The 60,948-nt window shown below is 43.8% G+C and overlaps 1 protein-coding gene across 2 annotated transcripts; it reads left to right on the forward strand.

The window, feature by feature from the left end:
* The first annotated feature begins 11,494 nt into the window (after window positions 1-11,494).
* LOC140482709 (immunoglobulin kappa light chain-like) lies at window positions 11,495-56,684 on the forward strand. Of its 2 annotated transcripts, XM_072580246.1 has the most exons (8): window positions 11,495-11,592; window positions 27,704-28,048; window positions 40,900-41,244; window positions 48,103-48,222; window positions 49,107-49,171; window positions 52,043-52,084; window positions 52,187-52,229; window positions 52,749-56,684. In XM_072580246.1, exons 1-8 carry the CDS (start codon window positions 11,541-11,543, stop codon window positions 52,763-52,765), a joined length of 1,029 nt encoding a protein of 342 aa, XP_072436347.1. In that variant the 5' UTR covers window positions 11,495-11,540; the 3' UTR covers window positions 52,766-56,684. The 2 variants fall into 2 exon arrangements, with proteins under 2 accessions (XP_072436347.1, XP_072436348.1); XM_072580247.1 differs by lacking the exon at window positions 48,103-48,222.
* Window positions 56,685-60,948: the final 4,264 nt, after the last annotated feature.

Genomic DNA, 60,948 nt, shown 5'->3' on the forward strand with positions numbered 1-60,948 from the left:
GTGGATAGCAAGGAAGATTACCTCAGAGTAAAACAGGATCTCGATCAGATGGGCCAATGGGCCCAGGAGTTTAATTTAGAGAAAGGTGAGGTGCTGCATTTTGGAAAGGCAAATCAGGGCACGACTTCTCCACGTCATGGGAATGTCCTGGGAGTGTAGCTGAACAAAGAGACCTTGGAATACAGTTTCATAGTCTCTTAAAAGTGGAATCACTTATAGATAGGATAGTCAAGAAGGTGTTTGTTATGCTTGCCTTCATTGGTCAGTGCAGTGTGTTTTGGAGTTGGGAGGTCACGTTGCGGCTGTACAGGACATTGGTTGGGCGACTTTTGGAATACTGCATGCAATTTTGGTCTCATTCCTATAGGAAGGATGTTGTGAAACTTGAAAGGATTCAGAAAAGATTTGCAAAAATGTTGCCAAGTCTAGAGAGTTTGAGCTAAAGGGGGAGGCTGAATAGGCTGGGGCATGAGGGGCATGGATAGGATGAATACTCAAGGTCTTTCCCTGGGATGGGGAGTACAAAACTCAAGGTAAAAGGGGAAAGATTTATAAGGAACCTAAGGGGCAACATTTTCATGCAGAGCATGGTGTGTGTATGGAATTGAGCTGCCAGAGGAAGTGGCTGAGGCTGGTACAATTACAACATTTAAAAGGCAGCTGGATGAGTGGATGAAGACAAAGTGTTTAGAAGGATATGGGCCAAATACTAGTAAATGGAACTAGATTTATCTAGACTACCTGTCAGCATCGATGAGTTGGACTAAAGGGTGTGTTTCTGTGCTATACAGTTCCATCAGGCTATGACCCAGTGAGTAGGGCCTGCATTCCGTTGTGTGTTGACACGTTCCTCAGCCTTTGGTTATGTTCCCCCTTCACGTTGCCACACATGAGGATGTCCTCATAACTCCGTTGTTCTCCTGAATGAGACCCACAGAGACTGGCAGTTCTCCATTTGTCTTTACAACTGTTATCAATGCTGAGAACCATTGTGTCTGCATTTTGACCGTGGTATGACCCCACCATCAATCATAGTGTCCAACTTTTCCCTTTGGGGGTGAGGAGTTTTCCAGGTTGTGCATAAGCCGATAGGTTTTGTGCCTTCTGACCAAATAGTGTGATACCCCTGCCTTAGTTTACCTAAATCTTTAACTACCTTTTGAAATGCTTGCTGACATTCTCCTATCTTCATTCTGATATATCGTGCCCACTCTCTCTCAGAGACCTGGGCACATATTTACATTTCTGCTCAGCAATGAGACAGGCTGATTGTCCAGGAGACATAATGCTTCAGTACAATGTCACTCACTGTGAGTAATCTTCACTGTGATCAGTCCTCACTCCCGAGGATCTCTGCCTCCTGGTCCTTGGAGATGTTTCTGACTCTCACTGACTTCAACTGAGGCAAGCTGTCAGCCCGGAATTGAAACAGCTGCTCCTGTGTCATGTTTCCATCCTGATCCAAAGCCTTGCATCTTCAGATTAATGGTTCAGACTCTCTTTGACTTGCTCCACGGATGCAGGCTTCACCTTTTGTTCTTTATCTTCAGTTTCTTTGAACTCTCTCCTTGTTGAATGACTTCCATTTCTCTGGACATTCTCCTCTTGCAGGAACTGATCTTGGTTTTCGAGTGAAGGTGCTGTTTCCACACAGTATTTTCTCAAGCTGCCAAACTGACCACACACTGAGAGCACTCCATTGCCCCCTGCTGGACTATCATTGCACTGTCATTGTGTTTGGAACGATACAATGTCTAAGTGAATTCAGCCAATGAAGTTAATTACTACCCTTCTAAAGTGTGGGCTTTTGGGTGGATGTCAATACCAACTTGGAGCCTGGCCCACTGATCGTATCAGAAAATTCCCAACATTTTCTCACTGAACTGACTGATTGTGGAGCCTGATGTCTGTCTGTGTGCCAGAGAAGATTATCTGTTCCAACAGGACATTCTTGAGGTCAAACACCTCTTTTTAAATGGTGCTTCATCTTTCTTCAGGGTTCAGGCATGTATTTTGTGGACTGTGGACCAAAAATGGGAGGAGATATTGCTTTAAGTCAAAGAAACTGTGTGAGAAGTTGTTTGTAGTTTTAATAAACGTTACTGCAACACATGAAACATTGTCTGAAGCAGCGGGCAGAGAATACTCATCGCGTCAGCATGTCATAAAGCAAGCAATGATTGCGATTCTGATGGGGGCAAGAACTTGGCTGCTCAGAGTTTTTCTTTTTTCATCAAATTACGAAGAATTTGGGAATCACGGGGCTCAAGTTTGAGCTCCCTTCCCCAGTGAGGTCCAACACTATCATGGGCCTTCTATGGGGAAGTATAAATGGTGATGTCTTGTGTATACGTGTGTAAAGAGTGATCACACAACCACCAATCACAGGTGGCCACCATTTCCCACCCCTGGCCAAGTAGATGCTCCATTTAACAGCTTAAACATGTCAATTCCTTTCACAGAGATAACTCATCTCGGGAAGACAAAACTTGTTTGGTTTATTCTGGGAGCTTTGTTCGGAATTACGGGAGTAATTTTATTCATTGGATACACATGTCTGAGAAAAAAGCAGTCTTCCAAATGTGAGTCAATCGTTCACTTTGTCTTGATTATTGTGGATGGTCATGTTTAATTCATTCATGGAATGTTGGCTGTTTCCTTCCCGAATGTACCAGATGGGCATTTACAACAATCAAAGACAGTTTCATGGTCACCGTCACTGAGACCAGGATTCAATTCCAGAATTTGTTTGAACAATAAGTTGAACTGAAATTTCACCAAGTGCTCTGCTGGGTTTGGAAACAATTGCACATTAGATTTAAAAGATTCAGGTAAAGTTGCCATAATCCCACTCGACTGTAGTTCTGTTCCCTCATTAAACAGAAACAACTCAGGGTGGTCTCACCTGAGGGTCACCTTGCCTCAGACGACAGGTTGAGAAGGACAGTCCAACATAGTGTCCTCAGCTGCTGGTGTCAATGTGCATCAAAAACCAGCTGTCCAGCCAGTTGAGCTAACCAACCACCAGAAATGAGCACGTGTTGGAGAGGATTAGATAATGTTAACAGGAGCAGTCAGGTGACAGATTCTGGAGAATGAAGATGTACTCTATCCCAGACAGAAATGTCCTATCTCCCAGTCAATTCAGTGCTACTGTGTAAATATAGAAAACTTTACAGAAGCCTCCCAGGGTCCAATGACAGTCACTCTGAGAGGAAGGAAACCAGGCCACAAATTATCTGAAGAGACATCCAACTCAGATCCAGAATTGGAACTAAATCTGAAACTAACTCCCAGAACATTAGCCTGGGCCTCTGAATCCCTGTAGAACAGTAACATTACCGCTCTGTCCCCATCTGCCCGACTAGAACAGGAACGACCAGAACTAAATGTCAGCAAGCCAGGAATGGAGTGATTCTTGGCAGCAGATCAATGGGGTGAAAATGACTGGAACTGATGGCAGGGTGTTTGATCATTGCTTTCACAGCACAATCCGGAGCAGTGGATAATCCAAACACAACCGGCGATTATGTAAATTTGAGAGCACCGCAGGTGAGTTCAGGTGGCCCAACAAGTCCACACCGACCCTCCAAAGAGCAACCCACCCAGACACACTCCCTTACATTCACCCCTGACTAATGCACCTAACACTACCAGCAAGTGAGCATGGCCAATTCCCCTGACCTGCACATCTTTGGATTGTGGGATGAAACAGGAGCACCCGGAGGAAACACACGCAGACACAGGGAGAATGTGCAAACTCCACACAGACAGTTGGCCAAGGGGGGGTTTGGATTCTGTTGTGGGAAGGCTCAGTCTGATGGGACACATTCTATTTGTGTGTTTGAGTCTTTTGTCACTGAGCGTCGGATTTCAGTGTTAGAGTGGGAGGTATGACACAGACCACTTCCCAATTTAAAAACCTGAGCCCCTCACATGTACCCAAACCCACAGGATGTGGTGAGGCAATCCACACCCACAGAAACCTCCAAGGAGCCTGACCCTATTGTGGCTAACTATAGACCAGAAGATAAAAGATTCTGCTCCACCATTCGGTCATGGTTGATACCTTTCTCCATTCTCCTCCTGCCTTTTCCCCATAACTCTTGAAACCATTAGTAATTAGTAATCTCTTAGATGTCTCTCAAAAGCTTATCTTAAATACACTCAATGACTCAGCCTCTTCATCACTCTGTGGTAATGAGTTCCCTAGATTCACCACCCTCTGGATGAAAACATTCCTCCTCATCTCAGTTCAAAAGAGTCGTCCCTTCACCCTGAGGCTATGTCCTTGGCTCCTGGTCTCTCCTATTAGGGGAAACATTTTCTCCACGTCCATTCTATCCAGGCCCCTCAGTATTCTGTATGTTTCAATCAGATCACCCCCCCCCCCCCCCCCCATCCCTCTCAAGTCCAGCGAGTACAGACCCAGAGTCCTCATCCCCTCCTAAGATGACAAGCCCGTCATTCCCTGGGACACTCTTGTAAACCTTTTCTGTACACCATCCAATACCAGCTCATATCTCGGAGATGGAGCCCAAAATTGCTCACAATATCCCAAATGCAGTCTGACTAAAACACTTTACAGTCTCAGCATTATCGCTCTATCTGCTGTTCTGTTCCAACACGCTTGAAATAAATATTAACATTGCATTTAGCTTCCTAACCACCAACAGAACCTGCATGTTAACCTGAAGATGACACTAAAATCCTTTTGTGCTCCAGGTTTGCAAACACTTTCACCGTTTAGAAAATATTCTATGCTCCCAAGAGCAGATGATGGATGGTTTACAGAAACCATAAGGAACAGGAACAGGAGAAGGCCATTTAGACCCTTGAACCTGCTCTACCATTTAATAGCATCATGGCTGATCACTGCATCTTAGGTGGCAGGGCAGGTGTTATTTGAGGACACTCTTATTTCCGAGGAATGGTTGGGACAAGGAGCAATGGAGACTTCCATGTCACCGGAGGCCTCCTGCCCCTCCACATCATCCTTTTTATCCCCATTGATGGCTGGGAATGGATATCCAGGACTCCATACGCCAAGGGCCACAGTGGGCACTGTGTACACCTTTCCGATCTAATCTTTCACATCCTTAGCTCATGAAAGGTGACCTTATACCTTCACGGTTTGAGCCTGTGGCTGGAAGCATGAAACCTGCTCTAAGACAATTCCTAGTCCCCTCAACTGATTGGGATTTGAAGCACATCCCAGAATTTTATTTTTATAGCTGTATGATTCCTTCTACCAGATTCCATGTGATTGGGTCAGATTATTATCAATTTGGGGAATATCCTTCACTTTCAGTTTCTCTGCATGTACAGTTATAAATCTGCTTGGCTCTGACTTTATTGCTGTTCCTGGTTTAAGTACGGTGTGTAGCTGACTGAAGAAACAATTAAAGATGGTGCATCATCCCAGGGAACTCAGGAACCAACAGTAACAATGTGTTAAACATTACTTTACATTTCATTCCAGAACACAGGATATTTTCCATAAGATTCCAATGCTACTTACACGGTGAGAATTTAAAATATGGGAAAATTACAAACATCCTTACATTGTGCATCCGTTACTAGGTCCCAGTTTGTAATATTTCTCTGTTTTCTGATAGAATCTACAGCCAGTGGATCAGTCTGTTTACAGCAACCTTAAAGGTATGTTGCTGGAACACGAACAAAGGCTCAGGAGAAGCACGTGGATCGGTTACATTCCGTATCAATGAGGGAAAGTGTGGGAAAGTTTCACTGAAATGAACAGCAATACTGCATAAAGCAGCAGAGAGCAGTCAGTCCCATATGGTGGCAGGACATCATTCGAGCTGTGTGGGAATACACCTTTAAGATATCATTGACACACACACAGACACAGACATATGCAACAACCAGAGTGACCAGTTCCTGCAATCAGAAGTAGCCATGCTAACTGGTCCCAGTGACTGGAAGTGACCGTATTGACCAGTCCCTGTGACTGGGAGTGATCACACTGACCAGTCCCTGTGACCGGAAGTGACAACACTGATCAGTCCCTGTCACCATAGGGACCTGTATTAAAGCTCATTGCTGCTAATGACGCTGAACTCTCGGAGCAACTCACTCAATCCTGAGACCTCAGATATTCACTGAAAATGTTTTTTATTGTCACATTTCACAACATTAATGTTTGATTTTACTGAAACAGGCAAGAAGTAAACAGCTGACAGATGAACTGCTGAACAAATCCTTCCTGAGGGATGAAGACACCAAATGGATATTTTGATCAAGAAAGATCATTGGACCAAACAAGTCTGTTCTCCATCTTCTTTCCCAATCCCCTCTCCTGCTCCAGAAACTGATCTGATTCGCTGCTGGCCCCAGTTTCTCTGTTCACATCAGCATCTCTCATTGGTTACTGGATTGGTTCCACAACTGGATCCATCTTTGAGTCGTTGTCATTGATTCTTTCTTGGAATGTGGGTCTCATCGGCAAGGCCAGCATTTGTTCCCAATCCCGAACTGCCCTTGAGCTGATTGATACTTGGGGCCATTTGAGGGGGAAGTTAAGAGTCAGATATATTACTGTGGGTCTGGAGTCACATGTAGGCCAGGTTAAGGATGGCACATTTCCATTTCAAAAGAGCGTTATGGACCGAGGTGGGAGTTTACAATCCTCAGTGATAGTTTCACATTCACCATCACTGAGACCAGCTTTCTACTTAACTTTACAAACTGAATTTGATTGCCATCAGCTGCTGGAACAGTTTCCACATAATGTTATGGATTATTCATCCAGTGACAATTCTGCCTGACCAAAATCTCAGAATGAACATTACCCAGTGGGGTTCAGGCTGACTTTAATCATTGCCACCTTCACCGTCTTCTGTTCCTCATAGTTTTTCATCAATTTCCTTTGAAACCCACCTTCACCATCGTAAGAAGTTTAATTTGATCAAACTGAATTCTTCTGCCTTGCTTCCACACTGCCCCTCATCTCATTCCCTGGCTGCTCCCTCATTCACTGACCCTACCCCACTTACTGACCCTTCCCTAACTCATCCATCCACCCTCACTCACAGCCCCTTCCTACTCACTACCCCCTCCCTCACTCACAACCCCTTCCCGCTCACTGCCTCCTTCCTCATTCATGCCCCCTCCTTCACTTGCCCACACCTCTCCACTCACTGTCCCCTCCCTCACTCACCTACCCTCCCTCACTCACAGCCTCTTCCTGCTCACTGCCCCCTCCCTCACTCACTGCCCACCCCCTCACTTGCCCACACCTCTCCATTCAATGCCCCCTCCGTCACTCACTCCCACAGTTCCCTCACTAAATGCCCTCTGCTCACTCGCTCCCTGCCCCTCATTCACTGTCTTACCCCTCCCTCCTACCTCACTCACATCCCTCCCCACTCAGTGCACATTCTCTTATTCCCTGACCCTCCCTCACCCCCTCCCTGACGCCCCCTCACTGCCCCTCCTCCTCCCTCATTAACTCTTCTCTCCTTCCCTCGATAATCTGAGGGATACCTCACTCTCAGGCAATGAAGTTGCTTTAATGCCCTCTGTTATTATCTCACAGACCAGGGCCACCTGTCAGCTCCTTGTCTCTTTGACTGGAAGCTTGGTTTCTGATGTAGAGTGACACCAACAGCGTGGCTTCAATTCCCGCACCAGCTGATGTATCATAAAGGACTCTCCTCAATCTCTCCTCTCACCTAAGGCGTGGGGACCCCTACCAGTCGTCTCTCTCTCTCTGATGAAAGAGCCGCACTCTGGGACTTTAATGATGTTACCTTTTACTCCAGTGTAAACTCTCAAATTGCACTTTTGGATTGCGCTGTATTGAGCTGAAGGACACTAACTAATATTGTAACCAATTTCCGGTTATGGTTTTTGATGAGTCAGCACAAGGTTTGGACCTATAGCAGGGAAAACACTGTGACTGCATCACACTAACTGGGATTGAGTTATTTGCTGATGTACTATTTTCACTCTGAGTTATTGTAAATGCTTTGGCCACAGTAACATGATATCAAGAAAAAGTTGGAATACTGCAATAGCTATGAGCGCTGACACCATAGTGTTCAGCTATAGTACTGAACCCTTGTTCACCAGAACTTGCTGCACCCATAGCCAAGCTGTTCCAGTACAGTTACAACCCTGGCATCGACGTTAATCCCGTGTCAATTTCACCAGTTTCCTCAACTCCTCTTCCCCTACATAATCCCAGATCCAACCCTCAAACTCAGCATCGTCCTCTTGAACTATGCTCCCTGTCCATCTTTCTTGCCACCATTCAACTCCACCCTCCACTACAACCTATCATCAGCCCCCACCACTGCACCTACCTTCCCAGCTACCTTCCACCCCCCAATCCCACGAACCTCTCATTTATCCCTTAGCCCCACCCCTCCCAACATGGTTAACGTGGTACCACTATTTAAGAAAGGTGGTGAGGAAAGGCCAGGGAACTATTAATCAGTGAGTCTGACTTCAGTGGTGGGCAAGTTGGAGATTAGAGTCAAGAGTGTGGTGCTGGAAAAGCACAGCAGCTCAGGCAGCACCCGATTAGATTAGATTCCCTACAGTGCGGAAACAGGCCCTTCGGCCCAACCAGGGACAGGATGTACATGTATTTGGAAAGGCAAGAACTGATTAAGGATAGTCAACATGGCTTTGTGCATGGGAAATCAGGTCTCACAAACTTGATTGAGTTTTTTGAAGTAACAAAGAAGATTGATGAGGCCAGAGCAGTAGACATGACCTATATGGACTTCAGTAAGACGTTCAACAAGGTTCCCCAAGGGAGACTGGTTAGCAAGGTTAGATATCATGGAATACAGGGAGAACTTGCCATTTGGACACAGAACTGGCTCAAACGTAGACGACAGAGTGTGGTGGTGGAGGGTTGTTTATCAGACTGGAGGCCTGTGACCAGTGGAGTGCCACAAGTATTGGTGCTGGGTCCACTACTTTTCATCATTTGGATGTGAGCATAAGAGGCATAGTTAGTACGCTTGCAGATGACATCAAACTTGGGGGTATAGTGGACAGCAAAGAAAATTACATCAGATTACAACGGGATCTGAATCAGTTGGGCCAATGGACTGAAAAGTGGCAGATGGAGTTTAATTTGGATAAATGCAAGGTCCTGCACTTTGGGATAGCAAATCTTAGCAGGATTTATACACTTAATAGTAAGATCCTGGAGAGTGTTGCTGAACAAAGACACCTTGGAGTGCAGTTTCATAGCTCCTTGAAAGTGGAGCCACAGGTAGACAGGATAGTGAAGGCGGCGTTTGGTATGCTCCTGTATTGAGTACAGGAGTTGGGAGGTCATGTTGCGACTGCAGGACATTGGTAAGGCCACTTTGGAAGTTTGAATGCAATTCTGGTCTCCTTCCTATCAGAAAGATGTTGTGAAATGTGAAAGGGTTCAGAAAAGATTTACGAGGATGTTGCCAAGGTTGGAGGATTTGAGCTGTGGGGAGAAGTTGAATACACTAAGGCTGTTTTCCCTGGAGCGTTGGAGGCTGAGGACATGGGTAGATAAATAGACAAAGTATTTTCCCTGGGGATGGCGTCGTCCAGAACGAGAGGGCATAGGTTTAGGATGAGAGGGGAAAGATATAAAAGAGACCTAAGGGGCAACATTTTCACACAGAGGGTGGTACAGGTATGGAATGAGCTGCCAGAACATGTGGTGGAGTACAATTGCAACATTTAAAAGGCATCTGGATAGGTATATGAATAGGAAGAGTTTGGAGGGATATGGGTTGGGTGCTGGCAGGTGGGACTAGATTAGGTTGGGACATCTGGTCGGCATGGACAAGTTGGACCAAAGTGTCTGTTTCTGTGCTGCACAGTTCTATGACTCTCTCCAGGAGAAAACAGCCCACTTAGAGCCATCGAGTTATATAGCATGGAAACAGGCACTTCAGACCAACCAATCCACCCCAACAATAATTCCAATCCAAACTAGTCCCACTGTCTGCTCTTCACCCATGTCCCTCAAAACATTTGTAATTCATGCACTTATCTAAATGTCTTTTAAACATTGCAATTATACCTCCATCTACCACTTCCACTGGAAGTTCAGTCCACCGATGAATCACTCTCTGTAAAAAACAAGTTGGCCCTCATGTTTTTAAATCTTTCACTGGTCACCTTAAACATATGCCTGATAGTCTTGAAACCCCCCACTCTACAGAAAAGAGACGTGTTATTCAGCTTACTTACAATTCTCATTGAAAATAAACCTCTCAAGGTCACCCATCAATCTCTCTTGATTATCACCACATCCAAAAGCATCCACTCCCTCAGCACTGATGCTCAGTAGCAGCAGTGTGTATTATCTCCAAGATACACTGCAGAACATCAACAAAGATCCTCAGACAGGACCTTCCAACCTCACAGCCACTTCCATCTAGAAGGTCAAGGACAGCAGATACATCGGAACACCAACCCATGCAAGTTCCCTTCCAAGCCAGTCATACCATCCTGACTTGGAAGTGTATTGTGTACCCTCAGTGTCACTGAGTCAAAATCCTGGAAATTCCCTCCCTAAGGGTATTGTGGGTCCTCCTTCACCACATGGACTGCGGTGGTTCAAGAAGGCAGCTCACCCCCAATTTCTCAATGGGGCAAGGGACAAACAATAAATGTTAGCTCAGCCAGTGACACCCACGTCCCAGAAAAGAATGAACAGATTTATTTATTTGAATATCCATTGCACATGCCGTTGGATTTGAAGATTCTGTTAAGTTTAAAGGAGAATTATCTACAACTATCTTCAGGTAGAGCTGTGGCCAACATTTCTTGTTCAATGGGGATTTTATTGATTATTTACTGCAATGTCGATTCGATATTACCAAAGGGAATTAGCTGTCTCCAATAATCTGCTCCCCACTGCTTTAAATGATTGTAATGCTGAATTCATTGTTTGAATAAAGATGTTTAAGCAATTATTAGGAAGTTGTAGTCTCACATTTCACTCCTCAGACACCCAACAATGAAATCAGAATGTGTGTGGCAACACTTCCACCAATCAGAATCCACGTTCAACCCAATTAGCAGTCTCCTCTCATACAGCATTAATGTTGCTTTCCCCTGCTATTTCTGTGAAGGGTCCTGATGGGAGAATCTGTGACAAAACTCAGTCTTCATGGTTCCTGTTGGAGGCAAGGTTAACTTGCAGGATGGTTCCTATCAGAGACACAGTTCATGTCAGGGATATGAATGGACACAGTGTGGACACCACTTTGCTGCTAGTACTGTGTCTGTAATGCTGAAACTACTCACTGTGGAGCTGAACCTCACACCTCAGCAGCTCACGTGCATTGAGAAAGATGGAGAGAAACAGGAAGCATGGCCTCAGTGTTGATCTGAAATGTGTCAATATATTTCCAGCAAATTTCTTCATTGTTGTCCAACCCACTTCCTCTTTCCTCTATCTGTGCTGTACTTTAAGCAAAAACCTCAAGCCATTCCATGTTTCAGAGATGCTGCAACGCAAGTCTGAGAAAGGACAGCAATTGCAAAAAACACTTTTATTAGGAATGTTTTTCCTGAAATTCTTCATCTTATCTCTAATGCTCTTTGTCACTGTGGGTAAGTAAATGTTTGGAATTGTTTCCATAGACTTCTTGTTTGAGTTTCCTTTTTGGATTGTGTGCTGGTATTTGAGTCGGTGTTTTGTAATTCATAATTTCCGACTTAAGGTGAAATTGGGCTTTCTCACAGTGCAATGGCAACATACAGTGTGAGATGTGACACTGAATAATGCTGTCCAGTTGTCCCACTGCCGGACTCCCATGTCTGTCAACTCTGCACAAAGATTCTGACTGAAGCACTGAACCTCTAAAAATGACCACATTACGGTCAAGTAAATGAACCTTCAATATCTGTCCATCAAATAGACTCCTCAATACACAATGTGACTCTGTGATACTCTTGTGAGTCTCCTTCTTTCACTTATACAGGGGAGGCAATGCCTTGAAGCAATTGTTAGAAACTGGGGAATTGTCTTAATAATCCAAAAGATATGATTCAGAAGGCAATAGGACGTTTACCCAGCCAGTGTGCCCTTCTGAGTGACTCTGAGTCGTCAAGCGAACAAGATGTAAACCTGAATTGCTCTGACCAAGTCCCTCAAATGCCAACATATCTTTCCTTAAGTACATTGTTGAAACTGTTCACAATATTCCAAATGCAATCTGACCAGTGCCCCATACAGCCTCAACACGACACCCCTGCTCTTGTATTCCAGCCCTCTTGAAATGAACGCCAACACTGCATTTGCCTTCCAAACTGTAAACTGAACCTGAATGTTAACCTTGAGAGAATCCTGAACTAGGATTATAAATTCCCTTTCAGCTTTAGATTTCCGAAGCCTTTCCCTGCTTAAAACATAGTCTATGCATCTATTCTTCCTACCAAAGTGCAGAACCTCACACTTTCCAACACTGTATTCAATCCACCACTTCTTCGCTCATCCCTTTAGCCTGTCCACATCAATCTGCAGCCTCCTCACTTCTTCAACACTACCTGTCCCACCATATAGCTTTGTGTCATCTCCAACCTTAGCAGCAATGCCCTCAGTTGCAATGATCATATCAATAATGTATAACATGAACAACTCTAGACCCCACACTGATACTAATGGGACTCCATTAGTCGCTGGTTAACATCCTTTCACCTTACTCTCTGCCTTCTGCCAGCCAGCCAATCCCTCTCCATGCCAGTACCTTGCTCCTAACACTATGGGTTATCACATTATTTGGCAGCCTCTGGTGTTGCACCTTCTCAAAGATCTTGTCGAAATTAAAGCAGATTATGCGGAGGTATGTGGGTTTCTGGTCGAGTATGGTGGGAGAGGGATAGATCTCATTGGTGGGTCTGTACATTCCACTGTGTGGTCATTGGGTTAGACTGAGGGTACTGGATACTGGATATTTGTGATAGGAGGTAGTGAAATGTGGATGAATTCAATTTTAGGGCTGTGGTAGCAAATGGTTTCAGGGGGTGGGGAGTTACTGAATGTTCCAGAAACAGGAGCTTGGACAATGGGTGGAGGGGGCTATGTGGATCAGGGCCAGGATGGTATGGGGATGGGAACGAGTGTAGGCTCAAGGGGAAAGAGCAGAATCAGAGAATTGTTACAGCACAGAAGGAGGACATCCTGCCCATTGTGTCTGTACCAGCTCTTTAAATGATCATCGTTACCTCGTGCCAATCTCCTCTGTTTTCCCTGTATCCCTGCAGACCGTTTCAGTCCAAATCAGCAGCACATCTCCTCTTGAAAGGCTCAGGTGAACCTGCCTCCACCACAGTTCCAAGCCAGATCACATTTCCTTTGTTTGCAGATCACTTTAAATCTATGCCCCTCTTGTTCTTGTTCCTTTTACAGGCAGAAACCCCTTCTCCCTATCTACTCTGTCCAGCCTGATCATGATTTTGAAAATCTCAATCAGATTATCTCTCAGCCGCCTTCTCTCCACAGAGAAAGTTCCTAACATCTTCAATCTCTCCTCATCCCTGAAGTTCCTCATTCCTCGAATCATTCTTGTAAATCACTTCCTGCACACTCCAAGGACCTGCCTGCTTTATTAACCTCACTCTCCGTCCGTCTGTCCAAGAGCAGGGAGCTGCTGTGGAACTTATACAAAAAAACCATAATTGGAGTTGTGTACAGACCTCCTAACAGTGGTCAGGACCAGGGACGCAACATGTACCGGGAAATAGAGAAGGCATGTCAGAAAGGCAAGGTTACATTGATCATGGGTGACTTCAATATGCAGGTGGACTGGGTAAATAATGTTGCTAGTGGATCTAAAGAAAGGGAATTCATGGAATGCTTACAGGATGGCTTTTTGGAACAGCTAGTCATGGAGCCCACAAGAGAGCAGGCTATTCTGGACCTAGTGCTTTGCAATGAACCAGACTCTATAAAAGATCTTAAAGTAAGGGAACCCTTAGGAAGTAGCGACCATAATATGGTAGAGTTCAGTCTGGAGTTTGAAAGGGAGAAGGCGAAATCTGATTTAATGGTGTTACAGTTGAATAAAGGTAATTATGAGGGCATGAGAGAGGAACTGACTAAAATAGACTGGAAGCAGAGGCTAACCGGGAAGACACTAGAGCAAAAATGGCAGGAGTTTGTAGGTATAATTGAGGACACTGTACAGAGGTTCATTCCCAAGAAAAGAAAGATTAACCGGGGAGGGATTAGACAACCTTGGCTGACAAAGGAAGTCAGGAAATGTATTAAAGAAAAAGAGAGATCCTATAAAGTGGCTAAGAACAGTGGGAAATCAGAAGATTGGGAAGGATACAAAAGCAAACAGAGGATAACAAAGAGTGTAATAAGAAATGAGAGGATCAAATATGAAGGTAGGCTAGCCAGTAATATTAGAAATAATAGTAAAAGTTTCTTTCAGTACATAAGAAACAAACGACAGGCAAAAGTAGACATTGGGCCACTTCAAACTGATGCAGGGAGCCTAGTGATGGGAGATAAGGAAATAGCAGGAGAACTTAACAAGTACTTTGCGTCAGTTTTCACAGTGGAAGACAGGAGTAATATCCCAAAAATTAAAGGGTGTCACCGGGCTGAGTTGAGTATGGTTGCCATTACGAAAGAGATAGTGCTAGAAAAGTTAAAAAGTCTTAAAATTGATAAATCTCCTGGCCCCGATGGGATACACCCTAGAGTTCTGAGAGAGGTTGCTGAGGAAATAGCAGAGGCATTGGTTGAGATCTTTCAAGAGTCACTGGAGTCAGGAAAGGTCCCGGACGATTGGAAGATGGCTGTAGTAACCCCCTTGTTCAAGAAAGGATCAAGGCAAAAGATGGAAAATTATAGGCCAATCAGCTTAACCTCGGTTGTTGGTAAAATTCTAGAATCCATCATTAAGGATGAGGTTTCTAAATTCTTGGAAGAGCAGAGTCTGATTAGAACAAGTCAACATGGATTTAGTAAAGGGAGGTCATGCCTGACAAACCTGTTGGAATTTTTTGAAGAGGTAACAAGTAGGTTAGACCAGGGGAACCCAGTGGATGTGGTCTATCTGGACTTTCAAAAGGCCTTTGATAAGGTGCCACACGGGAGACTGCTGAGCAAGGTGAGGGCCCATGGTGTTCGAGGTGAGCTGCTGGGATGGATTGAGGATTGGCTATCTAACAGAAGGCAGAGAGTTGGGATAAAAGGTTCTTTTTCAGAATGGCAGCCGGTGACGAGCGGTGTCCCGCAGGGTTCGGTGCTGGGGCCACAGCTGTTCGCATTATATATTAATGATTTGGATGAGGGAACCGGGGGCATTCTAGCGAAGTTTGCCGATGATACAAAGTTAGGTAGACAGGCAGGTAGTACTGAGGAAGTGGGGAGGCTACAGAAGGATCTAGACAGGTTGGGAGAGTGGTCCAGGAAATGGCTGATGGAATTTAACGTGAGCAAGTGCGAGGTCTTGCACTTTGGCAAAAAGAATATAGGAATGGACTACTTTCTAAATGGTGAGAAACTTAATAAAGCCAAAGCACAAAGGGATCTGGGAGTGCTAGTCGAGGATTCTCTAAAGGTAAACATGCAGGTTGAGTCTGTGATTAAGAAAGCGAATGCAATGTTGTCTCTTATCTCAAGAGGGTTGGAATATAAAAGCAGAGATGTACTACTAAGACTTTATAAAGCTCTGGTTAGGCCCCATTTGGAGTACTGTGTCCAGTTTTGGTCCCCACACCTCAGGAAGGACATACTGGCACTGGAACGTGTCCAGCGGAGATTCACACGGATGATCCCTGGAATGACAGGTCTAGCATATGAGGAACGGCTGAGGATACTGGGGTTGTATTCGTTGGAGTTTAGAAGATTAAGGGGAGATCTAATAGAGACGTACAAAATAATACATGGCTTTGAAAAGGTGGATGCTAGAAAATTGTTTCTGTTAGGCGAGGAGACTAGGACCCGTGGACACAGCCTTAGAATTAGAGGGGGTCATTTCAGAACAGAAATGCGGAGACATTTCTTCAGCCAGAGAGTGGTGGGCCTGTGGAATTCATTGCCACGGAGTGCAGTGGAAGCCGGGACGCTAAATGTCTTCAAGGCCGAGATTGATAGGTTCTTGTTGTCTAGAGGAATTAAGGGCTACGGGGAGAACGCTGGCAAGTGGAGCTGAAATGCGCATCAGCCATGATTGAATGGCGGAGTGGACTCGATGGGCCGAATAGCCTTACTTCCACTCCTATGTCTTATGGTCTTATACAAGACCCTTGTTCATTCCCAGCTGAGGTATTGTGTGCAATTATAGGTCCCACAAAGTTTGGGAGAAGATTTGTAGCTCGGGTGCTCGTTGTTGTGGTTCTGTTCGCCGAGCTGGGAATTTGTCTTGCAAACGTTTCGTCCCCTGTCTAGGTGACATCCTCAGTGCTTGGGAGCCTCCTGTGAAGCGCTCCTGTGCTGTTTCTTCCGGCATTTATAGTGGCCTGTCTCTGCTGCTTCCGGTTGTCAGTTCGAGCTGTCCGCTGTAGTGGCCGGTATATTGGGTCCAGGTCAATGTGTTTGTTGATAGAGTCTGTGGATGAGTGCCATGCCTCTAGGAATTCCCAGGTTGGGGCTGTTCTCTCTGGAGAGAAGGTGGATGAGAGGAAATCTGATAAAAACCAAAGTTACTGTGGATGCTGGAAATCAGAAACAGAATTTACTGGAAAAGCTCCACAGGTCTGGCAGCATTTGTAGAGATGACTCAAAGCTGACGTTTCAGCTCCAGTGACATTTCCCCAGAAATTCTCATTTACAACTTTGAACTCAATTCTGAGTTCAACTCCTACAGATTGTGAACCCACTGCTTCCCTTTCCTTTGCTTGTCACATTCTCAGTCAGCATGTCCTCTCCCCCCTCCCCCATCTCCATGGAGTTATGTTCTTCCTAAATGTCCCCTTCCAGAAGAAAGTGTATCTGTCACTGTGTTCCTGGAGCTGACCTTCTCCTGCCCAGTGTCTCTCTCAGGGCAGGGAGCTCTGTGTCAGAGTGTACACATTGTTGTGTTTGTGCGTCGGTGGTGGAGTGGACATTTGTGAATGTGATACCAATCAAAGGGTTGCTTCATCCTGGGTGGTGTCAAGCTTCTTGGGTGTTGTTGGAACTGCACCCATCCAGGCAAGTCATCCACCACACTCATGACATGGGGCCTGCAGTTGGTGGACAGTCTTTGAGGAGTCAGAAGGTCAGTTACTTACTGCAGGATACCTAGGCTCTGACCTGCTCTCCCTGTGTTTACATGATGAGTGCAGGTGAGTTTCGGGTCATCGATAACTCCTCGATATTGATAGTGGGGGATTGTGTCATGGCAATACCATTGAATGTTAAGGAACAACAATGAGATTGCCTCTTAATCGAGATGGGGGGTCACTGCCTGGCACGTGTGATGCAGGTTTTACTTATTACACATCAGCCCAAACCTGGATATTGTTCAGACCTTGCTGCATTTCAACATGGACTGCTTCAGTGTCTGAGGAGTCGCAAATGGTGATGAACATTATGCAATCATTTCTGACCTATCGTTGGAGGAAACGTCATTCATGGTTGCACCTTAGGGCTAGAGGGAGCTGCAGTGCTCCCGGCTGAGCTCACCCTGCTCTTCGTTTGGAGATTCAGCCCATCCACAACATGAAACCATTTACTATTCCCCATCCCCAACTCCACCCTGGCCCCGAAGTGGATCCTCCCAATTGTTGCAGCCCTCAAGCCCTCATTCCTGTGTCTCTCAGACGGTGCAGTACAAATGTAATGGAGAGTTGATTCAGGAGTTTAAGGTCAAAGAATCCCAAGGAACCGGTGACCATGCGATGATAGAATTCACATGGCAGTTTGAAAAGGAGATAATTGAATCACATGTAACAGGATTAAAACTGAGCAAAGATTAAGACAAAGACATGAGGGAGGAGCTAGCCAGAGTTGATGGAAGGGAGTCCAGCAGGGAAGACAATGGAGCAGCAATGGCAAGGGTTTCTGGGTGTAATTTGGGAGGCACAGCAGAAATTCATCCCAAGGAAGAAGGAACATACTAAGGGAAGAATGAGGCAACCATGGCTGACAAGAGAAGTCAGGGACACCATAAAAGCAAAAAGTCTAATCTCAAGGGGTTGGAATTTCCACTGAGTGGCAATCTCTCTCCAATTACCACTCCATTTCACAAAGACTTTCCCCCAAATCTCATAAATTAAGATATTGGTGTCACTGAGCTGCGGCTTTCTGATTGTCAGACGGAGCTGATGCTGGTCACATATCTGGAATCAGGACTCCTTCAGTAACGTAGAGCCGTATTTCTATTCTGACAGTTTTTGTGGAGCACAGAATGTCACAGGAAGGCAAACAGCTGTCAACTGCCACCTTCTGCAATTAAAAGGAAACCTTCAATGTAATGTGAGGTTGAAATGTAAAGAATCACAGGCAGCCACTTTAGCAGTTGCTGTTAAAACTTAAGGATGTCAGGTAAGTGTGAGGTTTCAGTGCTGGGAGGGTAGGGAATCAGACTGGTATAGGGATGGAGTAAATAGGATGCCAGGGGTGAGTGCCAGCTCAGTAGGATACCAACTAGGACAGGGTTAGGGTGACAGGTGCAAGTGTGCCAGGTGGGAAAGGGTTCCAATGTGGAGTGCAGGAAGAGGGGAGCAAGAGTTGAGACCGTAGTGCTAGAAAAGCAAAAGGTCAGGCAACATCCGAGGAGCAGGAGAATCAATGTTTCGGGCAGAGTCTGATCTCCAGTATCTGCAGTTCTCACTTTCTCCTCGAAGAGGGGAGCAAGTCAGGGATTGGGGAGGGGATTTTTATTTAATTCATGGGATGAGAGCATTGGGCTGGCTTGGCCAGCACTAAATACCCAGTCAAATGAGGGCAGAGGGCAGTTTAAAGTCAACCATATTGATGTGGGTCTGGAGTCACATGTATGCCAGGCCTGGTAAGGGTGGCTGTTTCTTTCCCTTAAGGATATTAACGAATCAGAATTTGCTTTGCTCTGGATTTTAGATCTTTTAAACTGTTTTCTACATTTCGATAAAAAATTGAATTGATTTATTTTCATTCTTCTTTTATATTGTGAAATAAATTCCTATTTGTTGTTGAAAAGACAATCAACAGGCTTGTGTGTCTTGATTCAGAGAATTACCAACAATTCAGCTTAAAGAAGCACAATCTATTGGGCCCGATTTCATTTTGAGTTCTTATCCAGAGTTGCCACCTGCTGGGATCATAATGGCACGGTGATGTAAGAATTCCCTGAACTTCTTCATTCCCTGAACTTCTTTAGGACAGAGATGAGGAGAATCTTCTTCATCCAGAGAGTGGTGGCTGTGTGGAATGCTCTTCCTCAGAGGGCAGTGGAGGTCCAGTCTCTGGATTCATTTAAGAAAGAGTTGGATAGACCTCTCAAGGATAGTGGAATCAAGGGTTATGGAGATAAGACAGGAACAGGATACTGATTAAGGATGATCAGCCATGATCATATTGAATGGTGGTGCAGGCTCGAAGGGCAGAGTGACCTCCTCCTGTACCTATTGTCTATTGATAATTCTATTGTCTATTATCTTTCCCTGTTACAAATAACTTCATGGATCTGTTTTCATGCTGGCAAGAGCTATTTTGCATCATCTTCAATGGGTCTCTGTCCTTTTTATAACATGATGATTGCAACTGCCACAGAACTCCAATTGGATGGGAACAAAGGGCTGATACAAGTTCAGCCTAAATACACAATGAGTCCTTGCCTCTGAATCAGACACCCTAGGATCAAGTCCCACTCCAGGACCAATGGCCAAGGAAGATAAATTCATAACGAGGCCAAATGTGTTGATGATCATTAAGCTGTAAATCCCTCTGATACCCCTATGGCAGGCAGGAAGAGTGGGAAATGTTAACTCGCTTTCTCTAAAAACAGATGCTGCCAGACCTGTAGAGTTTCTCCAGCACCTTGTGCTTTCATTTCACATCTTTCGTCAGACTCAAGCTGCTATAAGAGGATCTCAATATTACTGGATTCCAATGTTTCTCTCCCCAGATCACCTACTTTCCAGTTTATTTCCTCTAAAACAAAGTGCCATGCCAGTTCCTCAAATGCCTGCACCTTCCTAGCTCTGTCAAGTAAAGGTGCCTTTGGTTCAGTCACCAATTCAATCAACCTGGGTTTGGAAAGTTCCTTGAAGATTATCAATGAAAACACTGTCAACTGTAGGAAAGCTTTTGCCAATTCCAGAGCCAAGACCTCAATGCAGAAGCAAACCTTATGCTTTCCTTCACTTGCTTTGTTCACTAATAACACACTCAAATCCTCACTGCTTCTCGATCAAATCATTCCTGGCCAAGCCCCCTAACCTTATTCCTCTTCCCTGGTATAGCTCTAGAAATCATGACCCACTAATCCAGCAGGCATCACAAATGGTCACGATTTTAAGAAGCACGCAAATCCCACTTTTACCTCTTTTTTGGAACCAGGTTCACAGAGAGCACTCGGCAGGTGCCAGAACATCACAAGAATCACTACTCATTGCAGATAAATGGATGGCAGCTGCTCATAAACACTTACAAACCTTCAACATATCGCTCTACTGTTTAATATTCTAACTCTGTTATAAACTCCTCTTGCATACATCGCTAGACAGGCAAAGACAGAAGAAACATGGATGTGATGGATGGAGGGAAAGACTGGGAAAGCAGTTGACTGGTCCCATTGCCGAGAGTTCTCTGAGATTGTCCTTGTGGCTGGGGGGGACATGCTGTTCGTTGATGTTCCCTGTCTAATGCCTTTCACTGGTTTCAAGCAGATTCAGGGAGTCTGCCTCACACTCTGGATCCACTCACTGTGGGATCAGTGTGATGGATGTCCCCTTGAGAGACATCGTGAAGACTCAATGATTTCTCCTCAATTCACGGAAGTACATGGGTCGTTATTCTAAGTTTGTAATAATTTCTGCAATCTGTCCAATTTTACCTATACTTTTTCCTTTAAATCTGCGATAACGCATCTGCTATCACATTTTTATGACCTACAACATTCACAATATGTAAATTAAAAGTCTGTAATATAAGACTCCAATGAAACAGTGTCACATTTTTGACTTTAAATCATTCCAAGAATGTTAAAGGATTGTGATCCATGCACACAACTGGCTCCGACACATTGTTCGTCACATAAACATTAAAATGTTGTAAGGCCAGTACCAAACTCAATAATCCTCTTTCAGTGGTACATTATTTTCTCTGTGAATGTCAAGTTTCTTTGAAAAGTATCTAACTGGCCATTCAATTCCATCATCGACTTCCTGAAGCAGTACAGCTCCAACTCCTATATCGCTAGCATCAAATGCAACTTTGAAGGGTTTTAAAAAATTTGGTGTAGCTGAAACTGGTGCCGTGGTTAATACTGCTTTTAAATTGTCAAATGCCTCCTGGCATTGTTCCCGCCACCAAAAATTTGTGTTCATTAGTAAATCTGTTAGCGGTGCCACCACGCTGCTGTAGATCGGAACACACATCCAGTAGAATCCGCCTTGCCCCAAAAATCGAAGCACCTCTTTCTTTGAGGATGGTTGTGGAAATTCCTCAATGGCTTTCATCTTCACATTCCTTGGGGTCAGCCTTCCATGACCCATGTTATGTCCCAAGAATGTCACCTCTGCCTTCGCAAATTCTGTTTTCTTTAAGTTTATTATCTGTTTTGCTTCTCGTAATCATTCAAAAAGCTCTGCTTGTACTACGCGATCTTTCCATGACTCACTAATGATCGCTACAACATCCAGCTGAACAGCACAGTTTACTTTCATCCAGCCACAACTCTGTTCATGAGACTTTGGAATGTGACTGGTGTGTTCTTCATTCCAAAGGGCATCACTTTGAATTAATATAGCCCATTTGGGGTGACAAACATGGAAACTTCTTTTGCTCTTTCTAATAAAGGTACCTGCCAATTTCCATCCAGTAAGTCAAATGTTGTGATGTAACTGGCTTGTCCAATGTTCTCGTTACAGCCCTCCAATTGTGGTATTGGTAATGAGTCCATTGTTACAGCATAGATTTTCTGATAGTCCACACAAAATCATTGAGTCCAGTCAGGTTTGCAAACTAAGACGAGCGGCTACCTTTAATCCCTCTGATTCGGGTTTGATGACATCTTTGTTCACTTCCTCCTCGACCTGTGTGGCTTTGAAAGGATTAAGTCTGAGTCGGTGTTGTTTTATTGGAACAACACTCCCTTCTTTCACCTCATGCCCAACAATATTCGTCCTCCCCATTCCTGCATACGTCCTCATACTGCTGCAACAAACCTTTCAACTCGGCTCTTTGCTCCTGAGACACATAGTTCACTAATCAATGCCACTCCTCAAAGACTTGCCCATTATTTAACATATTTTGAGACACATCAAACTCCATGGCATCTGGATTTGATTCCTCACTCTGTGTGACAGTAACTAAACCTGCTTCTCCAGTTTCCTGTCTATTACCATAAAGTTTCAACATCTTTTACGACATACCCAATACAGATTTTTCCTCTCCGGCATCTTTATCACATAGTTTACCTGACTTAATATTTTCTCAATTTGATGGGGACCACTAAACCTGGCTTTCAAGGGATCTCTACCGCTGGTACACAACTAACATATCATCTCCATGGGAAAATGTCTGAGTTTTCAAGATTTTATTTGCCACCTGCTTCATTCTATGCTGCACCCTCTTCTGCTGCGGTTTAGTTCACTCTCTTACCTGATTTAATGTCTCCCTCACCTCAGATACATAATCCAAGTGTGAGATCTCCGACTTCGGTCCTATAATGTTTTCTTTAAATAATTTCAAAGGACCTCGCACTTCACATCCAAATATTAACTCAAAGCGAGCAAACTGAGTCGATTCATTTGGGGCATCTCTAATGGCAAACAATGCAAATGGGATATCTTTATCCCAATCATTCTTAAGATGATCTTCAGGGTCTGATGCCATCTTTCCAAAGCTCCCTGGGATTCAGGATTGTACGCACGTGATTAAAAGTGCTATATGCTTAAGCTAAGCATGATTTCATTAAACAGCCAAGCAGTAAGATTTTACCCTTGGTCTGGCCTAATCTCTCTGGATAGCCCACCAAATGAAGAAAGATACTAACTCCTCTACCACCTTTTTCGCCTTTATATTCTGTAATGGAATTGCCTCCGGAAATCTGGTAGACACATCTGTTATGGTTAGCAAGTACTGGTTCCAAATTTTAGTTTTCCAGAGGGGGCCTACACATTCAATCATAACCCGCATGAAAAGTTCTTCAAATGCAGGAATTGGCAACAAAGGTGCTGGTTTTATTACTGCCTGTGAGTTGCCTACCATTTGGCATGTATGACATGTTCGGCAAAATTTAACCATATTCTTGTACATTCCAGGCCAATAGAAATGCTTTCATACCTTAGCCTGAGTCTTCCTCGCACCTCAGTGACCTCCTTCTGGTAATTTGTGTGCTTTCCAAATCACTTCCTGTCTGTATGCTACCAGCAACACAATCTGGTGAACTTCTACCCATCTCCCCTCTGTACCAACCTGCCATGATCTCCATTTTCATCTTAGGGTTTTATCTTTAAGACAATAACCCTCAGGAATACATTCTGATTCCTTTTCTGAGTATGCATCATATATATATATATATAAAATCTTTTATTATCTCGTCTTTCTGTTGTAAGCAAATTAGCCTTTCAGAATCAGTATTTCTGCCTGACTCTCTGCTTGTCCAGGTTTTTCCTGCACCATTACATCAAACAGAGCTTGCACTAACTGAACCTCAACTACTTCATCTTTCTCTTTAGTTTTTGCTTCTTACTGTGACTTATGATAGTGGGATCTCGTTATTACACAGTCTAGGAAAATCCCAGGGTATTTTTCTTTAAATTCCTCAGCTCCCTGGTCTTCCTTTGGTTTCTCCACTACAAGGGGTGTCACTCCCACCTTGAATCCTGCTAAATCGTTCCCAAGAACCAACTGTATTCCTGGAACTGACACTGTGTCAATCACTTCCACTGTTAGTTCCCCACCCCAGCCTTGAGTTGGCTCTCCAGCCTGATCTTCCACAGGGGAACGCTAAATTTCTGCGCATCTATTCCACAAATTACCACTCTCTCAGATAACACGTCAGAAAGGGTGCAACTACATTCATCTCTTATGATTAAAGAATGATTAGAGACTGATTAGATCCCTATCTCTCAAAATTGTAACTTCTTGCGCTATTCCCCTACTCTTTCGATCTCTGTGCACAGGCACCTGCGGCACCTGCAGCACCTCAGCTCTTCTTCAGGTTTCCTTTACTATTTCCACTAATGCCACTGGCTTAGCCTCTTTTACCACATCTTTTCCCTCAGTGCCTTTCTTTAACCACCAGCACTGTGACTTTATGTGTCCCACTGTAGCACAGTCAAAACACCTGAAGCCTTTCACATCCTTATCACCCTCTCGGGCTTCATTTCTCACCTGTGGTAAACTATTACCAGTGTGCTCTAATCTCTGTTTTGTAGTGTAGGATCTCCCCTTCTTCCAACTTCTATCCCTCACAGGATGAAATTCTTACCGGAAGCTTGCCTTATGTAGCAATGCGTATTCATCTGCCATCTCTGCCGTTCTTCTCACTACCTGAACTTTCTGTTCATCCAAATGAATTCTTATCATCTCTGGAAGTGAGTTTTTAAACTCCCCTGCAGAATAATCTCCCTTACAGCCTCACAGGTCTTATCTATTTTTAAGACCTGCATCCATCTATCAAAATGACGATGTTTAATTCTTTCGAACTTAACAAAGGACTGACCTGGTTCCTTCTTTATGTTTCTGAACCTTGATCTATACACCTCTGGTATCAAATCATAAGCACTCAAAATAGTCTGTTTGGCATCTGCATAATCTCTTGACCCCTCAACTGACAGCACTGCATATACGTCAATAGCACTGCCAGCCAGCTTAGTCTGAATGAGCATTACACAAAGCTTCGCTGACCACTCCATCTCCCCAGCCAATTTTTCAAATGAAATAAAGAAGGTTTTGATCACTTTCTCATCAAAATGCAGCAATATTTCAACATATTTGTATACATCACTACCTTCTCTCTTCATCTCCATCCTGTTAACTTGACTTTTGAGTAGAGTGGTGCTGAAAAAGCACAGCAGTTCAGGCAGCATCCGAAGAGCAGGAAAATCCAACGTTTCGGGCAAAAGCCCTTCATCAGGAATGAAGAGCTTTTGCCCGAACCGTCGGATTTTCCTGCTCCTCGGATGCTGCCTGAACTGCTGTGCTTTTTCAGCACCACTCTACTCCAGAAAATGGTGTCCAGCATCTGCAGAAATTGTTTTTACCTTGTTAACTTGACTTTCCTGGCAAATTCACAACTTCTGAAGTTCAGATTCTCTCTCTCTTTTATTTTCTCCTCTCTCTCTCTTTGCTCAGCTAAGAACCTTCTCTCTATTTTTTCCTCACTTTTTATCTTTTTCCTCCCACCCTTTCTTTTTCCTCACTTTTTATCTTTTTTCCTCTCTCCCTTTCTTTTTCTTCTCTGTCTCTTTCTCTCTTTCTTTCTTCTCTTATGGTTCTTCTTTCCCTTTCTTTATCTTCTAACTCCATTTCCCTCAATTTCAATTTAAGTTTTTCTAACTTTACTGCACTTGTCTGTTTCATTGATACAGCTAAGTGCTTGATTAACTCCATTACAATTTCAGCTCTCCTTTTGTCCCTGGTTAAACCCAATTCTATTTGCTACTTCTAAAAGTATGCCCTTCCCTTGATTTCCTAAACTTTCTTGGCAAATTTAGAAAGCATCTTCAAACCCCAGTACTTCTTTAGTAATATTAAGAGCCATTTCTCTCATTTTTAATTTACCCAACCACAAGTAACCGAAAATAAACAAATTATCTCACCGAAGGTTTGTTTAAAGATCTCGGACACTAATCATCAAGCGTTTAAATCTGCTCAGATCTTTGGTAAACCAAATCTATTCATCTGTCTAAACCTGTTCAAATCTCAGAGCCAAGCCCCAAACTGTTACGACACAGCAGCGAACCCCTCTGTTAATTAAACCAAATGCCTAGAAAAGCTCATCTTGTCACTTAATCTGTTAAATATGAGTTAGAGAATTCCAAATTCCAGTATTTAAAGAAAATAATATCAATTTATTCTTTATCTCTAAAAGTAGACATTAAGCAACAACTATTAACAACTCTATTCCCCCTTCTCTTAACAGCGTATTACCTGCCTCCAACTCTATAACAATATACTATTCCAATAAGACATACGTTAAAATTACATCAACTTAATTTCGAAACCACACAGCTCCTGTTGTTTTCAGTATCTGTTCTCTTCCAGCTGGGTTGTTTTCTTTCTTCTTCCTGTGAATATGTTTCCTCTGAAAAGAAACCTTCAATAGAGAGTGTCTCCTAATTTCTTGGATCTGTGTTGATGGCAGTTGCTATTCCAATTTTCATAATGCCTGCCTTTTTTATATCCCCAACATTGTATTGTCTCACTGGTCTGAGGTTGGCAAATCAATAAATTCAATCACAATTAAGTTTCAGTATCCTGGGGCATAATTTAAACTGATTTGTTAAATTCGGATTATTGTCAAAAGAGCAACCAACTCAGGTATCCATTTCACAGCCAAATTTTACATATTTTCAACATTCATATACACTCTGAGACTGCTATCTAGTCATATGACAGGTCCTTGTCAGCTCTCAGTACAGAACAGCATTCACTCTCTCTTAAAGGTGTAGTACAATCTTTCAACTTCGTAACACGACTAACAACAAAATTGCTCTCAAAGTGTTTCACAAAATAGACACTGGGCAAAATCCAACAGAGGCATCAAGTCAAACATGAGGAGAAATGACAGACATGTTGGTCAAAATGTTGGGTTTAGAAAGATTTGGAAATTGGAGGGAAATCTGATTAAGGGAACAGGTTCTGGAGAAGAGCCTCAGGCAGCTGAAGACTTGAGTACCAGTAGAGAGTTCGGAGTGGGAGAGAAAAGAGCATTAGAGCAGCAAAGAACTGTGGGGTTTTAGATCTGGATGAGGTTGGAGAGATTGGGTAGGACAAAGCTCTGGGGAAATCACAATCTGAGGATGGAAGATCAATTCAGTGAATTGGGAGCCAGCAAGAGACTCCAGAAATCGATGAGCAGGATCCAAGCTCAAGGTTGTGAGCTGGGAGCTGAACTGGATGGATTTGAAAAGATTGTTTTGGGAGCATTAAGATTGGAGATTAGATGAAGAGTTAGCAGCAGCAGCAGTGGGGATACAAATGGATCTGGGGAGTTGTTTGAGGAGGATTTTGATAATAGTGGGTTTGAAGAAACCTCTAGTTCTGTGAGCTGCATTGTAAAGGATGAAGGAAGCTCATGGAGAGTGTTGAAGGAAAAATAAGCAGGGACTGTGTCATTAGGAAATAGGAAGGTAGTGTGGGGAGAAGACTGGGAGGATCCTGCAGTAACTGGGGATCAGGGAAGGAGAAGCAACAAGTCTGTGAATGAGGAGGAAGTGGCAGAGGTAGCTGAACATTGCATCTTAATCTTCAAATTAAAGTAATCCTTGAGTCTTCCAGATCAGGCTGCTTGATAATACGTCGAGATATTACCAAAGGTAACATGAACTGACGTGTTTTCATTAAGTGTTTGAGATATTTAACAGGCTTAAGACTAATTTTAATTTATTCACACATTTTCTCTTAAAGGTGCAAATGACCCAATCCTTCTCCAGTCTCCGAGCGTGAAATGTGTCACCAAGGGTCACACTGCCCAGTTACAGTGCACCATGAAGAATGCCACAGTGAAAGACACAGAAGTTCACTGGTATCTGGAACAACCAGGAAATAACACAAAGTTGGTTTTAACACATGACACAAGGAACATCACACAACGAAGCTCAGGATTCACTGAGCGATTCCAGTCTTCCAGAGACACCAACAGTAACAGCTTCATTCTAACCATCACAAACATGCAGCCCAGTGACAGTGGGAACTATTTCTGTGAAATGTGGGGAGATATCAGTGGGAATGGAATTCAGCTGACTGTAACAGGTAACTCCTGTTTACATGATACTAACTGATCTCTGATTGTGTGGGTGATGGACAGGCTGGGATTAGGGATCACAGTACATTATTTATTTTACAATTTTACCAAGTGGCTCCATTTTTTTTAAATGCCAACGAGATTTTTTTTACTCAAACTTCACATTGTTTACAATAGATCAAATGAGCAATTGTAAATTTCACGGTGAAGACAGTTCTTATCGGCTAATTGTTGGTGGGATGTTTCAATTTATCACTTGGCAAATGAAAATCTCTAGACCCCAATGATCCCTCCTGATTTGCTGGGGGTGGTTGTGGTGAGTCTGTTTGTCTGTCTGGGAGACACTCCTCTGTAAGGTGCAGGAAATTCTGTGTTTCTCCACTCATGAAGGACAGTGGGCTTTGGGCTGAAGCCCCCTGAGGGAGGGAGCTAGCTGCTTCAGGGACACTAACTGGTTAACATCCTGTTCAGCAAGGCCCTCTCTCAGTGTGGGAGCTCCAGGGCAGCCATTTGACACAAGGGGAGAATGGGTCGGTGATATCTCATTGTCCCCATCTCCTTAATCTGAAGCATGTCTTCCTGGTGGACCTTGCTCAGGAATGTTGCGCTGTATGGAGTACTCTGATGGAGAGGGAACACCAAGTGGATCATTGTGGAGTCCAGAAAGGAGAGGCAGCACAGATCACTTCATCCAGCTTGTGGGTTTTCATCAGTCACCAGAGGTTTTTTTTTACACTACTAAATTAGATTACAGTAGTGTGGAAACAGGCCCTTCGGTCCAACAAGTCCACACCGACCCGCCGAAGTGCAACCCACCCATACCCCTACATTTACCCCTTACCTAACACTATGGGCAATTTAGTATGGCCAATTCACCTGACTTGCACATCTTTGGACTGTGGGAGGAAACCGGAGCACCCGGAGGAAACCCACGCAGACACGGGGAGAACGTGCAAACTCCACACAGTCAGTCGCCTGAGGCGGGAATTGAACTCGGGACTCTGGCGCTGTGAGGCAGCAGTGCTAACCACTGTGCCACCGTGCCGCCCAGGTGTCAGGGAGGGGGAGAGAAGTTTGTGAGGACAGGAAGCTGGGGGAGATCTGTTGACAAAACGGTTCCAGTAACGAAGCACATTGTTACCCTCAATGCACTGTCAGCAAGACGTGGGAGATGATACAAAATATCAGACAGATACCCAGTAGCCTGTTGTGTGGAGGCTCACATCCTCAATCAGTGCTGTGCTTCCACTCACTCTCATTTTAATTCTCACTCCCACTCTGACCTCGACCTCAAATTCTGTGTCAATGAAACTCAAAATCAGCTCCAGGGAAACCATTTCATCATTTGACCCGGGATCTTACAATGCTGCAAACTCAAACTTGACCAGGACTAAATACATCTGTCCTCTAACCTCAGATGGAATCATTGATAGCCTTATCTCTGGAAATCCTGATGAAATCCTTGGCTCTATTGCCTCTTCATTCTGAACAGCAGATGCTTATCATGATGAAATGTCACCATCTTTTTATTTCAAAATGTCCAGTCACCAGACTGATTACCTTGATTTTGCTCTGCTCGGCTCTTCAGTGTCTCCAGTGGATATTCTGTAGGACTTCCCTTTACAGTGACATTGGCACAACCATTCTATCATTTCAAATCAACACGTTTCACTACTGGTCAAATGTTGTTTCTGTTTTGCATCAGTATTTACTGTGGAAAAGGACATGGAAGATATAGACTGTAGGGAAATAGATGGTGACATCTTGCAAAATGTCCAGATGACATAGGAGGAAGTGCTGGATGTCTTGAAATGGTTAAAGGTGGAATAATCCCTAGGACCTGATCAGGTGTACCCGAGAACTCTGTGGGAAGCTAGAGAAGTGATTGCTGGGCCTCTTGCTGAGATATTTGTATCATCGACAGTAACAGGTGAGGTGCCGGAAGACTGGAGGTTGGCAAACGTGGTGCCACTGTTTAAGAAGGGTGGTAAAGACAAGCCAGGGAATCATAGACCAGTGAGCCTGACCTCAGTCGTGGGCAAGTTGTTGGAGGGAATCCTGAGGGTCAGGATGTATATGTATTTGGAAAGGCAAGGACTGACTCGCGATAGTCAACATGGCTTTGTGCGTAGGAAATTATGTCTCACAAACTTGATTGAGTTCTTTGAAGAAGTAACAAAGAAGATTGATGAGGGCAGAGCAGTAGATGTGATCTATATGGACTTCAGTAAGGCTGTCAACAAGGTTCCCCATGGGAGACCGATTAGCAAAGTTAGATCTCATGGAATACAGGGAGAACTAGCCACTTGGATACAGAACTGGCTCAAAGGTAGAAGACAGAGGGTGGTGGTGGAGGGCTGTTTTTCAGACTGGAGGCCTGTGACCAGTGGAGTGCCACAAGGATCGGTGCGAGTCCTCTACTTTTTGTCATTTACATAAATGAGTTGGATGCGAGCATAAGAGGTACAGTTAGTAAGTTTGCAGATAGCACCAAAATTGGAGGTGTAGTGGACAGCGAAGAGGGTTACCTCAGATTACAACAGGATCTGGACCAGATGGGCCAATGGTCTGAGAAGTGGCAGATGGAGTTTAATTCAGATAAATGCGAGGTGCTGCATTTTGGAAAAGCAAACCTTAGCAGGATTTATACACTTAATGGTAAGGTCCTAGGGAGTGTTGCTGAACAAAGAGACCTTGGAGTGCAGGTTCATAGCTCCTTGAAAGTGGATTGCAGGTAGATAGGATAGTGAAAAAGGCGTTTGGTATGCTTTCCTTTATTGGTCAGAGTATTGAGTACAGGAGTTGCGAGGTCATGTTGCAGCTGTACAGGACATTGGTTAGGCCACTGTTGCAATATTGCGTGCAATTCTGGTCTCCTTCCTATCGGAAAGATGTTGTGAAACTTGAAAGGGTTCAGTAAAGATTTACAAGGATGTTGCCAGAGTTGGAGGATCTGAGCTACAGGGAAAGGCTGAACAGGCTGGGGCTGTTTTCCCTGGAGCGTCGGAGGCTGAGGGGTGACCTTATAGACGTTTACAAAATTATGAGGGGCATGGATAGGATAAACAGACAAAGTATTTTCCCTGGGGTTGGGGAGTCCAGAACTAAAGGGGATAGGTTTAGGGTGAGAGGGGAAAGATATAAAAGAGACCTAAGGGGCAACTATTTCACGCAGAGGGTGGTATGTGCATGGAATGAGCTGCCAGAGGATATGGTGGAGGCTGGTACAATTGCAACATTTAAGAGGCATTTGGATGGGTATATGAATAGAAAGGGTTTGGAGGGATATGGGACGGATGCTGGCAGGTCGGACTAGATTGGGTTGGGATATCTGGTCAGCATGGACAGGTTGGACTGAAGGGTCTGTTTCTTTGCTGTATGTCTCTATGACTCTATGTTTGGGGTACATGTCCATAATCTGGTTTGCTCAACTATATGTTATGATCACTATTGCAGACAGTTTTGTCTGATGTCTTGACATTTCTTGCTGTATACAATACCTTGATTTCTTTTAGAAGAAAGGAATCTTTTTGCTTGATCCACTACTGTTTTGGGAGTGTACCTGCCGTTGTTTGTACCGCATCTGGAACATCGAGTCTGATCTGCAGTCCTCATTTCTCCTAGGAGAGGGGAGCAAGTCAGAGAGGGGGAGGGATTTTATTTAATTCATTCATGAGATGAGAACTCTGGGCTAGCTAGGCCAGCATTTAATACCCTGCCAAATGAGGGCAGAGGGCATTGCAGTGTGTCTGGAGTCACATCTATGCCAGACCTGGTAAGGATGGCAGCTCCTTTCCCTAAAGGATATTCATGAAACAGAATTTGCTTTGCTCTGGGTTTTAGATCTTTTAAACTGTTTTTTTACCTTTAGATAAGAATTGAATTGATTTATTTTCATTTTAAAAGAGTCATTGAGATGTACAGCATGGAAACAGAACCTTCGGTCCAACCTGTCCACGCCAACCAGATATCCCAATCCAATCTAGTCCCACCTGCCAGCACCTGGCCCATATCCATCCAAACCCTTCCTGTTCAGATACCCATCCAGATGCCTTTTAAATGTTGCAATTGTACCAGCCTCCACCATTTCCTCTGGCAGCTCGTTCCATACATGTACTACCCTCTGTGCGAAAAAGTTGTCCCTTAGGTCTCTTTTATATCTTTCCCCTCTCACCCTAAACATATGCCCTCTCGTTCTGGACTCCCCGACCCCAGGGAAAAGATTTTGTCTATTTACCCTATCCATGCCCCTCATAATTTTGTAAACCTCTATAAGGTCACCCTTCAGCCTCCTGCGCTCCAGGGTAAACAGCACCAGCATATTCAGCCACTCCCTATAGCTCAAATCCTCCAACCCTGGCAACATCCTTGTAAATCTTTTCTGAAACCTTTCAAGTTTTACAATATCTTTCTGATAGGAAGACTAGAATTGCACGCAATATTCCAACAGTTGTCTAATTAATGACCTGTACAGCTGCAACATGACCTCCCAACTCCAGTACTCAATACTCTGACCAATAAAGGAAAGCATACCAAATGCCTTCTTCACTATCCTATCACCTGCAATCCACTTTCAAGGAGCTATGAACCTGCACTCCAAGGTCTCTTTGTTCAGCAACACTCCCTAAGACCTTACCATTAAGTGTATAAGTACTGTTAAGATTTGAATTCCCAAAATGCAACGCCTCACATTTATCTGAATTAAACTCCGTCTGCCACTTCTCAGCCCATTGGCTCATCTGATCAAGATCCAGATTACAACAGGATCTCAATCAGATGGGCCAATGGACTGAGAAGTGGCAGATGGAGTTTAATTCAGAAAAATGCGAGGCGCTGCATTTTGGGAATTCAAATTTTTTTATTGTGAAATAAATTCCTGTTTAATTGTTGAAAAGAAAATCAACAGGCTTGTGTGTTTTGATTCAGTGAATTACCAACTAAATCAACTAAAAGAAACACAATCTATTAGGTCAGATTTCAATTTGAGTTCTGTATTATCCATAGTTCTCACCTGCTGGAATCATAACGGCATGGTGATGTGAGAATTCCTGAACTTCTTCATCTTTCCCTGTTACAAGTAACGTCATGGATCTGTTTTCATGCTTGCAGAGCTATTTTGCATCATCCTCAATGGTTCTGTGTCCTTTTTATAATATGATGATTGCAACTGCCACAGAACTCCAACTGGATGGGAACAAAGGGCTGATACAAGTTCAGCCTAAATACACAATGAGTCTACTCCTCTAGCAACAAAACCATCATTATGACTGATGTGATGGGTAGTGTCCTTCCATCTGAATCAGACACCCTAGGATCAAGTCCCACTCCAGGACCAACGGCCAAGGAAGATAAATTTATAACGAGGCCAAATGTGTTGATGATCATTAAGCTGTAAATTCCTCTGATACCCCTATGGCAGGCAGGAAGAGTGGGAAATGTTAACTCGCTTTCTCTAAAAACAGATGCTGCCAGACCTGTAGAGTTTCTCCAGTACCTTGTGCTTTCATTTCACATCTTTTGTCAGACTCAAGCTGCTATAAGAGGATCTCAATATTACTGGATTCCAATGTTTCTCTCCCCAGATCACCTCCTTTCCAGTTTATTTCCTCTAAAACAAAGTGCCATGACAGTTCCTCAAATGCCTGCACCTTCTTAACTCTGTCAGGTAAAGGTGCCTTTGGTTCAGTCACCAACGCAATCAACGTGCGTTTGGAAAACTCCTTGAAGATTATCAATGAAAACACTGTCAGCTGTAGGAAAGCTTTTGCCAATTCCAGAGCCAAGACCTCAATGCAGAAGCAAACCTTATGCTTTCCTTCACTTGCTTTGTTCACTAATAACACACTCAAATCCTCAGTGCTTCTCTATCAAATCATTCCTGGCCAAGCCCCCTAACCTTATTCCTCTTCCCTGGTATAGCTCTAGAAATCATGACTCATTAATCCAGGAGGCATCACAAACGGTCACGATTTTAAGAAGCACGCAAATCCCACTTTTTAATCTCTATTTTGGAACCAAATTCACAGAGAGCACTGACCAGGTGCCAGAACATCACAAGAATCACTACTCATTGCAGATGAATGGACTGCACCAACTCATTAACACTTACAACTCTTCAACATATCACTCGACTGCTTAAAATTCTAACTCTGTTATAAACTCCTCTTGCATACATTGCTAGACAGGCAAAGACAGAATAAACATGGATGTGACGGATGGAGGGGAAGACTGGGAAAGCAGTTGACTGATCCCATTTCCCAGACTTCTCTGAGATAGTCCTTGTGGCTGGTGGGGACATGCTGTTCCTTGATGCTCCCTGTCTAATGCCTTTCACTGGTTTGAAGCAGATTCAAGGAGTCTGGCTCACACTCTGGATCCACTCACTGTGATATCAGTGTGATGATCTCCGCTTGAGAGTCACCATAAAAACTCAATGATTTCTCTTCAGTTCACTGAAGAACATGGGTCATTAATCTAAGCTTATGGTAATTTCTGCATGCAGACATATAACATCAGAATCTGTCCAATTTTATCCATATTTTCCATTAAATCTGTGATAGCGCATCTGCTATCGCATTTTGATGACCCCCCCTCTCAACATATACAATATGTGAATCAAAAAGTACGTAACATAAGACTCCGATGAATTAGTCCCTTTTTTCTTTAAATCATTCCAAACATGTAAGAGGATTCTCAGGCCAGTACCAAGCTCAATAATTCTCTTTCAGTGGTGGAGTATTTTCTCAGGTGAGTGTTGAGTTTCTTTGAAAACAATCTAACTGGCCATTCAAATCAATTATCATCTTCCTTTAGCAGCACAGATTCAACTCTTATATCGAGGGCATCAATTGTAACTTCGAAGGGTTTCAAAAAAATTGGTGTAGCTTCGACTTGTGCAGTGTTAACACTGCTTTTAAATTGTCAAATGTCTCCTGGCGTTGTTCCCGCCACCAAAATTTTGTGTTCTTCATTCGTAAATCTGTTAGCTGTGCCACCACGCTGCTGAAGGTTGGAACAAACACCCAGTAGAATCCACTTTGTCCCAAAAATCGAAGCACCTCTTTCTTTGAGGATGACCGTGGAAATTCCTTGATGCCTTTCACCTTCACATTCCTTGGAGTCAGCCTTCCATGTCCCATGTTATGTCCCAAGAATGTCACCTCTGATTTGAGACGTCTGTTTGCTTTAACTTTACTACCAGATTTCCTGCTCATAGTTGTTGAAAGAGCTCTGCCAACTGTACCATGTCATCTTTCCATGACTCACGAAAGATCACTACACCATCCAGATAAACTGCACAGTTTTCTTTCATCCAGCCATAACTCTGTTCGAGAGTCTTTGGAATGTGGCTGGTGTGCTCTTAATTCCAAAAGGCATCACTTTGAATTGAAATAGCCCATTTGGGGTGACAAACATGGAAACTTCTTTTGCTCTTTCTGATAAAGGTACCTGCCAATAACCACGTAATAAGTCAAACGTTGTGATGTAACTGGCTTTGTCCAATGTTCTCTATACAGTCCTCCAATCATGGCATTGGATAGGAGTCTGATTTTGTTACGGCATTAACTTTCCGTTAGGACACACAAACTCATTGAGTCCTGTCAGGTTTGGGAACTAACACGATCGGCTAACTTCTATCTTTCTGACCCGGGTTCGATGATATCTTTGTTGAGCATCACATTCACTTCCTTCTAGACCTGTGTGTTTTTGAAAGGATTAATTCTGTAGGAGTGTTGTTTTATTGGACCGGCATTCTCAACTTCCACCTCATGTACATCAGCCCTCCTTATCTAATTCTTGCATATGTCTAATATTGCTGCAATAAACCTTTCAACCAGGCTCTTTGCTCATGAGACAGACAGTTCACTAATCTATCCCACTCCTCAAAGACTTGCTCATTATTTAACGTACTTTGAGGCACATCAAACTTCATGATATCTGGATTTGATTCCTTACTCTGCAGGGCTGTAACTAACACCTGTTTTTCCAGCTCCGTGTCCATCATAATAAGGTTTCAACATATTCACATCACATACTTGATACATTTTCTTTCTGTCTGGCATCTTTACCAGATACTTTACCTGACTTAATTTTTTTCTCAATTTGATTTTTTCTCCTACTAGTAACAATCTTAATATGTCATCCCCATGGGAAAATGTCCAAATTTTAGATGTCTTATTTGCCATCTGCTTCATTCTTTGCTGTGACCTCTTCTGCTGCTGTTTAGCTAATGCATCTACCCAATTTAATCTCTCCCTCAACTCAGATACATAATGCAAGCGTGAGATCTCTAACTTTGGTCCTGTTAATTTTTCTTTAATTAATTTCAAAGTCCCTCTCACTTCATGTCCAAAATTAACTCAAAGAAAGTAAACTGACTTGATTCAATTGGAGCAGCTCAACTGGCAAACAATATGAATGGGATACTTTACCCCAATCATTTGGGTAATCCTGACAGTACGCTCTTAACATGGTCTTCAGGGTCTGATGCCACCTTTCCAAAGCTCCCTGGGATTCAGGATGGTACGACTTGATTAAAAGTGCTGTATGGTCAGCTAAGCACTCCAAATTGAATTGCCTCCGGAAATCTGGTCGACACATCCATTATGGTTAGCAAGCACTGGTTCCCACTTTTAGTTTTCCGGAGGGGACCTACACAATCAACTATAACAAAGGTTCTTAAATGCAGGAATTGGCGACAAATGTGCTGGTTTTATTACTGCCTCTGGCTTACCTACTATTTGGCACGTATAACACATACGGCAGAACTTAACCACATCCTTGTGCAGTCCAGGCCAATAGAAATGCTTTTGTATCTTAGCCTGAGTCTTCTTCACACCTAGGTGACCTCCTTCTGGTAATTTATGCACAACCTGCAACATTTCCTGACTGTACGCTACCGGCAAAACAATCTAGTGCACTTCCACCCAATTCTCCTCTGCACTAACCTGCCATGGTCTCAATTTTCATCTCAGGATAATACTGTCAGGAATATAATCTGATTCCTTTACTAAGTATGCATCTATTGTCTTGATTTTCTGTTGTTATTCCATTAACCTTTCAGGACTAAATACTTCTGCCTGACCCTCTACCTATTCAGCTTTTTCCAGCACCATTACATCAAACAGGATGTGCACTGACTGAACCTCAACACCTTCATCTTTCTCTTTAGTTTTTGCTTCTTACTATGGCTTATGATAGTGGGACCTTGTTACTGCAAAGTCTCGAAAAATTCAAGGGTATTTTTCTCTTAGCTCCTCAGTTCCCTGGGCTTCCCTTGGTTTCGCCACAATAAGGGGTGTCACTCCTATCTTGGATCCTGCTAAATCATTCCCCAAAACAAACGGTATTCCTGAAAATGACACTTTCAATTACTCCCATTGTAACTTCCCCAGTCTTGAGTGGGCTCTCCAAACTGATCTTACACAGGGGAACGCTAAATTTCTGTCCATCTATCTGACAAGTTACCATTCTTCTTTCAGTTAACATGTCAAAAAGAGTGCAAATACATTCATCTCCTCTGATTAGAGAATGATTAGAGACTGAGTAGATCTCATATCTCTCAACATTATAACTTCTTTCCCTTTTCCCCCTGTTCTTCCTGAGTAAACTTTACCCACAGAGATGAAGTCTTCATAGAGATTGGATACTAACTCAATACTCAATCCCTGCCTAGGCTGTACACACTCCAGCAGCTCCTCGAATTTCTTGGAGTTTGTTTACTATTTCCACGAAAACCATTGGCTTAGCCTCTTTTACCACATCTTTTCCCACAGTGCCTTTCTTTAACGACCAGCACTATGCCTTTGTGTGACTGTGACATTTTACCAGAGTTGAAACACCTGAAGCTCTTCACCTCCTTTTCGCCCTCTTGGGCTTCATCTCTCACATGTGGTAAACTATTACTAATGTGCTCTACTCTATTTTGTAGTGTAGGATCTCCTCTCCTCCCAACTTCTATCCCTCACAGGATAAAATTCTTACCGGAAGCTTGCCTTACACCAATACATATTCATCAGCCATCTCTGCCGTTCTTCTCACTACCTGAACTTTCTGTTCATCCAAATGAATTCTTATCATCTCTGGAAGTGAGTTTTTCAATTCCCCTGCAGAATAATTTCTCTGAGAGCTTCATAGGTCTTACCTATTTTTAAGACCAGCGCTCATCTATCAAAATGACTATGTTTAATTCTTTCGAACTTAACAAAAGTCTGACCTGGTTCCTTCTTTATGTTTCTGAACCCCTATCTATACAACTCTGGTAACAATTCATAAGCACTCAAAATACCGTTTGGCATCTGCATAATCTCTTGACCCCTCATCTGACAGCGCTGCATATATCTCACTAGCCCTGCCGACCAGCTTAGTCTGAACTAGCATTACCCAAAGGTTCTCTGACCACTCCATCTCCCCAGCCAATTTTTCAAATGAAATAAAGAAGGCTTCAGTATCTTTCTCATCAAAATGTGGCAATATTTCAACATATTTGTATATATCACTACATTTTCACTTCATCTCCATCCTGTTAATGACTTTCTTGACTAATTTGCAACTTCTGAAGTTCAAATTCTCTCTCCCTTTCCCTCACTTTTTCTTCCCTGTCTCTCTTTCTTTCTTCTTCTGCTCTCTCTCTCTCTTTGCTCATCTAAGAACCATCTGTCTCTTTCATTTTCCTCTCTCTCTTTGTTTTTCCTCTCTCTTTCTCTTCTCATGGCTCTTCCTTCCCTTTCTTTATCTTCTGACTCCATTTCTCTCAATTTCAATTTAAGTTTTTTCTAACTTTACTGCAGTTGACTATTTCACTGATACAGCTAAGTGCTTGACTAACTCCATTACAATTTCAGCTTTCCTTTTGTCCCTGGTTAAACCTAATTCTAACCTATTTGCTAATTCTAAAAGTTGCCCTTCTTCTGTCTTTCTAAACTTTCTTGGCAAATTTGGGAAGCATCTCCAAACCCCAGAACATCTTTAGCCATCTTAACAGCCATTTCTCTCACTTTTAATTTACCCAACCACAAACAACTGAAAATAAACAAATTGTCTCACCTAAGATTTATTTAAAGATCTCGGACACTAATCAGCAAGTGTTTAAATCTGCTGGGAACTTTCGTAACCCAAATCTGTTCAAATCTGTCTAAATCTAGACTGCATCTGTCTAAACCTGTTCAAATTTTGGACCCATGCCGCTATGACACAGCAGTGAAGCTTGTCTGTTAATTAAACCAAACAGCCAGAAAAGCTTAACTTGTCATGTAATCTGTTAAAATATGAGTGACAGAGAGCTCCCAAATTCCAGTATTTAAAGAAAATAATATCAGTTTATTCTTTAATACTAAAAGTGAACATTAAACAACTATTCACAACTCTAACCCTCTTTATCTTATCTGCTTATTACCTGCCTCCAATTCCATAACAATATACTGTTCCGATAAAACACTTATTAAAATTACATCAACTTAATTTCGAAACCACACAGCAGCTGATGACTTCGGTGTCTTTCTTCTTTCAGCTGAAGATCTCCCTGTGCCAACTTCTTTCTTTTCACTGCAAACATGCTTCCGATGAAAAAGGTACCTTTGATAGAGTGTGTTCCTTAATTTCTTGGATCTATGTTGATAGCAGTTGCTCTGTCTGATTTTCAAAATGCCTGGCTTTTTTATATCCCCAACATCGGAACGTCTCATTGGTTTGAGGTTGCAAAACAATAAATTCAATGTCGGTTGGGTTTCAGTATCCTTGGGCATAATTTAAACTGATTGGTTAAATTGAGTTCTTGTCAAAACAGCAACCAACTCAGGTATCCATTTCACAGCTAAATGTTACATATTTTCAACATTCAAGTACACTCTGAGTCTCTTTAATTAACAGACAAGCTTCACATCATACCACAGGTGCTTGTAAGACTCTCAGGGCAAAACAGCAGTCATTCTCTCTTAAAGATACAGTACACACCTTCAACTTCATAACACCATTAACAACAAAATTGTTCTTAAAGTGTTTTACAAAAATAGATATTGGGCAAAATCCAACAGAGGCAATATATCAAACATGAGAAGAAATAACAGTCATGTTGGTCAAAATGTTGGGTTTAATAATATTTGAAAGTTGGAGAGAAATCTAAGTAAGGGAACTGGTTGGAAAGAAGAGCATCAGGCAGCTAGAGACTTTAGTACCATTGAGGAGTTCGGAAGTGGGAGAGAATAGAGCGTTGTACAGGAAAGAACTCTGGATTTTAGATCTGGATGAGGCTGGAGAGATTGGGTGAGTCAAAGCACTGCAGAGATTGAAATTTGAGGCCAGAAAATCAATTCAGTGAATTGAAAGCCAGAGAGAGACACCAGAAATAGATGAGCATGATCCAAGCTCAAATATTTGAGCTGGGAGCTGGACTGGATAGATTTGAACAGATCATTTTGATAGCATGAGGACTAGAGATTAGATGAAGGGTCAGCAGTAGCAAGGAGCACAAATGGATCTGGAGGAGTTGTTTGAGGAGGGTTTTGATGACAGTGGGTTTGAAGAAACCACTAGTTCAAGGAGAGTGTTGGAGAAGAAATAAACAGGGACTGAGTCATTAGGAAATAGGAAGGCAATGTGGGGAGAAGACTGGGAGGATTCTGCAGTAATCAAGGAGGGAGAAGCAACAAGTTTGTGCCTGAGGAGGAAATGGCAGAGGCAGCTGAACATTGCATCTTAATTTTCAAATTAAAATAATCCTCGAGTCTTCCAGATTAGGCTGCTTGATAATCGGGCGAGATACTACTAAAGATAACATAAACTGATTTGTTTTTATGAAGTGTTTGAGATATCTAACAGGCTTCAGACTAATTTTAATTTATTCATACATTTTCTCTTCAAGGTTCAAATCCCGCAGTCCTTCTCCAGTCTCAGAGCCTGGAAAGTGTCACCAAGGGTCAGACTGCCCGTTTACAGTGCACCATGAGGAATGCCGCAGTAACACAGACAGAAGTTTCCTGGGTGCGGGAGCAAGCAGGGAATAGTATGGACTGGGCTTTAATACATGATGTGATGAACATGACACATCGGATATTAGGATTCCCTGAGCGATTCCAGTCTTCCAGAGACTCTTCCAGTAACAGCTTCATTCTAACCATCACAAATGTGCAGCCCAATGACACTGGGGTTTATCACTGTGAAGTATGTGGAAATATCAGTGGGACAGGAATCCAGCTATGTGTAACAGGTAAGTTCTCTTTACATGATACGAACTGATCGCTGACTGTGTGGGTGATGGACAGGCTGGGAAAGGGGGATCATTGTACAGTATTCATTTCACAATTTTAACTTTTGCCTCAAACTGATTTTCAAAATGCCAACAACAACCTTTTTTTCACTTGAATTTCACATTGCTTATAATATATCAAATCAGCAATTGTAAATTTCACTTAGTACTCAAGGGGAAAATATTTCTTATTGGCTAATTGTTGGTGGAACAGTGCAATTTATCACTTGGCAAATGAAAATCTCCAGACCCCAGCTATCCCCTCCTGATTTGCTTAATGTGGTTGTGGTGAGTCTGTTTGTCTGTTGTGGGGACACTCCTCGGGAAGGGGCAGGCTAGTCTATGTTTCTCCACTCATGGGGGACAGTGGGCTTTAGGCTGAAGCCCCCTGAGGGAGGGAGCGAGCTGCTTCAGGGACTTTGGCTGGTTCTCATCCTGTTCAGCAAGGCTCACTCTCAGTGTGGGAGCTCCAAGACAGCCATTTGACAGATGACCTTTGACACAAGGGGAAATTTGTGTCAGTGACATCTCATAGTCTCCATCTCCTTAATCTGAAGGATGTCCTGTTGGAGGACCTTGCTCAAGAATGCTGCTCTATACGGAGCACCCTGATGAAGGGGCAGCACCAAGTGGATCATTGTGGAGTCCAGAAAGGAGAGGGAGCACAGGTCACTTCATCCAGCTTGTGGGTTTTCATAAGGCACCAGAGGTGTCAGTGAGGGGGAGAGAGGTTTGTGAGGAAACTGGGGGAGATCTATTGACAAAAAGGTTCCACTAATGAAGCACATTGTTACCTTCAATGCTAGTCAGCGAGACGTGGGAGATGCTGCAGAGGATCAGACAGGTGCTGTGGAGGCTCATATCCTCAATCAGTGCTGTGCTTCCACTCACTCTCATTTTAATTCTCACTCCCACTCTGACCACAACCTCAAATCTGTTTCAATGAAACTCAAAATCAGCTCCAGGGAAACCATTTCATCATTTGACTGGGGAACTTACAATGCTGCAAACTCAAACTTGACCAGGACTAAATACATCTGTCCTCTAACCTCAGATGGAATCATTGATAGCCTTATTTCTAGAAATCCTGATGAAATCCTTGGCTCTGATGAAATGTCACCCTCTTTTTAATTCAAAATGCTCAGTCACCAGACTAATTACCTTGATCTTGCTCTACACTTTATGGCTCTTCAGTGTGTCCAGTGGATATTCTGTACGACTTCCCTTTTCAGTGCCTTTGGCACAACCATTCTATTATTTCAAATCAACACATATTCCACTCCTTGTCAAATGCTGTTTCTGTTTGAGGTACCTTTCCATAACTTGGCTTGCTCAACTATATGTTATGATCACTTGCAGACAGTGTTGTCTGATGTATTGGCATTTCTTGCTGTAGACAATACCTTGATTTCTTTCACAAGAAAGGAATCTTTTTGCTTGATCCACTACTGTTTTGGGAGTATACCTGCCGTTGTTTGTCCCTCATCTGGAACACAGGCTATACCACTGTCATATCTGATCAGTGTAATCCTGAAACACTGTCTGCACAGTAGCATCTTTGTCATGCTTTTCAAACCCAATAACTCATGATCAATCTTGACCTGAAATTTCACTCCCACAATGTAATCTGCGAAACGTTTACACCCCTATGGACCTGCCAATGTTCCTGCCTCAATGATTGTGTAACAGTGTTCAATGCACAACAAAGCTCTTGACATAAGATAATCTGGTTTTTATGTTGGTACTTGGAGAAGGAATAACTTTTAATCCTGTGGACAATGTATCCACAGCTACAAAAATAAAAAAGCGCAGATTGGAATGCACTAAAACATCAGGACAGAGTAGCTTTACATAAATACTTCAAAAGCTGCAGTCTGTTCCTTACTTCAGTACTAAAGAGTCGAACCGTCAGACCGCAATGATAAAGTCCCTTCATTCTAACTTGTCCACGCTGACCAGGTATCCAAAACTGAACTACTGTCAGATGCCTGTGTTTCACCTATGTCCCTTTAAACCTTTCCTATCCAAGTAGCTATCCAAATGCCTTTTCAAAGTAACATTTCAAAGCCTCTACTACTTCCTCTGGCTCTCATTGCATATACGCAGCGCCCTCTACAACAAAAGGTTGCACCTCAGTTCCTAAATTATGCAGCTTCTTCTTAAAACTCAAACTCTCCAGTGTGACAACATTCTTGTAAATGGTTTCTGCACAACATCCTTCCCATAGCAGCATGAAAAGAATCATACGCAGTATTCTAAACGTTGCCTCACAAGTCTTGGAGAGCCGCAACATATCATCTCAAGCTCTATTATGGTTTGAGTAAGACAAGCTGAGTTATAGATTAATTTTCTCACTGATTCACCATGCCTCAAAAGCATTCTAACTTACTTACGGACATCAGTGCTGGAAATTCACTGATAGACCTTGTCTTCCTTTGATACACCATGAATCCTAGTTCTTGGAAAATGCTAGCTTAGAATGTCATCACCTGCCATTTCCTTATTTCAAGCACAGTGACCAGTGGTGTGCCACAAGGATCAGTGCTGGGCCCACTGCTTTTCATCATTTGTATAAATGATTTGGATGTGAAGAGAGGAGGCATGGTTAGTAATTTTGAAGATGACAAAATTGGAGGTCTAATGGACAGTGAAGAAGTTTACTTCAGAGTACAAAAGGTTCTCGATCAAATGGGTCAATAGGCCCAAGAGAGTTTAATTTAGAGATGCAGTTTAATTTAGAGAAATGTAAGGTGCTGCATTTTGGAAAGACAAATCAGGGCAGGACTTCTCCACTTCATGGGAATGTCCTGGGAGTGTAACTGAACAAAGAGACCTTGGAATACAGTTTCATAGTTCCTTAAAAGTGGAATCACATGTAGATAGGACAGTCAAGAAGGTGTTTAGGTATGCTTGCCTTTACTGGTCAGTGCATAGAGTATAGGATTTGGGAGCATGCGTGCGGCTGTACAGGACATTGGTTAGGCCACATTAGGAATACTGCATGCAAATCTGGTCTCTGTCCTATAGCAATGATGTAATGAAACTTAAAAGGGTCAGAAAAGATTTACAAAGATGTTGCCAAGTCTGCAGGGTTTGAGCTAAAGAGGGTGGCTGAATAGGCTGGGGCTAATTTCCCTGGTGTGTCGGAGGCTGAGGGATGACCTTATAGCAATCATGAGGGGCATGGATAGGATGAATAGTCAAGGTCTTTTCCTTGGGGTGGGGTGTCCAAAACTCAAGGGCATAAGTTTAAGATAAGAGGGAAAGATTTATAAGGGACCTAAGGGGCAACACTTTCATGAAGAGCATGGTGCGTGTATGGAAATGAGCTGCCAGAGGAAATAGAACATAGAACATAGAACATAGAAGAATACAGCGCAGTACAGGCCCTTCGGCCCTCGATGTTGCGCCGATCAAAGCCCACCTAACCTACACTAACCCACTATCCTCCATATACCTATCCAATGCCCGCTTAAATACCCATAAAGAGGGAGAGTCCACCACTGCTACTGGCAGGGCATTCCATGAACTTACGACTCGCTGAGTGAAGAACCTACCCCTAACATCAGTCCTATATCTACCACCCCTTAATTTAAAGCTATGCCCCCTTGTAATAGCTGACTCCATACGTGGAAAAAGGTTCTCACTGTCAACCCTATCTAACCCTCTAATCATCTTGTACACCTCTATCAAGTCACCCCTAAACTTTCTTTTCTCCAATGAAAACAACCCCAAGTGCCTCAGCCTTTCCTCATAGGATCTTCCTACCATACCAGGCAACATCCTGGTAAACTTCCTCTGCACCCGTTCCAGTGCCTCCACATCCTTCCTATAGTATGGCGACCAAAACTGCACACAATATTCCAGATGCGGCCGCACCATAGTCTTATACAACTGCAGCATGACCTCAGGACTCCGGAACTCAATTCCTCTACCAATAAAAGCCAGTACGCCATATGCCTTCTTCACTGCACTATTTACCTGGGTGGCAACTTTCAGAGATCTGTGTACATGGACACCAAGATCCCTCTGCTCTTCCACACTACCAAGTAGTCTACCATTAGCCCAGTACCCCATCTTTTTGTTACTCTTACCAAAGTGAATCACCTCACACTTACCTACATTGAACTCCATTTGCCACCTTTCTGCCCAGCTCTGCAGCTTCTCTATATCCCGCTGTAACCTGCCACATCCTTCCTCACTGTCTACAACTCCTCCGACTTTCGTATCATCCGCAAACTTGTTCACCCAACCTTCTAACCCTTCCTCCAGGTCATTTATAAAAATGACAAACAGCAATGGTCCCAAAACAGATCCTTGCGGAACACCGCTAGTGACGGCACTCCAAGATGAACCTTTGCCATCAACTACTACCCTCTGTCTTCTTCCAGCCAGCCAATTCCTAATCCAAACCTCCAACTCACCCTCAATGCCATATCTCTGTATTTTCTGCAGTAGCCTACCATGGGGGACCTTATCAAACGCCTTAATAAAATCCATATATACCACATCTACCGCTTTCCCCTCATCTACCTCCTTAGTCACCTTCTCAAAGAATTCAATAAGGTTTGTGAGGCACGACCTGCCCTTCACAAAACCATGCTGACTATCCTTGATCACATTATTCTTATCCAGATGTGCATAAATCCTATCCCTTACAATTCTCTCTAAGACTTTGCCCACAACAGAAGTGAGACTCACTGGCCTATAGTTACTAGGATTATCCCTACTCCCCTTCTTGAACAAGGACTCCCCTTCTTGAACAAGGTAGAGGCTGCTATAATTACAACATTTAAAAGGCAGCTGGATGAGTGTAAGAAGAGGAAGTGTTTAAAAGGATTTGGGCCAAATGCTGGTAAATGGGACTAGATTTATCTAGACTACCTGGTCGGCATCAACAAGTCGGACCAAAAGATCTGTTACTGCGCTGTACAGTTCCATCAGGCTATGACCCAGTGAGTAGGGCCTGCATTCCGTTGTGTGTTGACACGTTCCTCAGCCTTTGGTTATGTTCCCCCTTCATGTTGCCACACATGAGGATGTCCTCATAACTCCGTTGTTCTCCTGAATGAGATCCACACAAAATCTCAGTCCTCCATTTGTCTTTACAACAGTTATTAATGCTGAGAACCATTCTCTCTGCAATTTTACCATGGTATGACCCCACTATCAATCATGGTGTCCAACTGAGGGATTACTTTTCCGTTCAGAGGGTGAGGAATTTTCCAGGTAATGCATAAGCCAATTGGTTTAGTGTCTTCTGACTGAATAATGTGATACCCCTGCCTTAGTTTACCTAAATCTTTAACTATCTTTTGAAATGCTTGCTGACATTCTCCCACCTTCATTCTGATGTATCTGACCCACTCTCTCTCAGAGACCTGGGCACATATTTACATTTCTGCTCAGCAATGAGACAGGCTGATTGTCCAGGAGACATAATGCTTCAGTGCAATGTCACTCACTGTGAGTAATCTTCACTGTGATCAGTCCTCACTCCCGAGGATCTCTGCCTCTTGGTCCTTGGAGATGTTTCTGACTCTCACTGACTTCAACTGAGGCAAGCTGTCAGCCCGGAATTGAAACAGCTGTGTCACGTTTCCATCCTGTTTCAAAGCTTTGCACCTTCAAGTTAATGGTTCAGACTCTCTTTGACTTGTTTCACAGATGCAGGCTTCACCTTTTGTTCTTTATCTTCAGTTTCTTTGAACTCCTCCTTGTTGAATGACTTCCACTTCTCTGGACATGAGCCTTTTGCAGGAACTAATCTGTTTTCAAGTGAAAGCGCTGTTTGCACACAGTATTTTCTCAAGCAGCCAAACTGAACACACACTGAGAGCTTTCCATTACCCCCTGCTGGACTGTCATTGCACTTCTGATGGTGTTTGGCTCGATACAATGTCTAATTGAATTCAGCCAATGATGTCCATTGCTGCCTTTCTGAAGCGTGAGCTTTTGGGTGGGTGTCAACACCAGATTGGAACCTGGCCCTCTGCTCATATCAGAAAACTCTCAAATTTTCCTGATGGAACTGATGATTGTGGAGCCTGATGTCTCGGAGAAAATGAGGACTGCAAACGCTGGAGAGCAGAGACAAAGAGTGTGGTGCTGGAAAAGCACAGCTGGTAAGGCAGCATCCAAGGAGCAGGAGAGTCAATGTTTCAGACATAAGCTATTCCTCAGTTCCTCATTCCTGTTGAAGGGCTTATGCCCAAATATTGATTCTCCTGCTCCTCGGATGCTGCCTGACCAGCTGTGCTTTTTTTCCAGCACCACACTCTTAGAGATTACCTGTTCGAACAGGACATTCTTGAGGTCAAACACCTCGTTTTAAAGGGTGCTTCATCTTCCTTCAGGGTTCAGGCATGTATTTTGTGGACTGTTGACCAAAAATGGGAGAAGATATTGCTTTAAACCAAAGAAACTGTGTGAGAAGGTGTTTGCAGTTTTAATAAATGTTACTGCAACACATGAAACATTGCCTGAAGTAGTGAGCAGAGAATGCTCATCTTGTCGGCATGCCATAAAACAAACGATGTGTATGATTTTGATGGGGACTAGAACTTTGCTGCTCAGAGTTTTTCTTTTTTCATCAAATTACAAAGGCCCTGGGAATACTGGGACTTGATTTTGAGCTCCCTTCCCCAGTGAGGTACATCATCGTCATGGGCCTTCTACAGGGAAGTATAAATGGTGCTGTCATGTGTATGTGTGTAAAGAGTGATCACACAACCACCAATCACTGGTGACCACCACTCATCACTTCTGACCAAGCAGATGTTCCATTTAACAGCTTAAACATGTCATTTCTTTTCATAGAAATAACTCACCTTTGGAAGACAAAACTTTTGTGGTTCATTCTGGGAGCTCTGTTTGGAATTACTGGATTAATTTTATTCATTGGATACACATGTCTGAGAAAAAAGCAGTCCTCTACATGTGAGTTAATCATTCACTTTGTCTTCATTATTGTAGATGATCCTGTTTGATTCATTCATGGAATGTTGGCAGTTTCCTTCCCAAACAGGCATTTACAACAATTAAAGACAGTTTCATGGTCACCAGCACTGAGACTAGGATTCAATTCCACAACTTGTTTTAACGATAAGTTGAACTGAAATTTCACCAGGTGCTCTGCTGGGTTAGAAACCATTGCACATTAGATTTATAAGATTCAGGTAAAGACATCATAATCCCACTGGACTGTAGGGCTGTTCTCTCATTAAAGAGAAATAACTCGGTGATCTAAACTGAGGGTCAACTTGCCTCAGATGAGGTGACAGCTTGAGAAGGAGAGTCTGACATCATGTCCTCAACTGCTGGTGTCAATGTGCACCAGAAATCAGCCGTCCAGCCATCTGAGCAAGCTAACACCCAGTAATGAGTGAGTGGTGGAGAGGATTAGATAACATTAACAGTAGTAGTCAGGTGACAGATGCTGAAGTGGTACTCTATCCCAGAGATGTCCTATCTCCCAGTCCATTCAGTGTTACTGTGTAAATATAGGAAACTTTACAGAAACCTACCAGGGTCCAGTGACAGTCACTCTGAGAGGAAAGAAATCAAGCTGCAAGTTATCTTCAGAAACATACAAATAGAGATCCAAAACTGGAACCAAATCTGAAACCAATTCCCAGAGCCTGGGCCTCTGGATTCCTGTAGAACAGTAACATTACTGCTCTCCCCCCATCTGCCCGACTAGAATAGGGAAGACCAGAATAAAGTGTTCAGTAAGCTGGGAATGGAGAGATTGTTTGGCAGCAGATCAATGTAGTGAAAATGACTGGAACTGATCGCGGGGTGTCTGATCATTGCTTTCACAGCACAATCCGGAGCAGCTGATGATCCAGACACAACTGCAGGCTACGAAAATGTGAGAACGCCACAGGTGAGTTCAGGTGGTTTTTGAGGATGTTAGATTCTGTGATGGGAAGGCTCAGTCTGATGGGGTACGTTCTGACCAGTCTTTTGTCACTGAGGGCCAGATTGGTGTGATGGAGTGGGAGGTATGACACTGATCACTTCCCAACTTTAAAAGCCCAACCCCCTTCACTTGTACTCAAAGCTACAGGATGTAGTGAAGCAATACAAGAGAGCAATAGAGTTATCCTACCTTAGCATCAAGAGCCACACCCACCGAAACCTCCAAGGTGTCTGAACCGATTGTGGATAAGTATACAAAGATAAAAGAGTCCTGCCTTTTTCTCCATAACTCTTGAACCCATTAGTAATTGAAAATCTCTTAGATGTCTCTCAGCTTACCTTAAATACACCCAATGACTTGGCCTCTTCATCGCTCTGTGATAATAAGTTCCCTAGATTCACCACGCTCTGGATTAGTAAATTCCTCCCCATCTCAGTTCAAAAGAGTCGTCCTTTCACCCCGAGGCTACGTCCTTGGGTCCTAGTCTATCCAATTAGTGGAAACATTTTCTCCACACCCACTCCATCCAGGCCTCTCACTATTCTGTGAGTGTCAATCAGATCCTCTTATTCTTCCCAACTTCAGCGAGTACAGACCCAGAGTCCTCATCCTCTCCTAAGATGACAAGCCCGTCATCCCCAGGTCACTCATGTAAACCTCTTCTGTACACCATCCAATACTAGCTCATTTCTTAGAGATGGGGCCCAAACCTGCTCACAATATCCCAAATGCAGTCTGACCAGAGTCATACAGATGTACAGCATGGAAACAGACCCTTCGGTCCAACCCGTCCATGCTGACCAGATATCCCAACCCAATCTAGTCCGACCTGCCAGCACCCAGCCCATATCCATCCAAACTCTTCCTATTCATATACCCATCCAAATGCCTCTTAAATGTTGCAATTGTACCAGCCTCCACCACATCCTCGGGCAACTTGTATACTTATCCATAAATGTACCACCCTCTGCATGAAAACGTTGCCCCTTAGGTCTCTTTGATATCTTTCCCCTCTCACCCTAAACCTATGCCCTCTAGTTTTGGACTCCCCGACCCCAGGGAAAAGACTTTGTCCATTTATCCTACCAATGCCCCTCATAAGGCAAGTAAACCTCTATAAGGTCACCCCTCAGTCTCCGACGCTCCACGAAAAACAGCCCCAGCCTGTTCAGCCTCTCCCTGTAGTTCAGATCCTCCAACCCTGGCAACATCCTTGTAAATCTTTACTGAACCCTTTCAAGTTTCACAACATCTTTCCAATAAGAAATAGACCAGAAATGCGCGCAATATTCCAACAGTGGCCTAACCAATGTCCCGTACAGCAGCAACGTGACCATCCAACTCCTGTACTCAATACTCTGACCAATAAAGGAAAGCATACCAAATGCCTTCTTCACTATCCTATCTACCTGCAACTCCACTTTCAAGAAGCCATGAACCTGCACTCCAAGGTCTCTTTGTTCAGCAACACTCCCTAGGACCTTACCATTAAGTGTATAAATCCTGCTAAGATTTGCTTTCCCAAAATGCAGCACCTCGCATTTATCTGAATTAAACTCCATCTGCCACTTCTCAGACCATTGGCCAATCTGGTCCAGATCCTGTTGTAATCTGAGGTAACCCTCTTCGCTGTCCACTACACCTCCAATTTTGGTGCTATCTGCAAACTTACTAACTGTACCTCTTACGCTCGCATCCAAATCATTTATGTAAATGACAAAAAGTAGAGGACTCGCACCGATCCTTGTGGCACTCCACTGGTCACAGGCCTCCAGTCTGAAAAACAACCCTTCACCACCACCCTCTGTCTTCTACCTTTGAGCCAGTTCTGTATCCAAGTGGCTAGTTCTCCCTGTATTCCATGAGATCTAACCTTGCTAATTGGTCTCCCATGGGGAACCTTGTTGACAGCCTTACTGAAGTCCATATAGATCACAGCCTTATACAGACTCAGCATTACACCTCTATCCATTGTTCATTTCCAGCCTGCTTGAAATAAATATTAACATTGCATTTGGCTTCCTAACCGCCAACTGAACCTGCATGTTAACCTGAAGAGAATCCTGAATGTGCTGCAGAACACATTCACTGCTTAGAAAATAGCCCACACCGGCAAGAGAACAGGATGGAGGGTTTATGAAGAACATAAGGAACCATAAGGAACAGGAGAAGGCCATTCAGCCCCTCTAGCCTGCTCTACCATTCAATAGCATCATGGCAGATCACTGCATCTTTGGTGAAAGGGCAGGTGTTATTTGGGGATACTCTCATTTCCGAGGAATGGCGCCTCCTCCAAGAGGAACAAGGAGCAATGGAGACTTCAATTTCACCAAGGGCCTCCTGCCCCTCCACATCATCCTTTTTATCCCCATGGATGGCTGAAATGGATATCCAGGACTCGATAAGCCGAGGGCCACAGTGGGCACCTTTCCAATCTAATCTTTCACATCCTCAGCTCATGAAAGGTGACCTTATACCTTCATGGTTTGAGCCTCTGGCTGGGAGCATGAAACCTGCTCTGAGACAATTCCTCGTCCCCTCAGCTGATTGAGATCTGATGCACATCCCAGAATTTTATTTTTATAGCTGTATGATTCCTTCCACCAGAGTCCATGTGATTGAGTCAGAATATTATCAATTTGGGGAATATCCTTCACTTTCAGTTTCTCTGCATGTACAGTTATAAATCTGCTTGGCTCTGACTTTATTGCTGTCCCTGGTTTAAGTACAATGTGTACCTGGCTGAAGAAACAACTAAAGATGGTGCATCATCCCAGGGAACTCAGGAACCAACATTAACAATGTGTTAAACACTACTCTTGCATTTCGTTCCAGAACTCACAAGATTTTCCAGAAGATTCCAATGCTACGTACACGGTGAGAATTTTAAATTTTAAAATATGGGAAAATTACAAACATCCTTACATTGTGCATCCGCTACTCAGTCCCAGTCTGTAATATTTCTCTGTTTTCTGTTAGACATTACAGCCAATGGATCGATCTATTTACAGCAACCTTAAAGGTATGTTGCTGGAACACTAACAAAAGCTCAGGAGAAGCTCGTGGATCGGTTACATTCCGTATCAATGAGGAAAAGTGTGGGAAAGTTTCACTGAAATGAACAGCAGCACTGTATAAAGCAGCAGAGAGCAGGACATCATTTGAGCCGTGTGTCACTGTATGGAAATGCACCTTTCAGATATCATTGACACACACAGACACAGACACGTGCACACACCCACAGTGACCAGTTACTGTAATCGGTCCCACTGACTGAGAATGATTGCACTGACCAGTTCCTGCAACTAGGAGTGACCGCACTGACCAGAGTGTGTGATGAGGTGTGACCACAATGACCAATCACTGTGACCGGGAGTGATAACACTGACCAGCCCCAGTGACCATAGGGACCTGTATTAAAGCTCACTGCAGCTAATGATGCTGAACTCTCGGCGCAGCTCACTCAATCCTGAGACCTCAGACATTCACTGAAATTGTCTTTTATTGTCACATCTCACAACCTTCATGTTTGATTTTACAGAAACAGACAAGAAATAAACAGCTGACAGATGAACCGCTGAACAAATCCTCCCTGAGGGATGAAGACACCAAATGGATATTTTGATCAAGAAAGATCATTGGACCAAACAAGTCTGTTCTCCATCTTCTTTCCCAATCCCCTCTCCTGCTCCAGAAGCTGATCTGATTTGCTGCTGGCCCCAGTTTCTCTGTTCACATCAGCACCTCTCATTGGTTACATGTTCCACGACTAGATCCATCTTTGAGTAGCTTTCATTGATTCTTTCCTGAAATGTGGGTCTCATTGGCAAGGCTAGCATTTGTTCCCAATCCCTAACTGCCCTTGAGTTGATTGATACTTTGTGCCATTCAGGGGGCAGTTAAGAGTCAGATATATTACTGTGGGTCTGGAGTAACATGTAGGCCAGAGCAGATAAGGATGGGGACCTACATGGGATTTTACAATCCTCAGTGATAGTTTCATGGTCACCATCACTGAGGGCCAGCTTTATACTTAACTTTACGAATTGAATTTGATTTCCATCAACTGCTGGAGCAGATTTTAACCAAGTTCCCAGATGATTAGCCAGTGTTTCTTGATTATTCATCCAGTGACAATTCTGCCTGACCACAATCTCAGAATGAACATTACCCAGTGGGATTCAGACCGACTTTCATCGTTCCCACCTTCACCGTCTTCAGTTCCTCTTCATTTTTCATCAATTTCCTTTGAGACCCACCTTCACCATCGTAAGAAGTTTAATTTGATCAAACTTAATTATTCTGCCTTGCTTCCACAATCCCCCTCCTCTCATTCCTTGCTCCTTCCCTCACTCACTGCCCCTTCTCTCACACCCCCTCTCCTCATTCCCTGTCCCTCCATCACTCACCTACCCTCTCTCACTCACAGCTCCTTCCCACTCAATGCCCCCTCCCTCATTCACACCCCCTTGCTCACTTGCCCACACATCTCCACTAACTGTCCCCTCTGTCACTCACCCCCACAGTTCCATTACTCACTGCCTGCTCCCTCACTCACTCCCTGCCCCTCATTCACTGTCTTACCCCTCCCTCTTTACTCACTCACATCCCTCCCCACTCAGTGCACATTCAACCATTCCCTGACCCCTCCCTCACTCCCTGATGCCCCCTCACTAACTCTTCTCTCCTTCCATCGATGATCTGAGGGATACCTCACTCTCAGGCAATGAAGTTGCTTCAATGTCCTCTGTTATTTTCTCACAGACCAGGGCAACCTATTACCTCCATGTCTCTTTGACTGGAAGCTTGGTTTCTGATGCAGAGTGACACCAACAGTGTGGCTTCAATTCCCACCGTGGCTGATGTTATCATAAAGGACTCTCCTACTCAACCTCATTGTCAACTGAGGCGCGATCACTAGTCATCTCTCTCTCTCTGTGTGATAAAAGAACCGCCCTCTGGGACTTTGATGATGTTACCTTTTACCCTGACTGTATGAAGCACAGCTTTCCCCAGTGTAAACCTCCAAATTGCAGTTTTGGATTGTGCTGTGCTGGACTGAAGGACATTAACTGTAATACTGAAACCAATTTCTAGCTGTGGTTTTGATAAGTCAGCACAAGTTTTGGATGTACTGCATCACACTCACTGGGATTGAGTTATTTGCTGGTAAACTATTTCACTGAGTTATTGTAAATGATTTGGCCACAGTAACATGACATCAAGATAAAGTTGGAAGCACTGGATACTGCAAACATAGTGTTCAGTCATAGTATTGAGCCTTTTGTGTTCCAGAACTTTCTACACCCACAGCCAAGCTGTTCCAGTACAATTACAACACTGGTATCTATCCAACTGTATGGCAAATTGCCCAGGTATGTCCAGTACATAAAAAGCAGAACAAATCCAAACCAGCTCATGACCGCCCCATAAGTCTACTCTCCATCATCAGTAAAGTGATGGAAGGTGTCATAAACAGTGCTATCAAGCAGCACCTTCTCAGCAATAACCTGCTCAGTGACACCTAGTTTGGGTTCCACCAGGGTCACTCAGGTCCTGACCTCCTGGCCTTTGTTCAAACATGTACAAAAGAGCTGAATTCCAGAGGGGAGGTGAGAGTGACAGCCCTTGACATCAAGGCTGCATTCGATTGAGTGTGGCATCAAGGAGCCCTGGCAAAACTATAATCAATGTGAAACATCAACGTTCAGCACCTTTTGCAAATCCTTAGCAGTCCACATTCAAATGTCACAAGATCTGGACAATATCCAGGCTTGGGCTGACAAGTAACAAGTTACATTCGAGCAACACAAATGCAAGTTCCATCTCCAAAGCCCCTTAACATTCAATGGTGTTAGTATCCCTGAACCCCACATTATCAACACCCTTGGAGTTACCATTGACCAGAAACTCAACTGAACATCTCACATAGTGACAAGAGTGGGTCAGAGGTTAAGAATCTATGGTGAGTCACCACCTGACTCCCCAGAGCTTGTCCACAAGGCACGAGAGAGGAATGTGATTGAATACTCCCTACTTGCTTCAACACTCAAGATGTTTGATACCATTCAGGAGAAAGCAGCCCACTTAGAGTCATAGAGTTATACAGTGTGGAAACAGACACTTCAGTCCAACCAGTCCACTCTGACAACTAATCCAAACTAAACCAGTCCCACCTACCTGGTCTTAGCCCAAATCCCTTCAAACATTTTTTATTCATGTATTATCCAATTTTTTTAAACATTATAATTGTACCTGCATCTACCACTTCCACTGGAAATTCATTCCATATATGACCACTCTCTCTGTAAAAGTAAGTTGCCCCTCATGTGCTTTTAAGTCTTTCACTGCTCATATTTGAAATCCCCCACTCTATGGAAACGAGATCTGCTATTCACCTTACCTATAACCCTAACTGTTTTGTAAATATCTATAAGATCACACGTCAATCTCTCAATTATCACTACATCCATAAACATCCACTCCCTCAGTCACCAATGCTCAGTAGCAGCAGTATGGATGATCTACAAGATGCGCTGCAAACATTCACCAAAGATCCTCCAACATCACTTTCCAAACCCACGACCACTTTCATGTAGACAGCAGATACATGGGAACACAAACTCCTGCAAGTTCCCCTCCAAGCTAATCACCATCCTGGCTTGGAAATATATTGCATTCCTTCAGTGTCACTGAGTCCAAATCCTGGAATTCTCTCTCTCAGGGTATATGGCTCCATCTACCCCACATGGACTGCAGCCGGCAACTGTTCATGATGTATATAAATGATTTGGAAGAGGAGACTGAGTGTAACATATCAAAGTTTGCTGGTAACACTAAATTGAGTGGAAAAGCAAACTGTGCAGAGGATGTGGAGGGGCTGAAGAGAGATTTAGATAGGTTAAGTGATTGGGCAAGGGTTTGGCAGATGGAGTACAATGTTGGAAAATGTGAGGTGGAAGTTAAAAATAGTAGGTCAGAGTATTATTTAAATTGTGAAAGATTGTAGCATGCTGTTATACGGAGGGACTTAGGAGTGCTTGTACATGAATCACTAAAAGTTGATTTGCAGGTACACAGGATATCAGGAAGGCAAATGAAACATTGGCTTTCATTGCTAGAGGGATTGAATTTAAGACAGGGTGGTTCTACTGCAATTGCACAAGGTATTGGTGAGGCCACACCTGGAGTATTGTGCGCAGTTCTGGTCTCCTTACTTGAGGACAGGTATACTGGCTTTCAAGGTGGTGCACAGGAGGTTCCCCAGTTTGATTCCAGAGATGAGGAGCTTACCCTATGAGGAGAGGTTGAACTGCCTGGGACTGTACTTGCTAGAATTTAGAAGAATGAGAGGCGATCTTTTCGAAACATAGAAAATTATGAAAGGGATAGATAAGATAGAGGCAAGCAAGTTGTTTCTGCTGGTGGGTGAGACTAGGACTAGGGGACATGGCGTGAGTGGTGCTGGAAAAGCATAGCAGGTCAAGCAGCATTCGAGGAGCAGGAAAATCGATGTTTTGGGCAAAATCCCTTCATCAGGAATGATAAAGGGCTTTTGCCCGAAATGTCGATTTTCCTGCTCCTCAGATGCTGCCTGACCTGCTGTGCTTTTCCGGCACCACTCTAATCTAGACTCTGGTTTCCAACATCTGCAGTCCTTGTTTTTACCTAGGGGACATGGTCTCAAGAGTAGATTTAGGGCAGAAATGAAGAGGAACTGCTTTTCCCATACAGTCATGAATCTATGGAATTCTCTGCCCAAGGAAGCTGTAGAGGCAGCTTCATTAAATATATTCACGACACAGTTGGATGGGTTTTTGCATGGTAGGGGAATTAAGAATTATGGGGATAAGATAGGTGGGAGGAGCTAAGATGATGGATAGGTCAGCCACGATCTTAATAAATGGCGAAGCAGACTCAACAGGCCAATTGGCCTACTTCTGCTTCTATTACTATGAAATTATCAAAGATTCTGCTAAGTTTAATGGAGAATAATCTCACAACTACTTTCAGGTAGAGCTGTGGCCAACATTTCTGATTAGGTGGAGATTTTATGGATTGTTTACTGCAATGTAGGTTTGTTACTTTCACAAATGATTAGGTTGTTATTATCACAAATGATTAGGTGATCTTCAATTAACCTGCTCACTATCGCTTTAAATGATTGTAATACTGAATTCATTGTCAAAATAAAGATTTTTAAGCAATTATTAGAAAGCTTAGTCTCACTTTTGGCTTCTCCGACACCCAACAATTAAATCAGAATGAGTATGGCAACACTTCTACCAATTAGATTTCACTTTCTACCCAATCAACGGTCTCCTTTCATACAGCATTAATGTTGGGTTGGTATTTTTGTTATGAAGATGTGGATGAACAATACCTCTAAGAGAGTAAAAGCTAGCAGTGACAGGACCAACTGTTCTCAATAAGACACAATGTAACATTGCTCCAGCTATTGGGGTAGCTGGTTGCCTAGAAACGACAAAACAGATTCGAACTAGGCCGATCCATTTAAATTATACCCTGAAAAAATCCATACTCCAATCCAGTTTGAATTTAATATATTGACAAAGTGAAATGTCAATGACACAATCTGATGCTTTGGCAGTATAAGACCTGGGAAAATTAAACAGTTGACAGGAGAACTGCCACCAGACCAACAGATAAACTGCTAGTCAGAACTCTCTGAGAGTTACCTGTCTAGAAAAAAAACCTCAACACTGATCTGGGGAGCAAATCTACCAATGAAGACAAAAAGATTTGACTGTTGGCTGGTTTTAAAATTTGAATTTTTCTGTAAATCTTAATTTGGAGTTTTATCGGACTAATATTATAGGAAAGAACGTAAAAGATAGATTAGAGGAAGGAATTGTAAATAATTGTTAATTATGCTCTGTTAGAAAGTTGTTAATTTTTACTTGAAATAGCTCTTACCACTCGAATTTACTGCACAGAATAAATCTTTTGTGTTGCTGGTTTAAATTAAGCAGAAGGGTTCACCTCATGTTGCAACGTTTTTATGAAGCATCTTGATGTAACCAATCTCAGTTTTCATGGTCCCTGTAGGAGTTTGGGTTAATATAGGGAATGTGGTTGCTACGGGAAACAGGTTTAAGGTGGAAGATGATTCCTATCAGAGATACAATTCACGTGGGGAAAATGAATGGACACAGTGTGGAGACTATCTTGCTGCTGGTACTGTGCCTGTAATGCTGAAACTACTCACTGTGGAGTTGAATCTCACATCTCAGCAGATCACTTCCTTCCAGAGAGATGAACAGAAACTGGAAGAACAGCCTCACTGTTTATCTGCAACGTGTCAATACATTTCCAGCAAATTTATTCATTGTTGGCCAGCCTACTTCCTCCTTCCTCTTTCTGTGCTGCATATTCAGCAAAAGCCTCGAAGTTCCATGTTACTGAGATCCTGAAAGAGCAACAGTACAACACTCTGAGAAAGGACAGCAAATGAAAAACTACATCTCTTTGAAATGTTTTTTCCTGAAATGCTCCACTTTCACTTTGATGCTCTCTGTCGCAGTGGATAAGTAAATGTTTTGCTGTCATAGAATTCTGTGTTTGATATTGATTTTCAGATTGTGTGCTGGTGTTTGAGTCAGTAGTTTGTAATTTGGAGTTTCCTATTTAGAGTTGAAATTGGGCTTTCTCACAGTGCAATGGGAGCATCTCGTGTCAAACATGACACTGAACAATACTGTCCAGTAGTCGCATTCCTGGACTTCCTGCAGTTGTCATTTGAGAATCCCATGCCCAACTCTGTACAAAGCTGCTGACTGAAGCACTGAAGTCAATGTTGACGCCGTGTGGTTAAAGGGTCCCAAGGTGAAAGATGAGGCGTTCTTCCTCCAGTCATCAGGTGGCTTGGATTTGGCGGTGGAGGCGGCCCAGGACTTGAATGCCCTGTGGGTGACCACACGTACCGTCCTTTGGCCGATCACTTCAACTCCACCTCTCAATCCACCACTGCAAGTCCTGGGCCTCCTCCACCACCAAATCCAAGCCACCTGACAAGTGGAGGAAGAACGTCTTCCTCCTTGAGACCCTTCAACCACACGGCATCAATGTGGACTTCACTTGTTTCCAACTCCCCCCACCACCCCACCTTATCCCAGATTCAACCCACCAACTTGCCTCCGCCCTCTTGATCTGTTCTACTTGTCTACCTTCCTTCCTACCTATCCATTCAATCCTCCTCTCCAACCTATGACACCCACCTCTCACCTGCATTTACCTATCGCTTTCCCAGGTAACGTTCCCAGCCCTAGCCCTAGCCCCAGCCCCAGCCCCATCCCCAGCCTCCTATTTATCTCTCAGACCCTTTCCCTCCACCCACCACATTCCTGATGAGGGGCTTATGCCCCAAACATTGACTCTCCTGCTCCTCAGATGCTGCCTGACTGACTGTGCTTTCCCAACACCACACTCTTCGACTCTTCTTCAGAATTGTTCTGTAGAAGAATCAAAATGAACTCTAGACATTTAACTGTTTCTCTCTGCACAACTGCTGCCAGACCTGCTAAATTTCTCCAGCATTTCAAGTTTCCAGCATGTCCAGTATTTTGACTTATTATCATTGATGTTAGTATAGGCTAAGCTTTAAGCACAAGAGCAAACGTATTGCAGCTGCAAAGAGGTTCTCAAAAAACTTATAAAATGAACTGAATTGAATTAGATTATTATCACGTGCAAAGTCAAGAGTGTGGTGTTGGGAAAGCACAGCAGGTCAGGCAGCATCCAAGGACAAGGAGAGTCGACGTTTCGGGCATGAGCCCTTCGTTAAGAATGAGGTAGATACAAAATTAAAAGAATGATAAATAAAGGTCGGACATAAGAATAAAAAGGAATTAGAGAGGGCACCAGACTCACAGTCCTTTGAGACCAGTCTACACCAGCACCGAGCTTCCAGACCGCACCGGACTTCCAACCCCGAGGACTCGCCACCCCGTGCCTGCCCCCGGTCCAGGACTCATTTCCCCGTTCCTACCCCCAATCCGAACTCACATCCCGGAGCCTGCACCCCATTCCGGGACCCACCTCCCCGCGCCTGCACCCCATTCCGGGACCCGCCTCCCCGCGCCTGCACCCCAGTACGGGACCCACCTCACCACGCCCGGCCCACAGTCCGGGACCTGCATACCCATGCCTGCCCGACAATCTGGGACCCGCCTCTCTGCACCCGCCCCCCCAATCCAAGACCCGCCTCTCTGCGCCCACCCACAGTCCGGGACCAGCTTCTCCGCGCCCACCCCACAGTCCGGGACCCACCTCCCCGTACCTTCCCTAAGTCCGGGACCCACCTCCCCGCACCCTCCCCACAGTCTGCGAACGGCCTCCCCAGGCCTGCCCCGAAGTCCGGGACCAGAATCCCCGCGCCTGCCCCACAGTCTGGGACCTACCTCACCGTGCCTGTCCCCAGTGCGGGACCCGCCTCACCACGCCCGTCCCCCAGTCCGAGACCCGCCTTCCCCACAGTCCAGGAACCGCCTCCGCTCACCCACCCCACAGTCCGTAACCCGCCTCCCCCCGCCCGCCCACAAGCGCGGGACCCACCTCCCCGCGCCTGTCTCCCAGTCCGGGACCTGCCTCCCCGCACCTATCCCCCAGTCCGGGACCAACCGTTCCCTCCGCGACTACCTGGTCAGGTCCACTCCCCCAAACAACCCACCCTCCAATCCTGACACTTTCCCCTGCCACCGCAGGAACTGTAAAACCTGTGC

Source organism: Chiloscyllium punctatum, chromosome 11, assembly GCF_047496795.1.
Source record: "Chiloscyllium punctatum isolate Juve2018m chromosome 11, sChiPun1.3, whole genome shotgun sequence".
NCBI classification, from domain to species: domain Eukaryota; kingdom Metazoa; phylum Chordata; class Chondrichthyes; order Orectolobiformes; family Hemiscylliidae; genus Chiloscyllium; species Chiloscyllium punctatum.

Excerpts from the sequence above, each read along its gene's own strand:
- LOC140482709 (XM_072580246.1), top strand. The coding sequence starts at position 11,541 with ATGTTTTTCCTGAAATTCTTCATCTTATCTCTAATGCTCTTTGTCACT. Across the intron at positions 41,245-48,102 it reads AATCCAGCTATGTGTAACAG|AAATAACTCACCTTTGGAAG; the intron begins GTAAGTTCTCTT and ends TTCTTTTCATAG. Across the intron at positions 52,085-52,186 it reads ATTCCAATGCTACGTACACG|ACATTACAGCCAATGGATCG; the intron begins GTGAGAATTTTA and ends GTTTTCTGTTAG.